The sequence below is a fragment of the Schistocerca americana genome, chromosome 11 (assembly GCF_021461395.2).
Source record: "Schistocerca americana isolate TAMUIC-IGC-003095 chromosome 11, iqSchAmer2.1, whole genome shotgun sequence".
Classification (NCBI taxonomy): domain Eukaryota; kingdom Metazoa; phylum Arthropoda; class Insecta; order Orthoptera; family Acrididae; genus Schistocerca; species Schistocerca americana.
In genome coordinates, this window is record NC_060129.1 from 170444639 (window position 1) to 170516727 (window position 72089).

General features: G+C 42.6%; 2 protein-coding genes across 2 annotated transcripts; both read right to left on the reverse strand.

Moving 5' to 3' along the window:
- Positions 1 to 8709: 8709 nt before the first annotated feature.
- On the reverse strand, positions 8710 to 28465 carry LOC124553807 (receptor-interacting serine/threonine-protein kinase 4-like). The gene is made up of 6 exons (XM_047127790.1): positions 28448 to 28465; positions 26608 to 26765; positions 26445 to 26492; positions 21827 to 22376; positions 14850 to 14993; positions 8710 to 9226 (listed from the first exon to the last, which is right to left on the reverse strand). The coding sequence occupies exons 2-6, from the start codon at positions 26693 to 26695 to the stop codon at positions 8749 to 8751; spliced, it is 1308 nt and encodes a 435-aa protein (XP_046983746.1). The 5' UTR covers positions 26696 to 26765; positions 28448 to 28465; the 3' UTR covers positions 8710 to 8748.
- An 18853-nt stretch (positions 28466 to 47318) lies between these two features.
- Positions 47319 to 48222, reverse strand: LOC124553480 (GA-binding protein subunit beta-1-like). The gene is made up of 2 exons (XM_047127336.1): positions 48209 to 48222; positions 47319 to 47823 (listed from the first exon to the last, which is right to left on the reverse strand). The coding sequence occupies exons 1-2, from the start codon at positions 48220 to 48222 to the stop codon at positions 47319 to 47321; spliced, it is 519 nt and encodes a 172-aa protein (XP_046983292.1).
- Positions 48223 to 72089: the final 23867 nt, after the last annotated feature.

Sequence of the window (72089 nt, forward strand, 5' to 3'; positions counted from 1 at the left end):
AGGACACAATTGGCCTTCCTTAATCGATCTTCTGAGATTGCATACACTACGAACACCATATTGCGCCCAGATTCTTCTTTCTTTCCACGGTCGAAAACCCATTACCGTTATGTGGTTGCTGGGACACTTCGTTCATTATGTTGTAGAAGGCGAGGGAGGAGATCATGTGAACTTCATGCAGTACATGGTCACTGCCTATTGGGCGTGCTTGCGAATGCCTCGATATCGAGACCACTTGGCCAACATGTTAAATCTTGTTTTCCGCCGGCAAGGTGTTGGTTAATTTAATGTTACTGATGATTAGTGCTTCTCTTTGTTATGTATGTTCCCATCTGATTTGCATCGTATCGATGAAGTATAGATACACATGAGTGTATACAATCCTTGCAATCAAATTGGGATATTTCTTGCTTTGCTTTCGTTTTACTTCTATTTTTAGATTATATTACAAACTATAAAAATGTTTAAAAAACACAAAATAAAATTAAAAAATACTAAAAGACCGTACAAAAATAATTGTTGATAGATATCATGTGAGCTTGGTGGTGGTTTGTCGGCTACGTTCTCGTTTTTTTTTTCCTTTTCTCCTTTTATTTATTATTTTGTTATCATAATTAATTTGTTCTCCCATTCGCAGCTTATATTACATGGCGATTTGAGTATGGTCTACTGAAGCGTCGTGATAGTACCATTCTGATAATAAAAAAAATATTGTAAAGCACTTTCCTGCGAAAGGCAAAGGTCCCGAGTTCGTGTCTCAGTCCGGCACACATTTTTAACCTGCCAGGAAGTTTCATTTCAGGCAACTAACAGGCAACACTACGCAGTTTTCGGGCAAAAATATTTGTGTAGGTATTTCTACATTATTTCGCGTTACATTCCTTGTAGCACAAGCAGAGAAAGGTTAAGTCAGCCCGCTTTGACAATTTTCGATATGAACAATATTATCAGTGATCAATATTATCAGTGATTAATGTTATCACAGGGCTGTCGGCCTGCAAGTTGATGTCAGACTCTCAGTTAACTAGTTTGTCGGCATCTACAAAGCATGAGGCACTTAATTTGTTATGATGATTCACTGGAGGTGAGGTCCATCTGAGCAGTAATTCGCATACAACAGAATATAGCAACCTGTTTTATAGCATTGCCGCAGTAGTGGCAATCCTTATCAGGTAGACGTGATGACAGCCTTCAAACGAGTTTTAAAAGTGTGTTGCAATGACCTTAAGAGCACAGCATTCCGTAGAGGGAAGGATTCTTCGGACGATCATGGAAATTAAATGGGACATTTTCGAAGAAAGACAACCTTTCTAATGAAACGCTACTCAGTAAACATAGAAAACTAGCACTCAAGGTAAGAGGTGGAATGATGCTGCAGGTTGCTTTCTTTATCAATGCACAGACCTTCGGACTGATGTATGGGAAATTATACCTCATATGAATGTACTGAAGAAAATCTTTTTCCTTGGCCCAATCTTCTAAGGAATTAATCAATAATATCACAGAGTCCTGTCTCCTATTTACTGTACGCTGTGCAGGTGGGATTCTGAACATTTCTACATCAACATCCATAGTCTGCAAACCACTTAAGTGAATGGCAGAGCACACTCCACATACTTTGCCACAGTAGCGACTCTGCCTGTTCCATTCGCGTATGGATCACAGGAAGAATAACTTTCCAGTTACCTCCGGTAATTAGTCTGCTCTTATCTCTTCTGACCCTTACACAGTGATTTGATCAAATACATCTGGTGCCTTTTATAACTACACTTAACATGACATCTTAGTTGCAGTTTCTGTGGGTACAACATACTTGAGGAATCTTCAGATATATATTGTACATTGTTTACAATCTCCTTTGTACACGGCATTTTCTCAGCAGCCTACAAAAGAACCAAAGCCTGCCAGCTGCTTTACCGACAACTTAACCCATGCGATTGTTATGTTTGCAGCCGTGCAAACTATTACCGTCAAATACATGAGTTTGCTGATTCTAGTTTTGGCTTAGCGATATAGAAATCGCGGAATACTGGTTTTGTATTTTCTGAAAACCACAGTTTCATATATCTGATGATTCGAAGCAAGTTGCCAATCCTTGCACTTTTTTACTGTTAGATCATGGCAGGCCATTAAAATACACGGTGAGTCACTAACTATTGCCACCAAGAATAACTCCGAAAGTATGATAGGAGCTGAAAAGTTTGTGGGACAAAAGTTGCATGGGATAACAGTAGCAAGAATATGACGTCGGTTTTTTGTTGCTAGGTGGTATCGCTTCAGAGATATGAAGGTAAACTTTGCTTTTTTTCAAATGGGATGATATACTTTGGTACCTATTTTCTGATAGCGGTGATTGAGACGAATCCAATTAAGTGTAACAGTAAGGTCTTTGAAGGTCACAAAGGTGGCATGAAGTCCATCTACAGAAGTTGTTCCAAGTGATGACCATTGGTATCAGTGCAGTGCTGCAATCTTCTTATCATGGATTGAGTGGCATTGCTTATCACTTCGGCACTTATCGAAGCACATGTTCTCTCGTATATCGTGCAAATAGTAACTAGTCGTCGAATACGGCGTATCAATCTAACGTGCCGTTGACGTGACGTGACGCTTCAGAGATATGAAGGTCAACTTTGCTTTTTTTCAAATGGGATGATATACTTTGGTACCTATTTTCTGATAGCGGTGATTGAGACGAATCCAATTATGTGTAACAGTAAGGTCTTTGAAGGTCAGCGAAGGTCACAAAGGTGGCATGAAGTCCATCTACAGAAGTTGTTCCAAGTGATGACCATTGGTATCAGTGCAGTGCTGCAATCTTCTTATCATGGATTGAGTGGCATTCCTTATCACTTCGGCACTTATCGAAGCACATGTTCTCTCGTATATCGTGCAAATAGTAACTAGTCGTCGAATACGGCGTATCAATCTAACGTGCCGTTGACGTGTAAACACCATTCGACAGTTTCGCAATACAACACTAACAGGAACAGTGCGACTTGTATCGTCGAATCAAACGAATGTGAATGATGTATTCCTTCCAAGAACAAGTCGATATGCTTCTCATTTACGGAGAATGCCAACGAAATTAACTGACAGCTAGAGACTTATACACTGAAAGATATCCTCAAAGAAATTTCAATGTACTCACCCTACACGTCGTACATTTCAATATGTGTAAGATAAATTGATAACAACTGGATCTTTAACACATCGGAAACATATCCGCCAAAGGAAACTTACTAATGAGGAAATGGATGTTGGTACTCATGCCACTGTGGTTGGAGATCCTTGTGTTAGTTCGCGTCAAATCGCAAGGGAATCTTGTATGAGAGTTCGAGTTCTGCATCGCCATAAATATCATCCTTATCAGTCTCCACCCAGAATTAACTGGTATGGATTGTAAATGTATCATTAAATTCTCCCGATGGGCTCAACTTCACATTCAGAGGGCTGACACACTTAGTAATTTGATTTTATTTACTGAAGAGGCCACATTCACTAACCATAGAAATGTTAATTTGCGTAACATGCATTATTGGGCAACTGAAAATGAGTGAATGATGTATTCCTTCCAAGAACAAGTCGATATACTTCTCATTTACGGAGAATGCCAACGAAATTAATTGAGAGCTAGAGACTTATACACTGAAAGATACCCTCAACGTACTCACCCTACACTCACGGCAAGTTGCACACCACAAACCATGGTCAGTGAACGTATGGTGTGGGATTTTGGAGGACAGAATTATAGGCCCCTGTTTCATCGAAGCAAATCTCAATGGTAGGAAGTACACCACATTACTGCAAGAAACAGGTCTGTTATGGGAAGAAATACCTTTGTGAACAAGGAACAGAATGTGATATCAACACAATGGGTCTCTGGCACATTTTTCGCTGATGGCTAGAAATTGGTTGCAGAGACATTTCCCAAATCGTTGGATTGGACGCGGAGGAGATGTGTCGTGGCTGGCTCGTTCACCACACTTGATGCCTCTGGATCTTTTCTTGTGGCGATTCGTAAAAGGCATTGTTTATAAAGACGATCCAACTACACCTGAAGATATGCGAGAGACAATTGTCAGATTATGTGCGCTTCGATAAGTGCCAATGAAATAAGGAATACCACTCAATCCACGATAAGAAGATTGCAGCACTACATTGATACCAATAGTGATCACTTCGAACACATTCTGTAAATGAACGTTCATGCCACCTTTGTGACCTTCGTTGACCTTCAAAGACCTTACATTTACATGTTATTGTATTCGTCTCGATAGCCAGTATCAGAAAATAAGTACCAAACTGTAGCATCCCATTAAAAAAAAACCAAGTTGACCTTCATATCTCTGAAGCGACCGCACCTAACAACAAAGTACGAACGTCATATTCTGGCTCCCGTTTTCCCATGCAACTTTTGTCCCACAAACTTTTCAGCTCCAATCATATTTTCGGAGTTATTCTCTGTGGAAATAGTTAGTGACTCATCCTGTAGAACATGAACATCGAGGATTATAATGCACTTTGCTGAAGAAAAGCTGAAGTTACTTCTATTTATGCCGATTACTCTCCATGCAAGGGAAAAAACCCTTCTAAGAAACCATTCATCGGATGCAAATTTCAGTTGGGGTCCCATAAAGTCATACTTTACCTGACAAGCGTTTTTTAAGGTACCTACTCAGATACTTTCCGGAACTCAAGATATGCTGGACACACGTATCTCACTTGATTAAATGCTTTCAGGCTGTAAATCGAAGAAAATGGAGATGCATTACAAGTGATCAGCGTTTGCGAAATCTGTGCCGGTTGGCATTTACTAGGTTATTCTTTTGTAGATACTCGTTCAGTGAATATATTACGCCACTGCAAAGTCATGTTTGCTGTCCTAGCGACACAGTAGCTATACGTTGCATGCACAAAATGGTGGTAATCTGCATCAGAACGACTTTGAACCATCTTTCAAGCTCCTCATTTCCTATGCATCATGTATGCCTCTTCATGTTTTATATTTTTTTTCTGCATCAGGAAGTAAACTAAACTGGTTACAGCAGATGTTTGCACCACGTGTGACAGTGTTTGCTTGAAGGAAGGTGTTTACCACTGTGTCAGTATGACGGAGAAATGGGGGAAATTTCTGTTTCTTCTTAGCAGTAACTCTGAACTGAAATATGTTTATAATATCCTGTAATATGCTAATGTACTTCACACTATCAAGTAAGTGATTTTTTCTTTCAACTCAGCAATAAAATCTATTTTTTTTTTCGTGTGGCACTGGGTCTACATTCAGCAGTGCCCTGTGGTTTCCCACTCCACTGCCATTGTTTTCATAATTTTTAGATGTTTAACACGTACTGCAAAAATGTCATTTGTTTTCTAGCATAAATAAAATTGTCTTTGAACACATTCTAAAATACTGGAGAAGCTACACAGCTTCTTAAACTGAGAATTTTTGACTTAGTCTGTCTTAGAATAATGCAGTGACCAGCAATATATGGTACTCATTTATAAAATATTAGCTCCAAACACTGGAGGTTAATCGAAAAGTTACTATCAAGGTTTGAACCTGTGAATGATGACTCCCTAAGAGAATGACAGTATGGTTCCATCGAGGTACTGAAATGTGGAAGGCTCTTTTTCTAGAGCTGTTGTTACTTTCATCGACATGAGATAGCTTGACTTTTAGAAAAATTCAGAAGAATTATTCCATTTTATTGTTTAATGGAAGTCTGAGTAACTGTATAACTTGCATCAATGGAGATATGAACAACTCAGTTATTCATATTTACAGCAACATAATTAGAATTGCTAACATCATTTATGGGCCAATGTCTAGAATTCTACTTTGTGTAGATTTGTTATTTTAATTACCACCTCAACTATACCATTCTGCTGGATGTATTTCACAGTTCGTGTTTAGTGTTGTGCAATATGTCTCACTGTGTCGCATTGATGGTTGACAATCTGTCTTGTGCCTGAAGGGCAATTACATTTATTTGACTATTGAAGTCTGATGCCGAAAAGTAGGCATAATAATATGAAGATTATATTAACGTTCTTTTTGCCTGTGCTGTGTACCATTTGTGACTGTGTTATGACGTCTGGTGGCTGCTTCAACCTCTTTTGCCACAAGCAAAATACATACTTGTTTCATGGATTAGCACTTGGTTTTTGAGAAGGAGGAGGAGGAGATTAGTGTTTAACGTCCCGTTGACAACGAGGTCATTAGAGACGGAGCGCAAGCTCGGGTGAGGGAAGGATATGGAAGGAAATCGGCCGTGCCCTGTCAAAGGAACCATCCCGGCATTTGCCTGAAGCGATTTAGGGAAATCACGGAAAACCTAAATCAGGATGGCCGGAGACGGAATTGAACCGTCGTCCTCCCGAATGCGAGTCCAGTGTGCTAACCACTGCGCCACCTCGCTCGGTCTTGGTTTTTGAATCTCTGTTGGGCTATATTACATTCTCGTTATATCACGGCTTGTAAGATACACTTGCTGCTTGCTGGTTGTCAGTGGAAATAACCTGTTTGATAATGGAGATTGATCACCATAATTATTAATCATTCTGACAAATTGCCAAGTATCCATTTTTCGAACTATCAAGAACACAATTGCCTTTCATTCATTGGGAGTGGTGTACAGTTTACGAGCTGTGTGACTTGCTAAGTGTACTGACGGGATTCGCCAGTTCTCATTTCCAGTTACCACAAGCCGTAGCTCAGCAGACTAACAGCCGAGGTTCGGCTTGTTGTGTTGCAGCCTCTGCAGGTGCTCTGCAGACATGGGGCTGGGCTGAAAAAAATTCACTGAAGTTGGACAGAATGGTGGGAAGGTGGAACATTTGCTGCTGCACCCTGTGATGTGGCTGTGATGACCCATGTTACCTGACACGTGGTAACATGTCTTGTAACTGCAGCATCACAGCTGTGTGGAAATGTTTGGAGGTTGTTATACCATTCTTAATAATTGACAATAGACTGATAATATGACTTCTCATGATCAGCAAATAATGTGGTGTGTATATTGGTACCAGCGGCTGAATGTAATTTAACACAGTAGTAGCTACTGAACTATGGTTACTGCAGACACGTGTGTAAATTTACTCTGAGATCAGGGCGAAAGTGGTATGAATATTTTTATAAAATGTCAGACTGTAACTACAGTTGCCCGTTTTTGCACTATCTGCACAGCAAGCAGAGAGGTTAATTTATTCTTAGATCTGAACTGAAATTGCATTTTGATTACAGACCATACAAAGCAAAAATTTGTCCATGGATAAATTTACAGTGGTTTTAGATAGTACCAAACATGCTTCTATCAAGCATTTTTCAGTAATTGGAAACAATATGACATCAAAAGTATCCGGACACCCCCCCCCCCCCAAAAACATACATTTTTATATTAGGTGCATTGTGCTGCCGCCTACTGCCAGGTACTCCATACCAGCGACCTAGGCAGTCATTAGACATCGTGAGAGAGCAGAATGGGGTGGTCTGCGGATCTTATGGACTTTGCAGGTGGTTGGGTGTCACTTGTCTCATACATCAGTTTGCGAAATTTCCACACTCCTAAACATCCCTAGGTCCACTTTCTCAGATGTGATAGTGAAGTGGAAACGTGAAGAGACACGTACAGCATAAAAGCGTACAGGCTGACCGCGTCTGTTGACTGACAGAGGCTGCCGACAGTTGAAGAGGGTCTAATGTGTAATACGCAGACATCTATCCAGACCATCACACAGGAATTCCAAACTGCATCAGGATTCACTGCAAGTACTATGACAGTTAGGCGGGAGTTGGTTGAGCGGCTGCTCATAAGCCATACATCACGCCGTTAAATGACAAACGACGCCTCGCTTGGTGTAAGAAGCGTAAAAAATGGACGATTTAACAGTGAAAAAACGTTGTGTGGAGTGACGATCATGGTACACAATGTGGCGATCCAATGGCAGGGTGTGGGTGTGGCGAATGCCCGGTGAACGTCATATGCCAGCGTGTGTAGTGCCAACAGTAAAATTCGGAGGCGGTGGTGTTGTGGTGTGGTCGTGTTTTTCATAAAGGGGGAGGGGTGGGCACTATCACAGCACAGTGCTACATTGATGGTTTAAGCACCTTCTCGCTTCTCACCGTTGAAAAGCAATTTGGGGATGCCAATTGCATCTTACAAAGCGATTGAGCACCTGCTAGTAATGCACGGCCTGTGGCGAAGTGGTTACACGACAATGACGTCCCTGTAGTGGAATGGCGACTTCGTGCCAGGCCTCACTGACACAGATCAATATCTCTCCTCAGTGCAGCAATCTGTCAAAAATGGGCTGCCATTCCCCAAGAAACCTTCCAGCACCTAATTAAACTTATGCCTGGGAGAGTGGAAGCTATCATCAAGGCTAAGGGTGGGCCAACACAATATTGAATTCCACTATTACCGCTAGAGGACTTCACGAACATGTATGTCATTTTCAGTCTTGTCTCCAGATACTTCTGATCACATAATGTGTTGCAGATACCTAGTGTGTATTGTTAATGGAACATTTCTCTATTTTTACCTAGTTTTCAAGAATGGAAGCTCGAGTCTTTTTTACTTTTCATTATACCTCTGCTTTTATCGTTGTGGTATCCATCTGGTGTTACTACAGGAGTTTTACTCACAGTGTAAGAATGGGTACAAAGACAGGTTTCTTCGTATGCTTTTTTCTGAAAACAACGAAAAGTACTGTAAAAAGATTTATTTATTTTAGTCCACAGGTTGATCATAGCACGTCTATCACCTGCTGCTGGTTGTACTGTCTGGCGATGTCCAGCGGGGTTCTCCCATTGTTGTCTATGGCCCCCCTGTCAGCCCCTGCCTCCAGCAGCGCCGTCGCTGCTTCTGTCTCGTCATTGAATGCTGCAGAGTGCAACGGCGTCCACCCGTCCACATCCCTGGCGTTTGGGTCGGCAGAGGACGCCGACAGCAGCCTGACGACAGCTGGGCGGCCGCCCCATGCAGCCAAGTGCAGCGGCGTCTGCTGGAACTTGTCCCTCGCCCCCACGTCCGCACCTGCCGCCAGCAGACGCCTCACCATCTCCTCGTATCCCCTGCCAGCTGCCCAATGCATGGGGGTCCACTCATTCATGTCCCTCGCCCCCACGTTCACTCCAGCCGCCAGCAGGGCCTGCAATTCCTCCATTGAGCCCTGAATAGCTGCCTGGATCAGCCTCCTTCCCTTCTCCTCTCCAGATAATGTCCTGCAAAAAACCACAGATGTTCTAACAATTTCTTCCAAACACACACACACACAAAAGAACGTGAAGTCTTGTGGCTGTAATGTGTCTGAAGGCAACAGTGAAACCTGCAGGATATGACAGTGAATTAATGACACATGCACTTGTCTGGTTTATCGTGATAAATTTGGCTCCAAGTAAATCTTGACTTCCTGAGCACACAGTAGAACTCTAGCCACTGATGTGTGTCCTCAGAAATGCACCATATCTTTTGCATTTAACAGCCTCACTGCAGTGAGCATAGCGCCAAAATTCTGATACTAAAATCGGTGTTAATCAGTAAAATGTAGCGAACTATTTTTAAGCTAGGGACAATTTAGAACAGTTTCATGTTATTATCCTGCCAAATGTGATATCATTCCTGGTTAATCCAAAATCCATCAATCAATTAAGTACTCACTTTCTTCCTCTATAAATGTCACATGCACATGGAGTTGCTAATGTCACCCTTCCGACTGAAAATCAATTTCATATTTTAAGAATGGATTTTAGAATTCTGATAACTGTGGGAAACGATTCTTGATCTTTTCTATGGAAAGGTGAGACAGGAAAATGTGAATTATGAACGACTGTACAGTGGCCAACAGGCTGTAAGTTCTTTTGACCCCCATGCTACTTTTCAAGGCGTGGTCTCGTTAGAGACATGGCGCCTTCGCCTGTCTTTGGTGTGTGCACTGGTTGACAAGGACTCACAATTACACAGTAAAGACTAGCAACGGTGCTAGTTAGTTTTGAGATGCACGGAGCAGTAACAGAGGTCAGTGTCACATCTACAGATTCAAACAATACTAAAAATGTGAGTGAAAGTCTGAGCTGTGGAATCAGGCACTTTTGCACAGAGCAGTCGACATGGTTCAGGTCCAGGTATTTTTCTATCTACTGCTGTTGCAACCTAAACCACATGCGGATTGATATGACCAGTGGTGTTGTAACTAACAAGTACAGTCACCATTGTTGTGCATTTTTCGGAATGTTCCACTGCCACAAACCTCCTGCTCCCGCGTAACAAGTATTCTGGATGGCCCACATACTGGAAGTGTAAGTTCTGACAATTATGTGCGCTCTTATATGCCTCAACGTTTAGGCTGTTAAAGGATAGGGAACTCTGCACTCCGAATCTGATTTTGAAGCACCCATAAACGTATTCTATGATGGGAGGAGTTTCTGCTTTGCCTGCCTGTGTATGCTTATAGGGCCAGCAGGGGTGTCAACCCATAGCAGTATGTCCGAGGTGCGAACACAGGGCAGCCTCCTCCCACATTCAGGTGAGCAGTGACAGGACACAGCTCACCAGACACTTTTGTGAGTGGCATTCCTGGCATCGAATGACCTTACCACAGAGGTAACACCAGTTCCCATCAAAACACTGACGAGCTTGGCTAACACCTCGATGGATGACCACCTGTGTCTGCCTCGCATTGTTGGCAGGCATGGCGCACTCTCCTGATACATGTGGATCACTGTGATATAATTTTGCAGGTACATTCACTGATAAACAAGGTGTCATCAAAACGTCATGGGAATTTTTCTCTTTCTTGAAGAACCTTTATTTATTCGTCAACATCAGCTTTATTCTCTTCAGAGTAATCTCCGTCAGATATAGCACTCCTGTGCCACCACCTCCTTTTAGAAGCTTGGAAGCACTTCTGGAACTCACTTTTCGTTATTGTTATCAGCTCCTTTGGCGGTCCTTTTTTTCTCGCAGCAGTGTTGGCAAAACGACGTAATCTCATGGTTCTCTTCAGCGTCGGAAATAGAAGTCGCAGAGGTCCACGTCCGAAGAATAGGTTGGCCACGTGAACACAATGGCTTTGTTTCTTGCCAAAACCTCACGAACAAGCATTGTGGTGTGATGCGATATCCACGAACGGTTTTGTTACAATTCTGGTCGTTTCTTTTTCGGATATCCTCATGCAAACGGCGCGTTACTTCCAGGTAGTATACCTTAGTGAGCGGACGACCGTAAGACAGGAACTCATGCCGCACTATCCCACTGTAATAGAAGAAAACAGTGAGATAAACCTTCACACATGATCGAACTTGTCGAACCTTTTCGGTCTTCGTTCTTCAGGCAGTTACCATTAGGACGACTGGGCATTAGTTTTGACGTCATATCCATACACTCATTTTTCGTCACATGTTGTAAACTTCTTTAGAAGTTCTGGACAGTTGTCCACTTCATTCAGTAGTTTCTGGGTGAAGTCTACGTGGCGTCGGTTTTCGTCGAAGTTCCATAATCTTGGAACAAACATTGCTGCTACACATTTCATGCCCAAATCGTCTGAAAAATTGCTTGGAATGAGCCAAAGGACATGGCAAATTCATGAGCAACCTCTCTGATGGTGATTCGACAATTTTCGAAAACTGTTACCTATACTTCTTAGACATTACCGTCAGTAACTGATATGCTACCGCTTTCAGAGCGGTCAACGTCTTCAACATCTCGACCCTCTTTGAAACTCCTGTCTTACTTATAGTAGATTCGCCAAAGACCACGATCAAAATGTATAACGCGTTCCTGCACGTTATTCCATCTTTCAAACAAAATTTATTGCAAATTCTTTGATCCATCTTTTTCGACGACAAAAATTCGCCGAAAACTTAAAAAACATGTAACCTTTTCGAACGTCAACAGTAAACTAAATATTCAAAACAACTGGAAGTGCAAACACACATCGGATACATGTGTACAGCATGATAAAAAAATTTCAAAATCGAATGTATAAAGAACGCGAAAATAAAATTTTCGACTAATTTTTGAACACATCTGGTGCATGGGTACAGTCTTCAAAATGTGTTGAGAATTGAGTTAGTAATAAAGACGTAACCGGGAGCGGTTGATTTTTGCGTATGCCAGTATTTATAACATCTATCCTGAACTATGTGTCGTACAATGATATGATTTTTCAACCACGGTTTCTGTTATGCATGGATACAGTGTACAAAATGCGTTAAGAACAGCGTTTGTAGTGACGAATTAATAAAGGAAAACGTCTTGCCTGAAACGGCAGTTTTACTGCATGAGGAGCGAAAATTTTGAAAGCAAAAAACATTTTTGCCTTCCTGAAATGTATTTTCATTTGCGGATACGGACTACCATCAGCTGTAGAATGGAATGACGAAAGTGAAAATTTGTGCCACACCGCGACTTGAACCCGGATTTCCCCACATATAACGAGTGGTCGCTTCACCTTTTTTCCTTCTTCTTCTTCTTCTACCATCTCGTGTTGTTCGTTCTTTTTCTTCCATGTGGACGTCCCACATCGCTTGTTCAAGTTCATCATTGATCCATTTACTCAGTTTTATTTATTACAGAGGGCAGCTAACCCTATGACCGAACACGCTCGGCTACTGTGCCGGCATGCCATTAGGCTCTCTGAGCACGACTAATGGCCAGGCACGAAGTTCCATATGCCACCCACCATGTGCCTACAAACTGTACATACATTATGTATATTCCCATACAGGGGAGACATTTTATTTGAAAGTCGTTTGCCTGGTGCCGAGGAATAAATACGATATTGCAATGATGGCTTTATTCCGAATTACAATGTCTTATTCTCCCAGACATGAATGCATGTCCCAAGGTACATTGCATTGTAATTTGGAATAACACTGAAATATCCTTCGATTATTTCGTAGGGGTCAGTTGCGAGTCACTAAGTGCTCTGTCTCAAATACTGGTTGAATACAAGTTGGGTATATGCATACATGGCGATGTACTTACATTACTGGCCATTAAAATTGCTACACCACGAAGATGATGTGCTACAGGCGCGAAATTTAACCGACCGGAAGAAGATGCTGTGATATGCAAATGCTTAGCTTTTCAGAGCATTCACACAAGGTTGGCGCCGGTGGCGACACCTACAACGTGCTGACATGAGGAAAGTTTCCAACCGATTTCTCATACACGAACAGCAGTTGACAGGTGTTGCCTGGTGAAACGTTGTTGTGATGCCTCGTGTAAGGAGGAGAACTGTGTACCATCACATTTCCGACTTTGATAAAGGTGGGATTGTAGCCTATCGCGATTGCGGTTTATCATATCGTGACATTGCTGCTCGCGTTGGTCGAGATCCAATGACTTTTAGCAGAATATGGAATCGGTGGTTTCAGGAGGATAATACAGAACGTCGTGCTGGATCCCAACGGCCTCGCATCACTAGCAGTCGAGATGACAGGCATGTTATCCGCATGGCTGTAACGGATCCTGCAGCCACGTCTCGATCCCTGAGTCAACAGGTGACGTTTGCAAGACAACAACCATCTGCACGAACAGTTCGATGACGTTAGCAGCAGCACGGACTATCAGCTCGGAGACCGTGGCTGCGGTTACCCTTGACGCTGCATCACAGACAGGAGCGCCTGCGATGCTGTACTGGACGACGAACCTGGGTCCACGAATGGCAAAACGTCATTTTTTCGGATGAATCCAGGTTCTGTTTACAGCATCGTGATGGTTGCATCCGTGTTTGGCGACATCACGGTGAACGCACAATGGTATGGGGTGCCATTGGTTACATGTCACAGTCACCTCTTGTTCGCATTGGCGGCACTTTGAACAGTGAACGTTACATTTCACATGTGTTACAACCCGTGGCTCTACCCTTCATTCGATTCCTGTGAAACCCTACATTTCAGTAGGATAATCCATGACCGCATGTTGCAGGTCCTGTATGGGCCTTTCTGGATACAGAAAATGTTCGACTGCTGCCCTGGCCAGCGCATTCTCCAGATCTCTCACCAACTGAAAACGTCTGGTCAATGGTGGCCGAGCAACTGGCTCGTCACAATACGCCATTCACTACTCTTGATGAACTGTGGTATCGTGCATGGGCAGCTGTACCTGAACACGCCATCCAAGCTCTGTTTGACTCAATGTTCAGGCATATCAAGGCCGTTATTGTGGCCAGAGGTGGTTGTTCTGGGTACTGATTTCTCAGGATCTATGCACCCAAATTGCGTGAAAATGTAATCACATGTCAGTTCTAGTATAATATATTTGTCCAATGAATACCCGTTTACTATCTGAATTTGGTGTAGCAATTTTAATGGCGAGTAGTGTAGTTTGCTAGAACATTTCTGACGCAGCTCTGACGAGCATGGTGCTCGTGAATGACCATTACTTATGCTTGGCTGCCATTTCACAGTGTGCATTTCGCACGCGCTTGTCTGTGCTTAATGATGCCATAACGCTTCAGAGAATGGACATAAATCACCGTAATTCAGTTGCTCGGCTGTGCGCCCTACTCCGTGCCGAATGACTACAGTGAATTTCTTCTTGGTGAAGCAATTTTAATGGCCAGTGGTGTATATAACTTTCTCATCCTCACCCCTTCGAAATTTAGATGTATGTTACTTCCGCACTGTTTCATTCCAGACAGTTACATGTGCTTGAAATCACTCCAGTACTTTAGAATGTGATGTTGAACAAACATACACATTTAAAATACATACAAGTATAAGATGAAGACAGGAGACACGGTAAAGTGACATTCTGTTTCATAACTATAAAACTTGGTGAAATCCCAAATAACGTGTGTTGTGAATGTGGAAGAGAGACACGTGTAGTGATGCAACTCACCTCAGGAGAGTGATGGCAACGCTGTCAGGTGGGGGAGTGTCGTGGGTAGACATGGTGGTCGGTGCAGCTGCGTCGCGACTCCAGCTGTGGTCACTGAGTGGCTGAGTGGAGGGGGTCGTCCGGCTGTCTGCAGTAGCTGGCGAGCTGCACACAGAGACACTGCATGGCAAAGTGTGTTCACATGGAGGCCAGAGGACAGCTTACAGTGGACAGTATTCCTGAGGGTCTGTCCACACACTGACAACAGAACACACGCTGCCAAAGAAAGTAGCGGATTCGCTAACATGAACAACCAGCCACACACACACGCACACAGAGAGAGAGAGAGAGAGAAGAGCCAAAGAAACTGGTGCACTTGCCTAATATAGTATAGGGCCCTGGCGAGCATACAGAAGTGCCCCATCATATGTGGGATGGACTCGACTAATGTATGAAGTAGTTTTGGAGGGAACTGACACCATGAATCCTGCAGGGATGTCCATAAATTCCTAAGAGTACGAGGGGGTGGAGATCTCTTCTCAACAGCACTTTGCAAGGCAACCCAGATATGCTCAGTAATGTTCATGTCTGGGAAGATTGATGGCCATTAGAAGTGTACCCCTGGAGCCACTCTATAGCAGTGCTGGATGTGTGGGGTGTACATTGTCCTGCTGGAATTGCTCAAGTGCGTCGGAATGCACAATGGACATGAATGGATGCAGATGATCAGACAGGATGTTTACGTATGTGTCACCTGTTAGTCGTATCTAGACGTATCAGGGGTCCCGTATCACTCCAACTACACACCATTACAGAGCCTCCACCAACTTGAAACACATCTCTGTTGACAATTAACATACTTTGAACGCGAAATGGCAGTTGGTGCAACATGCATGAGATATACCATTCTGGAAATCATTAGGAAATTCAGTATTCTGGGATGTACAGTGTCAAGAGTGTGCCCTGGATGCCAAATTTCAGGTATTGCCTCTCACCAGGGACTATGCAGTGGCTGACAACCTTCACTTAATGACCAAAAGCAGCAACAGTTCAGTAGATTTGTCAGTGCTAACAGACAAGGAACATAGCTTGAAATAGCTGCAGAAACCAGTGTTGGATTTACGACGAACGGATCCAACAGGACAGTGTGGTGACGTGAGACATTTCAAAATCTTAACATGGGTCTGAAACAGCAACTGTGAAAATCTGGACAGGTTGAAAAAAATCAGCCAACCAGTTCCAAAACAAAGGTTTATTAGCCTTTTACCTGGGTTCCCATATTTCTAAAAATATCTTCCATCGTGTGATGTAACAGGACTCATTCCTTCTGAAAAGGATATTTTTAGAAACATGGAAACCTAGGTCAAGGGCTAATGCACCTGGTTGGCTGATTTTTTCAACCTCTTTAAATCTGGCATTAATGGGCTGTGGCAGCAGACGACCAACACGGGTGCCTTTGATAACTGCACGTCAGCTGAAGGGTCTCTCCTGGGCTCGTTACCACATCAGTTGGACTCCAGACGACTGGAAAACCGTGCCCCAGTCAGATGAGTTCTGATTTCAGTTGGTAAGAGCTCATAGTAAAGTTTGAGTGTGGCGCAGGCCTCATGGAGCTATGGAGCCAAGTTCTCAACAAGTCACTGCAAGCTGGTGGTGGCTTCATAATGGTGTGGGCGGTTTTTACATGGAACAGACTGGCCTTTCTGGTCCAACTAAACATTGACTGTAAATGGTCGTGTTCAGCTACTGGGACTTCATGGTGCCAATCAATGATATGATGTTATTGGATCATAACTGTTCTCGACTAGTTTGAAGAACACCCTGGATAACTTGAGCAAATTATTTGGCCACCCAGACCACTCAACATGAATCCCCTTTCTCCTAGCATCTTCGGTTCTCCAATTTAATACTTGCTTAGAAGTCAACCATTTTGTTAGTTAAATACTACACCAGTGCTACTTTTTACACACGAAGTAGCTATACTTTGAATAGATGAAGTTTTTGATATCTCACGTTCCTAGCCTCTGATGTTCTCGAAAGAACCTAAATGTATAACGTGATTCGAAGGAAGCGTTTTTAATAGTCAAATAGCACAACAATTAACTATATTTGTGGAAAATGTTAGGACTTGAAGGGATTAAGCTTTTGACACTTTATTTACATAGCTAGTAGCATTTATTAATGAAATATTTCAGTTTCCCATGAAATGATTAATTAAGTTTTTCTTAACTGTCCTGATTTTTTTCATTAAGTAATTACATCTTTTTTTTGCAAACCGGCACGTAACGGTGGTATATTTGATACCCCAATTGTCTATCTTTGTCAGATTATTCAGGGCCAAACTAGGCTATGAAAATTCAGAATAAAGTTTTCCCCAGTTCTCTTAAAAGTTTACTTAATTATCCTGATTGTCATAGGAAACGAACAATTTCTTCGCTAAACCAGACCCCATTTGCCCATTTCCCACTCTTCATTAGAATATAAAAATTAATACAAAACTCATTGTATAAGTTGTAGGGACTATTGTTCTTGTTAGAATAAAATCTTCGATAAGTCATTGAAAATAGTAGTAAAAAGACTGCATAATTCAGTAGAAAAAGTATATTTTTTTGTAAATAATCACGAATTTATGATTGCATACAGAAATTGATTAAAAATGTGATTTTGGCCAGAAAGGAGAAGACAGTACAAGAAAATGTCTGGAAACTGAATTGTGTGTGTGTGTGTGTGTGTGTGTGTGTGTGTGTGTAATAATTATATACCTGTGGTTAGTAATTTAAATTTACTGCTGTGTTTAGGATAACACATTATGAAATATATGACAGTAATTTATTATCTCAGTGCAATCCAGAAACATAGTTGGAATTATTTCAGAAAGGAGCAGAGCAAAGTTAGTGTCTTCACAGAAATTTGTGCGTAATGTGTTGACAAATGAAAACAACTGTGGTAGGAGTGAAACTAGACATGAAATTTACGAATGCAGCCAATGATCGAGGAGATGTAGTCAAATGAGTATTATGTTCAATGTATTGTAATTACCAGATTCGACAGTTTTCTTGTGGTTGCGTGTTAATGTGTGTTCTGGTTATTTAATCTAGCAAACTCGTCTACGAATTTACCACTGACATAAAATAAAGGTCTTTGTAGACATACAGGTGATGTGAATGAAAAACTATCTTTGAAGTTGATGTTTTGATAAGAAAACATGCAATTACCATATACTATAGAGCAACGTGTGGCAATGAAGAAGATAATGGGTGGGAATTAGAACATTATCCGGTTTAGGTTATCAAGAGCATTTACGAAATATACATTTGAGTACTGCAGATAGAATTACGTTTAAATATATGTATTATCATAGGATATCTTGAAAAGACCGTTGGTGATACGTATTTTGTTTCGAATATTCGTTTTCGTGTTACATTACAATGAACAGGAGAGATAAGCTTTTAGTGGTTTGCGAGACAAGATACAACTATATGAGAAATGAGTCAGACAATGCAGACAACATTATCTCGAAGGCAGGAATTCTAGTTTATCAGGCAGTCAGTTACGAGCTGTGTAAACATTTAAATATAGCTGAAAATTAAAGGAAAGTTGTGAGTAATACTACACACTAGACATGTAAGGAGGACTTTTACTGTATTTACCTGAGGACAGTTCTATCTGGAGATCATATCAACTTTGAGGATGTTACAGACTGATCAGTAACTGCAGTGGATGGACTAGTGAACTCCTGGTAGAATGAAGCACTGGAATTCACTAGACAGCATTTAGTATCGCTATGGATAGCTATATGCAAGACAACCAAGATGATATTTGACAGTGGCTCTTCTAGGAAGCAAGTACAGCGCCCTTGTCCAAGAAATACCTCCCTGCTTGAGTTATAGAAAGGAGTGGACTAAAGTCCTGTACATATCATGAGAATCAACTGACAAGAAAGGTGGAAGGGCCAGCACCATATGGAACCACCCTAAGTTGCTCTGCTCTTGTGCAGTCTGGCTCGTTGTCTTGTCAGGTGTTGTATGCGGAATAACCAGCTAACCCATCCTGCCCATGTACTTATGAGACTTTCTGTAATAGATGTCTTCCATACCTGCTCTGATGGAGAACCAAAATCTTATTTTTGAAGACCAGTATACTCCATAAAAATTCCAATTCCCCTGCACTGTTTGGAGAGAATAAGTTGATCCTATTATGGAGATTGTACACATGTACCTAGAAAGAGAAAAGGTATACATAGCACATCAAATAGTAGTGCTAATGTGGGAATTGCAATTACTGTGACCTTTGGCCTTACGACAACTAACGTTTGCATAGGTCAACATTTAGAGAATGACAGCACAAGAAATGAGAAATTTTAAATACGTGGCTACCATCCTTCAACCACACAGCAGCATACTGCAGCGTTCTTGGTGCAGGTATTGAACGAGAGACCGATATATTCCCTTTATGCAGAGCTCACTGCTAGTAACAGAAAAGAAAGCAAACAATAAATGCTGCTCTGCATAAACATCTTTACAGTGGCCTCAACAGCACAAGCACATACAATAAAGCCCGCTTTCTGCTTTTTTTTCTGAGCAGCACATCACTGTGTCCACCACTAGAATGGCTGCTGTTTTCTTCATAGGCAGTGAACCTTTTGTTCGGAGGATTGATGTCAGAACCAAATTAAGAGCTTTTTCGCTTAAGCAGTTTAACAGAACTAATAACATCAAATAAACTCAGTTTGTGAAGCTACGAAATCTTGTCTCTTCCATGAATTTTGTTAGCATGTCTGTGCGCTAGTAGACATAGTTCAATTTAGAGATTCCATGTACCTCTCATGACAAGTCAATGACAACTTTATGAGCTATCAGAAAATGCTGTATTTTACAGCACAGACGAATCTACGGAAACTCAGAGGCAAAGATTGTTGGCTTGGGAATATACAGAACGATTCTAATTAAAGTCAAACTTTCAAACCGCTGTAGAAATAACACGACTGGTCAGAATGATGTAAAATTGTAACAGAATATTATTGGAGAAGGAGGAAAACGTATGGCAGAAGAAAAATAAATAGTTACAAAATGTAGCAAGAGATGGCGCTGTAAGCATCATAATTTAATAGTGGTCAACTGCAAATGACAGGTGAATCATACAACAATGCCTGAGGTGTACATTTGACGATAAACAGACTGCACTAATCAGTCTGCATGGGTGTACAGGTGTAATACTGTTATTCACCGTGGCCATGTCGTGTCATATCATATCGGACGGAAAAAATCGGTTTTCAACCATCATGAGGCCAAAAACCGCATAAAAAGTATCAATCACATAGGTTTTTAATAATCCTGCGGACAATAGCGCATGAAAAGCATCAATCACATTGGTTTTGTCCTGATGCCAAAAACCGCATAAAAAGCATTAATCAAAATCATATCGGATTATTAAGTTCCGTGTGACTGGCGCAACACATGTTCAATATGCTGTCCACCGTTTCCTGCAACATGTTGAAACCGAGAAACAGCATGTTCCACAACTGATAGAAGTGTTTCCAGGGTTACATTCAGAATGTGTTGTGCAATGCGTACCTTCAATGCAGCTAAGTTTGCAATCGGAACACTGAACACAAGATCTTTCAGGTAACCCCACAGCCAGAAGTCACACGGATTAATATCAGGTGATCGGGATGGCCAGGCTGTAGGGAAATGGCGACTGATAATTCTAGCATTTCCGAAATGGCGCTTCAGCAGCTGCTTAAATTTATTTGCAGTGTGTGGAGGTGCTCCATCTTGCATAAAAATGATCTCCATCCACACATCCACGCTCTTGCAGAGCTGGAATGACGTGGTAGCGCGAAAGACGCTCATAATGCTTACCAGTATGGTACAGGTAGCAGGAATCGAAACACCTGCCTCTTCGAAAGAATATTGACCTATGATAAATTATGCCGTAAACCCACACCGCACAGTGACATTTTCAGGGTGAAGTAGTGGTACTGGTTGATTGTGTGTGTGGATTTTCCGTTGCCGATATTCGACAATTCTGTGTATTGACATATCCTGTCAGATGGAAGTATGCTTCGTCTGTCCACAGCCAATCATTGTCCACTTCCATGCCTCAAGATATTCTAAAGCCAAGGTCTCGTACTGGCAGGTCAACAGGAAGCAACTCGTGCACATGGGTAATTTTTAATGCCTTGCAAAGAAGGATGTTTCATAGGATTTTATGCACCATGCTCATGGGTATGTCCAATGTTTGCACACCACCACTCGTCTCCTCCCGCATTGTGGTGACCACTGCTTCTACTGACGTCGAATCAGTTCGTTTCCTCCTCCTCCTCCTACCAGGTTGCACACCAAAAGATCCCGTCCTTTAGAATTTCCGAATAATTTTCTACAGACCCATGGCAGTCTTTTTTTCAAACCCTTCAATGTCCATAACTTCTGCAGAGTGACGTGTGCACAGTCACCATTTGTGTAATACAGCTTTACAAGCAGAGCGTGATCCCGCATTGAGACAGTCAAGGCGAACATCGTAGACACGAAAGGAGGAAAAGATGTATACTTGGCATGTTTATGCCAACTTCAGTGGGTCGTGTGCATGACAAGTGTTTTCATTGACATATTCAAATGGCTCTGAGCACTATGGGACTTAACCTCTGAGGTCATCAGTCCCCTAGAACTTAGAACTACTTAAACCTAACTAACCTAGGGATATCACAAACGTCCATGCTCGAGGCAGGATTCGAACCTGCTACCGTAGCAGTCGCGTGGTTCCGGACTGAAGCGCCTAGGACCGCTCAGCCACTGTGGCCGGCACTGGCGTATTCCCACACATAAAGCGCTATCTATTGATCAATTTTCACAATATTTTTTTTGTGCCACACGCTATCCCCCTTGTCCTATAATATTCTGTTGCAATTTGACGTTATTTCTACAGCGTTTTGAAAGTTTATAATCACCTGGTATATGTAGAATTCGACAACATGTACAAGTGAGTTGTGTCACACTTACCTGGCTTTTGATGGTGGAACAGACAGCTGGCGGCTCACTTCCACCTGATCTTCACGCTGGCTGTGCAGGGTCTGTCCCATCACGTGGAGCAGGTGAGCCTTTATGAAGTCAACCACGGCCTGCCTCAGGCTGTTAGAGGAGCGCCTGACTTCGAGGACGGCTGTGGCCGCCGCACTCCCCCCAGACACTCGTGCAGCTACCAGCTGCTCACACTCTGCCTTCAGGGCAGACAGTCCATATCTTTCAGCAGCGGCCAGCAGCTGCGGGGCCATGCTGTGCAGCTGGGGGGCCTGGAGTGTGTACATGTAGGCTAGCAGGTGGCGCAGCACTGGAGCCTCCACATCTGAGATGGCAACGTGGCCGCTGCTGGCCTCCAGCGTGTTGTTGCGCAACATGGCGGCGAACACAGTGCTCCTGGCAATCAGGACGGCCCTGTGCGCCACCAGATGTGTGTCGCCTGCCACCAGCGTTACCACTGCGCTGTCCCCAGCGTCCAGAAGGGCGGCCAGATCCACAGCTGCGGTCTCCTTAACCCTCTGAACTGGTTCCACTGTCAACGATTCGAAAGCATAGTGTCACTAGAGTCACTATGCAGCCCTTTGCCTCTATACAAAAGTCATGGGGTAGAGGCATGGTCATATACAGTTAACTATAGTGTCTCAAACGCAAGGTATAAAAGAACAGTGCATTAACGTACACTATGTGATCCAGAGTATCGAGACAGCCCCAAAAACATACATTTATTGTACTAGGTGCATTGTGCTGCTACCTACTGGCAGATCCTCCATATCAGTGACCTCAGCAATCATTAGACATCGTGAGAGCAGACTGGGACACGCTGCGGAACTCATAGACTTCGAATGTGGTCGGGTGATTGGGTGTCACTTGTGTTATACGACTGTATGCAAGATTTACACACTCCTAAACGTCCCTAGGTCCACTGTTTCCTACGTGATAGTGAACTGGAAACGTGAAGGGACACATACAGCACAAAAGCGTACAGGTCGGCCTCGTCTGTTGACTGACAGAGACTGCTGGCAGTTGAAGGGGCAGCCATCTATCCATACCATCACATGGGAATTCCAGACTGCATCAGGATCCACTGCAGTACTATGAGAGCTAGGGAAGAGGTGGGAAAATTTTGATTCCATGGTCGAGCGGCTGTTCATAAGCCACACATCACGCCGGTAACTGCCAAACGACGTCTCGCTTGGTGTAAGGAGCGTAAACATTGGACGATTGAACAGTGGAAAAACGTTGTGTGGAGTGATGAATCACAGTACACAACGTGGCGAACCGATGGCAGGGTGTGGGTACGGCGAATGGGTGGTGAACGCCATCTGCCAGCAGTGTAGTGCCAACAGCAAACTTCGGAAGCAGTGCTGTTATAGTGTAGTGCTGTTTTCCATGGAGGGGGCTTGCACCCCTTGTGGCTTTGCGTGGCAATAACGCAGCACAGGTCTACACTGATGTTTTAAGCACTTTCTTGCTTCCTCTGTTAAAGGGCAGTTCAGGGATGGCGATTGCAATTGCATCTTTCAACACCATCTAGCACCTGTTCATAACCCACAGCCTATGGCGGAGTGATTGCACGACAGTAACATCCCTATAATGGACTGGCCTTCACAGAGTCCTGACTTGAAACCTATAGAAACACCTTTGGGATGTTTTGGAACGTCGACTTCGTGCCAGGTCTCACTGACCGACATCAATGCCTCTCCTCAGTGCAGCACTCCGTGATGAATGGGTAGCCATTCCCCAAGAAATCTTCCAGCACCTGATTGTACGTATGCCTTCGAGAGTGGAAGCTGTCATCAAGGCTAAGGGTGGAACTATGCCACATTGAATTCCAGCATTACGAATGGAGAGCGCCACGAACTTGTAAATCATTTTCAGCCAAATGTCTGGATAGTTTCGGTCCATAGTGTAGCTGTCATTTGTACTCAGGTCTTTTATGTTTAAAGGTGATTATGGCTGCACATCCAGAATTAACAGGCTTTGAAGGCGAAATGGAAGTTGGAGCTAGACACATTTCAGAAACCGTTATGGGATTCAATATTCCTAGATCCACAGTGTGAAGACTGTACCAAGAATACTACAGTTTCGGCATTACCTCTCACCAAGTTAATCGCAGTGGCTGACGGCCTTCACGTAACGACCAAGACCGTTGGTGTAGAGTTGTTAGTGCTATAAGACGAGCAACACTACGTAAATAACAGCAGAAATCTGTGTGGGACATATGACGAAAATCCCTTAGGACGGTGCAGCTAAATTTGGCGTTAATGGGCTATGGCAGCAGACGACAGACATGAGTGTCTTTGCTAACAGCACAACATCGATTGAAGCACCTCTCCTGCGCTCCTGACCATATCCATTGGACACTAGACCTATGGAAAACTGTAGCCTGGTCAGATCAGTCCAGATTTCAGTTGATAAGAGCCGATGATAGATTTCGAATGTGGTGCAGATCCCATGAAGTCAGAGACCCAAGTTGTCAAGAGGGCACAGTAAAAGCTGGTGGCCTGACATGAGTCCCACCAAACATTTATTGGAGGTAATCGAGAGGGCAGTTTGTGCACAAAATGCTGCATCAACAATACTTCCACAATTACTGTTGGCGATAGAGGCCGTATGGCCCAATTTTTCTGCAAAGTACTTCCAACAACTTGTTGAGTACTTTACATGTCGAACTGTGTCACTACGCGGTGCAAAAGAAGGTCTGATATTTATATTAGGGGTATCCCATGACTTTTGTCTTCTATGTGTATATCCTAAAATTGATGATACAAAAAACAGTAAATTTTTAACATCAGTGGTTTCAGAATGTTGTGTGAGAAAAGTGCGAGCTGTGTTTTACATGATCGGTGTTTCTGAAATCCGTGCTAGAAGACATGGAGGAGGTCAGTCGTTCACATTAGAGATATCTCACTAAGTTCATGCTCTTAACATTATCTAAGGTTCTACAACAAATGGTTATTAAGGATATTGGAGGTAGTTTTGTACATCACTTCTAGTAGCTTCTCGTAGGCTGGTGTGACTGGGATGGTTCCCTAATCCGATGGAACTAGTGACCTCCGCTGTCTTGTCCCGTCCCCTAAATCAACCAAGCAACCAACCAACAACGAGGCGTTCCTTTCCATCCGTTGTTGCAGTTCTCTAAGGGGTTACTGTTATTCATCACACGTGTCAAATGCCAGTGGTTAATGGACTCAGCCCTTTTGCATTTGCCTCTTCTTGACATGGGACACAGGACTTTTCTGAACATGTGAGTCTGTCTCACCGGCTCGTTTTCGGTGTCAGTGGAAAACGTCTCGACCTTGTTGTTAGGAGGATGGGTATAATGTTCCTGCAGCTTCCAATCACTTAACAGTAGTCAGAGCGAATTCCATCTGCTTACAAACGTTAACTACCTCATCCCGTGCTCAAGAACCACGTTAAGTTACGTTTACGTAATAGTAAAAAAGGATACACTAAAATAAGCCTTTTGATTCTTTTTCAATTTCTCAATCAGTGCAGCTGACACTACCGCTAATTCCCAGTAAGAACTGAAGCAATCAGAGCGCAAAACGAGATTTATGTTAACGCCGCAGAAACACCTGGGATAACCTTTCCTGATTTTATTTAAAATTTTTGAGATTTTGATCGCTGTCAACCTCAAAAATAACGTTAATTTGCGATAAATGTAGACAGCATACATTCTTGTTGAAGGGGAGAGCTGAGTGCAACACGGTCTATTAGTTACAGTTTTTTCCAGAGTAACTACGTCACAAACGCCGAATTTTTTTCGAAATTTATTATGCAAAACATTCGTAGCTTCCGAAAATTCACAAAAATGTACGTTTATACAGATTGATTTACATTTAAATTCGGGATTAGCGATTCTTTGAACGAGGACACCACTGCCAGAAAGGTATAAAGTACAAATGTTGGTTTCAGCTGATGCTGCAGCACAAAATACGTTTCACGCGGCATGCACCATAACAAAATACATGCTATATCACGACACAAGCAGAAGTTATGGTACAATCAACAAGAAAAAGGTGAAGTTTCTGGACCTAAGTTTTAAAGGCAAGTTTATCTGACATATCTCACTTAAAAGATATCAAGGAAAAACCGGAAGTAGGATTATATATGCAAATATCAGTAAATAACCATCCGAGTTAATCGAATTTAGCAGTTTTGTGTCACCTTTTGTTCTAGCGTTTCTAAGGTGAACATTACAGCGTCAGTGTATCTCACAAAATCGATGCAAGACATTGAGCACAACACAACATTTCTTCTACTTGAGATGCCTAATGATGCGTTACGTTACTGAAACATTTCGTGAAAATAGAACTGATGCTTTCCTCAGCCAGGCTACGGCGTCACTGTAAGGATCTATAGAACATATATACGACAGATAAATAAATAGCATTCCAAATAGCAAACTATAATACCAAAAGCAAAAGTTATGAATGTTGGTGATTATGAGTACTGTGGCAGTAGACTCACATGATAACACTGTGACTCAAAGCAGTTCTTAATCACTAAATAAGACTACCACAATGAGATAAACTGGCATCAGATGAAGTTCTTGAACCATGAAACGTGTTCGGGAATAATGGGAAAAAATACTCACCTTCCTTGTCGGTTCTTAAACGATTGTCTGCGACTTCAGAATCAGATCCTGCAAATGGAATTGGTGGATACCTTAGTGAAATAACTGAACACACTTAATACAAAATCGTTATTCATAATTCTACCCGAACTTATACGATCTGAAAAAAGAACAAATATTTCACCTGTATTGGAGACCGGGTCACTGAGGCTGGCATCTGTGACTATCGCCACAAAAATGCAGATGAACCACCAAACGCTTCTGCCGCACATAATGCCAGGAAGAAGTTATCAGGCCAGGTAAACAACTTTTTCCTCTAAATACCTTCAAAAAATTTGTACCCTGTAGAACAACCTGTGATAAATATAGTTACAAGTAATTTTTAGTCAGCAAGATTTAATGTAAATTAGCTAGTGTAGATTAATATTTCACACTATTTATGATTCAGTTTCTTACAAGATATATATCACATTGTTCCGCCCAATAGACACCGCCTAATTCAGCTAAGCAGTATCTGAAACAGTTTACGACACTAATTCTTGCTTACGCCAAATTAATTGTGGAAAAGTGTTGTCTAAATGACGCGTAGTCTTTTTTCATAGCCATATTAGTTGCTGTCATATTGATATCAACTTGGGTTTATTTTTATTTTTTTCAAGAGGAACTGTTGTATGTGACATTACGAGCTGATGATTCGCCGAAAGGGAGCGAGGGATGGGGGTGTGCTTGCCTGTAACAGCGGCATTTTTCTGTACTTATGCTACTACAAATAATTGTTATAGTATTCAGATGCATTTAACTATTTGTTTTATAGTAGCCAACAGAGATGCTGTTACTAATGATATCTCCAGAAATATACTCTGTTTCAGTGTCTAATTACGTTGGGAAGCGATTGGTTTGGTGATGTGTCCATCTGGGCACATCTACATGCCATCGTGTGCATATTTGTACTTTATACATATCGAGTCTCGGAGACTAAAATTTCTTGTCACCAAGTCCAATCACACGAATTGTGTGAAAACAGCACTAAACTACGGCGGCTAAAGTGACTGCAGAGCTCAATAGCCATATTCGACACCCCGTATCTATCGAAACTGTCCACTGAGAACTCCATAAAGCGAATATTCGTGGACGAGCTGCTATACCGAAACCATTAGTGGCGACAACCAACGCAAAGAAGCGTAAAACATGGTGCCGGGAGCGTAAATCGTGGATGGCTGATCAGTGGAAACACGTCATGTGTTCCGACGAGTCAGCGTTCTCTTTATTTCCAACATCGGGAGGGGTTTACGCCAAATGAAGCCCAGAATCCTGATTGCTTCATTCCAGCGGTTAAGCGTGGAGGTGGAAGTGTGATGGTGCGGGCAGCCATATCACAGTATTTTGCTGGTCCCATCGTTACTCTCAAAAGCCGTGTTACAGCCAAAGATTATGTGAACATTTTACGTGATCATGTGCACCCCATGATCCAAACAGTGATGCACCCATTCACACAGCCAGGACAGTACAGTCGTGGTATGAGGAGCATGTAGCTGAACTGCAGCGTCTTCCCTGGCCAGCACAGTCCCCGGACTTGAACATTATCGAACTCTTGTGGGCGGTATTGATGGCCAGACTCCGGAGCAGATTTGCGCCTCCTCGTCACTACAGGAGTTAGGAGAGGTACTGATCGAAGGGTGGATTCGAACAAGTAGGTTTTGAGAAAAGTCCGACGTTAGTATGGACAGCCAAAGGAAATTCGGCCAGACCGGGTCGCGTTAAGTTACGCTTTGAGCAGCAGTAGCGTGCTTAAGTGGCGTAACTGACTCGTACCGGTGCAGGATGCATCAGAATAGTTGTAGTGCTGTGGCTCGTGGGGAAAAATCGAGAAAAAGAGAAAAGAAACAGGTTTTTTTTTTTTCTTTCGTTTCCTCGATTCGCAGCCATCAAGTGTGGGTGAGACAGAGAACGAGGGACTGTCAATGTGAGTGGGGTGACAGACGCAGCATACGGCGCACTGACGGAAGGAAAGCGCAGAGACTCACCAGCCGCGGCCACTCCGTCCCGCGCCGCACCAGCCGCTGCAGTGGCGGCCGCTGGCGGGTCCCGCCTTCTATCCGCGGCCGGCCTCTCGGACGGACCGCCGCCCCCCGCCTGGACCTTCCGCAGCCTCCCCTCTGCCCCGGGCCACCGCCCACCGCGAACCATATCCTCCCCACATGTCCGACGTCACGCGCAGTGGCCGCGCGGGATTAGCCGAGCGGTCTGGGGCGCTGCAATCATGGACTGTACGGCTGGTCCCGGCGGAGGTTCGAGTCCTCCCGCGGGCATGGGTGTGTGTGTTTGTCCTTAGGATAATTTATTTTAAGCAGTGTGTAAGCTTAGGGACTGATGGTCCAAATAGCTCTGAGCCAGTGTGCGATTTGTCCTTTTACCAGGGGGGGAGGGGGGGGAGTCTTAGGGGGTTAGTACAATTATACAGGGTGTCCCAGCTATCTTGTCCACCCAAAATATTTCTGGAACAATAACAGCTATTGGAAAACGACTTTCACCGGTATCAATGTAGGGCTGGGGCCCATGAATGTACATATTTGGAAACATTCTAAAACGAAAGAATATGTGTTTTTTGTCACAAACTTATGTTTTTTTTAAATGGACCTCCTATATTTTTTTTTCTTCAGCAATCCATAGCATGACAAAGCACATACACAATGGCGTTGATTGCATCGCAATATTCCCATTACATCCCGAGATATTGAGACGCGAAGTTGGCCCTTGAAACACCCGCCAGCGCTGCTAGCGCACGTCCAGAGGCTCAGGCGTGAACCCCATGCTGCCCGTAATAGCGCAGCAGACCTTATTATTCGTTTCGGACCTCTTGATAAGTATGGAGGTGTGATTACGCATGTCAATCACATCGCGATTACGGGCGGCATGGGGTTCACGCCTGAGCCTCAGAACGTGCGCTAGCGGCGCATGTCGGGTGTTCCAAGCGTCAACTTCGCGTCTCAATATCTCGGGATGTAATGGGAATATTGCGATGCAATCAACGCCATTGTGTATGTGCTTTGTCATGCTATGGATTACTGAAGAAAAAATATAGGAGGTCCATTTAAAAAAACATAAGTTTGTGTTAAAAAACACATATGCTTTCGTTTTAGAATGTTTCCAAATATGTACATTCATGGGCCCCAGCCCTACATTGATACCGGTGAAAGTCGTTTCCCAATAGCTGTTATTGTTCCAGAGATATTTTGGGTGGACAAGATAGCTGGGACACCCTGTATATGTTACTAGCTTTGACCGTGGCGTTACCCATGGTTAAACAGTCATTTATAAATAGATGTTAAGCCGAAACTCACTATTCACGCGACGCGTATGCACTATCAGAAAAGCCATCCCTTGTTATATCTTTAAAAGTACAAAATCATCTACATGCAGGTATACGAGAGGAATTCAAAAAGTAAAGGCACATTTGTGAAAAGCTGTACTTATTCTGATGATAGAAAACTGAAACATGCGTTATTTTTCTACCTAACATCCCTGGACTTCAATGCAGTTTTCCCGACGTTTTACGAGTTTTTGTATTTCATCAGAAAATACGTTCATCGGTTGCATCTATAACCAATTTTGCACCGCAGCAAAGACGTCTTCATCACTTTCAAATCTTCTTCCCTGTAGTGCTTCCGTTAAGGGTCCAAACATGTGAAAATCGCTTGGAGCCAGGTCTGGACTGTATGGTGGATGTTCCAGCACCTCGATACTCAACTCCTTTATTGCGTCGGCTGTCCGTTTGGCAGAATGTGGGCGAGCGTTATCTTGCTGCAGGATGACACCTCTTCACAGTTTTCCACGACGTTTGGATCTGATTGCAGGTTTTAGTTTCGTACGCAACACATCACATCCACCATACAATACAGACCTGGCTCGAAAGCCTCGTTTACGCTGGGGCGACGTCTTGCAACATTGTGGCATGCTACGGAAATGAGGCGTGCATCGTCTTGTCATTTAGTTCTAAATGTTTTGAAATGCTTACCTACTACATAACACTTTTTCAAAATTAATAAGCATACATATTAATAGTAAGACTGTATTAAAAACTTTCAGTGTTCGGCTCCACAAATTTAAATTATATGTAAAGTTTTACTCCAGTACATGGGAAATAAACATCCCAGGTTGGGATGCATAAACTAAAACCAGAGGAGGGGATGGTCTGATGCAGAGAGGGGGGGAAACCCCCCCATCCCCCCCCTGCAAATTGCACACTGCTCTGAGCACTATGGGACTTAACTTCCGTCATCAGTCCTCTAGAACTTAGAACTACTTAAACCTAACTAAACTAAGGTCATCACACACATCCAATCCCGAGACAGGATTCGAACCTGCGACCGTAGCGGTCGCGCGGTTCCAGACTGTAGCGACTAGAACCGCTCGGCCACATCGGCCGGCTAGTGCCTGATGACCTTAGCAGTTAATTCCCATAAGATTTCACACACATTTGAACACTTTGAACATGCGCAATGTCTCTCAACACGGACACTTTCCTTTCTCTTCCTTGAACTCCTACAACTGGAGTCTGGTTCCTGTAAAATTTGTGAATAACCTTTCACTATTCATATTTTATCTCTGCTACCTTCAAACTCAAAGAGTGCATGTCAATTAGCATCGTCGAAGTCTTTCTGTAAGCCTACACCTCGGTGACGAAAGCCACCAGACGCCTCCTCGAATCGTGTCGCACCACCTTCTGCCTGGTGTGGTGCGGCACGGACTCACCGAGTCGTTGGAAGCCCCTGTAGCAGTCCATAACTACGAAAGTTTCGCCAGCGCAACGTTTTGTGTACGAACTCACTTCTCGATTCCATCCCATAAATGTACGGTAGGTGGCCAAATCAGTAGCGCTAACTGTCCACGATGTTTATTATTTTTTATTTATTTACACTTCGACTTCCGTAGGACCAAATTGAGGAGCAAATCTCCAAGTTTCATGGGACGTGTCAGTACACGAAATTACATCATAAAAGTAATAACAGAAAAAATAAAATATTTATGAGGCCAAAGAAAGTCAAGTCATAAGTTTAAGTAAACGCAGTCAACAATATAAGCTTAATTTATCAAGGAAGTCCCCCACAGGCTCAAATGGTTCAAATGGCTCTGAGCACTACGGGACTTAACATCTGAGGTCATCAGTCCCCTAGAACTGAAAACTAATCAAATCTAAGTAACTTAATGACGTCACACACATCCCTGCCCGAGGCAGGATTCGAACCTGCGACCGTAGCAGTCGCGCGGTTCCGGACTGAAGCGCCTAGAACCGCTCGGCCACCGCGGCTGGCGAAGTGCTCGTCAGAATAGGAGGAGTGACCCATGAGGAAACTCTTCAGATTCGATTTGAAAGCGCGTGCATTACTGCTAAGACTTTTGAATTCTTACGGCAGATCACTGAAAATGGATGCCGCAGTATACTGCACAAGTGTCTGCACAAGAGTTAAGGAAGTGCGAGCCAAATGGAGATTGGATTTCTGCTTGGTATTAACTGGCTGAAAGCTGCTAATTCTTGTGAATAAGCTGGTACTGTTAACAAGAAATGACAGTAAAAAATACATATATTGTATAATATATAAGAATAAATCTGATCTAAACAAACACAATCGCGATTATTGGTCAGAGGCCGTTGCACACGTACACTGGTGTTGCGCTCTTTGGAAGTAGGTCCTACTTACGTATTAGATATATTATTACTAAGTTACGTTAAATGAAACTTAAAGATATTCAAATGCAGTAACAGACATCAACGTTTTTCTTGATCGCGCTTTGGCTACGTTACTTTTATTTCAAAAATCGTGTACAGTCGCAGGCCTTTGTGGCCGAGTGGTTCTAGGCGCTTCAGTCCGGAACCACGCTGCTGCTACGGTCAAATGGTTCAAATGGCTCTGAGTACTGTGGGACTTAACATCTATGGTCATCAGTCCCCTAGAACATAGAACTACTTAAACCTAACTAACCTAAGGACATCACACAACACCCAGTCATCACGAGGCAGAGAAAATCCCTGACCCCGCCGGGAATCGAACCCGGGCGTGGGAAGCGAGAACGCTACAGCACGACCACGAGCTGCGGACGCTGCTACGGTCGCAGGTTCGAATCCTGCCTCGGGCATGGTTGTGTGTGATGGCCTTTGGCTAGTTAGGTTTAAGTAGTTCTAAGTTTTAGGGGACTGATGACCTTAGATGTAAAGTCCCATAGTGCTTAGAGCCATCTGATACATTTTTTTCGTGTACAGTCACAGCCTCTGCAGCGTTGTGCTCTGCTTGTCGCGCTGTTTACGCGCAGTATGGAAATGGCTGAGGCTTCTCTCTGTTCCGTAGTGAAACACGCGTGTGGAAATCCGTTAAAACGTGCCGAGAAATAGGCTGTTCTTAAGGTTTGTCATAAATTTACAGAGATAATCAGCTTTGAAGTTTTCCCAGCGAGTGTGTGTAATACAGTTGATACGTTTACCAATAATGTAAGTGTAGCGCATGGAATGTTATCCAAGTACAGTTTAAGGTTCGTTGGTTCGAATCTCACCAGTTACATTTTTTTTCTCGTTCAATTTGAAATACCCACATCTCGTAATTATAAAACACATCATCATTTTTTTATGAATAATGCACATCTTCTTGTTTCTAATAACATATTGGACGTGAAATTCCTGTTTTCATTTCAAATACAAATTCTTAACTATCGATGTTTTATGAAATACTGTTCATAAAAGTTCCTTAAATTACGAAAACATAACAATTTTTAAGGCAAAAATGGAAAATCAAAAATCCTACGTCCATCGTTTTATACCACAGAGGTAGATAAGCATCGTAGAAACATGAAAAAAGAATCATTTTCACAGCATCGAACACATCATACAAATGCTGCATTTTTACGTTTGCTGCTGTACCATTCCAATATAAACCCAACAGAACTGATCTGGAGCCAAGTTGCGGGATTTGGCCCGAGAAGTTAACAAGACTGTTAAGCCGCCAGACGTACTGGAACTAACGCACGAAGCTTTTTCACACGTCACTGCCGAGCGCTGCGGGATATAGAACGGCTCGTCATAGAAGAAGAGGAGAAAATGCGGCGCCTGGGTGGCTTCGTGGATTCTGTTGCTGATAGGCTGGTTATCAACGTAGCAGGTGACACAAATTTGAAATGTATTTCTCGGATTCGGATAAGGAAGGAGCTAAGAGATTACCAGACGACTGACTGCAATTAATAACTTCAGTGGCAACATTATTCAACAGTACGGTGAAATCCCTGCAGTATGCTCTTGCATCACTCTTGTTTGTAATTATAATGTTACGTCTGGTGAGAACGAGTGCATTTTATGCTTTCCGTGCTGGAGTTCTCCGAATATTATTTCATTCTCTTTAAAAATTAAATGACGTTCGGAAGCTATATTGTCTCTTTGCTCGTCGCTTTTTACGTCTGAACTGCAACTGCTCACATCATTGCAGGTTAGTTGGACCGCTGGCTGGACAGTGCTGCCCAAGTGCAATGCGTCGGTGAAGCTGTTGTCCCGCATTGTCGCACAGTCTATGTGCGTGTAGCACAGCATAAAACCTATCCTCATGATTGTACTGGCCACAGTTTGGCGTCCACTCCACGTGAAACGAAATGCAATGACAATCAAGCAAACGCGGAAGAATACAAGGAGTAATGCTTACACTAAGTTTCCAGAATGATGTTTTCACTCTGCAGCGGAGTGTACACTGATATGAAACTTCCTGGCAGATTAAAACTGTGTGCCGGACCGAGACTCGAACTCGGGACCTTTGCCTTTCGCCAGCAAGTGCTCTACCAACTGAGCTACCGAAGCACGGCTCACGACCCGTCCTCACACCTTTACTTCTGCCAGTACCTCATCTCCTAAGAGGTCCCGAGTTCGAGTCTCCGTCCGGGACACAGTTTTTATGTTCCGGGAAATTTCATTTGTTTTCTTGTTTGATCGTATTACTCTTCACCAGCTGTCTCGGCTAATCATTGCGTACATTAGACTTGATTTTGTAATAACAGAAGTAAAATCTCGTGATGGCCGTATGCATGAACTTACATCACTTCGGGATGCGGAAGATTCTACAGGAAATGTCGGCTTCCACTTGTTCTATTCTCATGCATTATCTCTTTGTGGTCTAGTGGAAATCATTGCGCAGTGCGAAATCAAAGCTAAGATACTGAGCCGACTACTTCCGTGAATTTGTCTGTCTGCTAAAAGTAACAGTCCGCTTGAGGTTCAGAGATAAATTCCTCCAGTTTCCAACACGCCAGTAATACCGGAACCAAGCATAAACATTTCTGCGAAAGATCTCGCAAATGCCTGTCCTGTTCAGATCATTTCCTTCTCGAGAACAGCCTGATGTGAGGAATGTAATCTAGCATTATGGACCGAATTCACCCCAAATGGCTCATTGGAAAAATTTTTGGAAAACTGGTAAGTTCCTATGGGACGACACTGCTAAGGTGACCGGTCCCTAGGCTTACACACTACTTAATCTAACTTAAACTAACGCCGAGCACAAAACACAGAACCTCCGACACGGGGGAGCCGCCCGAACCGTGGCAAGGCGCCCAGGACCGCGTGGCTGGCTGGTTGGTAGATAGGTTGATAACGCTGTGTTTAGCTTGATGTTTGTAAGCTACCCCTTAGTTTCAAGTCAAATTTTATTTCCTTATATTTTGCAGTTTTACCAGTTCGTATCGCGTCTGCAGATCTCATGCAGCATTCAGTGAGCAAAGCAGTACTGTAGAATACACTCAGTTGGGAGTATAGTTTCAGTACCCACGATGGTGAAGGAACCGGCGGACCGGCTGTCGTTGCCAGTTGACTATGGTTTGAATTGCTGCTGCTAGACACGAGGACGCCAGTTACGTCAGCAGAGAGATAAGAAAGAACAGTAATTCTGCCTCGAAGCAGTTCATATTCTTTAGTACACGTTTGCTGACGAAAGTCGCGTTTCCCAAGGCCATTAATAGAAGCCTGTAAGCCATAAGTACTTTCTTACAACAATACTACAACGGCAAAAATCAATTATCTTAACAAATAGACTGAAGCGTCAAAGAAACTGGTGTAGGCATGCGTATTCAAACAGAGAGATATGTAAACGGGCAGACTACAGCGTTGCGGTCCGCAATGTCTACATATAACAAGTGTCTGTCGCATTTGTCAGATCGGTTACTGCTGCTACAATGGCACATTAACAAGATTTAAGTGGGTTTGAACGTGGTATTACAGTCGGCGCGCGAGCAGTAGGGCACAGCATCTTCAAGGTAGCGATGAAGTCGAGATTTTCCCGTACGACCATTTCGCGAGTCGGCTTAAGACAGTAAGATCAGTTGAATGGTATGAGTGAAACGCAGGAAATGGTGTCGGGACATAGTTTTCTCGGACGAAGTACGATCATTTTGACGTGAATTATCTGCCACATTTGGTGTGACCAAAGAATTATGATAAAGGGCGTATTTACGGTTTACCACTATGATACACGACACTGTACCGAATAAATGACAAATCTGATGACCACTTAACCTACGTGCAACACGTCCCCATTTGTAACATTATTTTTAAAACATCCCACCTGGCGTTTGTGAGGCGCTAAAGGCAGGCCTTATATTTGTAGACATTTGTCTGATTACCTTATTCTTTTTACTGAGGCTCAAGCTCCTGCTTGCTCTGAACTATTTGATTTAACGTTTGTACTTAAATTGTTCACATATGCTGAGTCCATATATTCACCTCGATCTTTTTATTAAAATGTTAGTTACGGCTACCAATTCAGTGATTAATTCATTTCTTGTATCAAATTGGGTGGCGACCCAGAAAAATTTTGTGGCATACAAGTAGACTGGAGAGCTCCACATTGGCTACCTTCCCGCAGTTTCTGTTTGCAAATCACTTTCTAGATAACCATTCACCCGTTAATAACCATTTATTAGTTCACCACAAATCAAATTTTGTCAGCGTGCTACTCTTTAGAATGTATGAAGTGCTGCGATGTGTTCGTAAGTAGTTTCAAGGCATCTGTCGATAACTTTATTGATTTTATACTGAGCTTTGTGTATGCCGTAAATGATACTCAGCCAGGACCCAGACAACGAAGCCAAAATCCATACAGTTGGCGAGTCCCAGAAAAGCCCTAATGTCACTTAGTGGCAGTTTTCAGCAATTAAGTAAACAAAACAGGAAGGATTGAGACGTAGCCAGTTGCTGGTACTAGAGACTGAAATTGTGCGAAATGTCAGGAAAATGGTCACGTCGCCGTCTTTACGCCTTGCAGATGTGGACGACGCACCCGTTCTTTCTAGGATACCGTGCATTGAAGGCAATATACACTATGTCATCAAAAGTATCCGGACACATGGCTGAAAATGACTCACAAGTTCGTGGTGCCGTCCATCGGTAATGCTGGAATTCAGTATGGTGTAGGGCCATCCTTAGCCTTGATGACTTCTTCCACTCACGCACGCATACGTTAAATCAGGTGCTGGAAGGTTTCTTGGGGAATGGCAGCCCGTTCTTCACGGAGTGCTGCACTGAGGAGAGGTATCGATGTCGGTCAGCGAGGCCTGGCACGAAGTCGGAGTACCAAAACATCCCAAACGTGTTTTATAGGGTTCACGCCAGTGCTCTGTGCAGGCCAGTCCATTACGGGGATGTTACTGTCGTGTAGCCACTCTGCCGCCGGCCGTGCACTATGAACAGGTGTTGGATCGTGTTGAAAGATGCAGTCGCCATCCCATAATTGCTCTTCAACACTGGGAAGCGAGAAGTTGCTTAAATCATCAATGTAGGCCAGTGCTGTGATAGTGCCACGCAAAACCACATGGGTTCAAGCCCCATCAATGAAAAACACGGCCACACCGTAACACGACCGCCTCCGAATTTTACTGTTCGCTCTACACATGCTGGCAGATGACGTTCACTGGGCATTCGCCATACCCACACCCTGCCATCGTATCGCCACATGGTATAACGTGATCCGTCAGTCCACACAACCTTTTTCCACTGTTTAATCGTCCAATGTTTACGCTTCTTACACCAAGCGAGGCGTCGTTTGGCATTTACCGGCGCGATGTGTGGCTTATGAACAGCCGCTTGACCATGAAGTCCAAGTTTTCTCCCCTATCGCCTAACTGTCATAGTACTTGCAGCGGATCCTGATACAAATTCCTATGTGATGGTCTGGACAGATGTCTGCCTATCGCACATTACGACCGACTTCAACTGTCGGCGGTGTCTGTCAGTCAACAGACGAGGTCGGCCTGTACGCTTTTGTGCTGTGCGTGTCCCTTCAAGTTACCACTTCACTGTCACCAGTTGACCTAGGGGTGTTTAGGAGTGTGGAAATATCGCGTACAGACGTTGACACAAGTGACACCCAATCACCTGGCACGTTCGAAGTCGGAGAGTTCCGCGGAGCGCCCCATTCTGCTCTCTCACGATGTCTAATGACTACTGAGGTCGCTGATATGGAGTACGTGGCAGTAGGTGGCAGCACAATGCACCTAATATGAAAGAGGTATGTTTTTGGGGGTGTCTGGATACTTTTGATCACATGGTGTAGTATTTTTCATCGCCGTGTTCTTTCTGTGTTGGCCCACATTGTAGCTTCAGTATGTCGCAACAGTGACGCAGCTGTCCTCCCACGCCTCGCGGCTGCTCCCGCCCACAGCCGGGCTGTCGCAAGAGGGAAGCGGCGGACGGCGCAGGCAGGCTGCTATCTGCCGGCTGCCGGCCGCCGGCAGCCTCTGGCCACAGCGGAGATCCGACGCCAGCACTCGCGGCCGCGCTTCCGCCGTAAACACGCACTCACACAGAAGCGCGTGGGGCAGCTGCACGAGGTCAGATACCGCGAATACGACTTGGAGGTGAGAATACGCGATACTGGTATAGCAGCTTCCCAATAAAGGCCCCCCTCCTAGTACCACTGGGTTCAATGTGACCCCATAAGCACATTGGAAATATATATATCTCCCTTGTTTTCAAAATGATTATTCTCAAAATTTACATTTACATTTACAACATATTAAATTTTAATCATGGGCTATGCACTGAGTACCACTGGGGTCAGCATGACCTCAATCTAAATTTTGTTTTGTTTTCTGAATGCAACATTATGAAGACAGAATGACGAATGTTACGTTGAACAGATGTTATTCGAAACACCTGCAACAATGAAACTAACATTTCCCACTTATTATTTACAACCATTGTTGCCGTTTCGTGCCTCATCCATTATTGTGTATTGCCTCACTTGTTGCTAGTGTTTTGGCTCAGTATGTGCAAGAACTACATCATGACTAGAAAACTTTTGAGTAGTGCTGAAGTACAAGCAATTTTGAATGAAGAAGAGTAATTAGGTGATATACCATCTGATGCCGATGAAGAGATTGGTGCTATTTTTTCTGGAGGTAGTCAGTCAACTGAAGATTCTGATGAAGCTGTTTGAGAATCAGAATGTTTTCAAGTAACTATATACACTCTACCATATGTTTGCAAAAGCCTTAATGATAGTACTAATAATAATAATTTGTAAGTACCTATCTATATACCGAAGGTGAAATAATGAACTGCGAAGAGAAACAGAGCAGGCTAGGAGAAAATGGCTAAAAGAGGAATGTGATGAAATTGAAGAACTGGACAGGAAAGGAAGATACGACTTACTATACAAAAAAGTAAAGACTATGACATGGGAACCAAACAGAACAGCAAGTGCTACTATGGAAATTTTGAGTAAAGACGAAGAGGTAGTGTACAAAGATCGGGACGATGTCCTGCAGAGATGGGAAGAATATCTAAAACAGCTATATGACACAATTAGCAAAACCAGAAACTATGGAACTTGAATCACACAACAGTATAAGTGATGACGAGAAAGGGCCAACCATCATAATCGAAGAAGTAAACTCTGCCATAGCTGCAATGAAAAATGGCAAAGTGGTAGGTACAGATCCGATACCGGGAGAAATATTAAAATGCCTGAACCAAGATGGGATAAGAGAAATATTGAGATTATGTAATAAAATATATGACAGTGGTGAATGGCCTGAGGACTTTCTGACAACAGTAATGATTCCATTACCGAAAAAACAAGGAACCAAGAAATGCAGCGAGCACAGGACTATTAGCCTCATTTCACATGATATTCAGTGATATTAAGAATGATTAATAAACGACTTCCAAAAGTAATGGAGGAGAATCTTGGCGAGGAGGAGTTTGGCTTTAGACGGAATACGGGCACCAGTGATGCAATAAAGCTCCTATGAATCTTGGGAGAAAGGTTTATTGAAAAAGGAATAGATCTATATATGTGCTTCATCGATCTAGAAAAGGCATTTGACAATGTGGTTTGGGAGAAGCTGGCGACTATAATGAGGGAAAATAGAGTGGACTGGAAAACCAGAAGACTTGTAAACTCATTATATCTTAATCAAAAAGTTTCAATTAAAGTGAGAGGAGAAAGTACAAGCTGGATCGGACCAGGGAAAGAAGTAAAAAAAAGGATGCTGTCTGTCACCTACACTTTTCAACCTCCACTTGGAAAACATGGTTGACCAGTGCTCATTATATGAGAAAGGCGTCGAAATTGGAGGAAGAAGAGTAGGGTGTTTGAGGTTTGCTGATGACATGGTCCTTCTAGCCACAGGGGAAAAAGAATAACAGGATTTGGTGGACACCATTGAAACTAATGGAAAAAAATATGTAATGAAAATTAACACAAATAAAAGTATTGGCACTAGGAGGAAATAAGGAAATAAAAATTATGCTGAATGGAGAAACACTAGAATAGGTGCAAAATTTTAAGTATCTTGGAAGCAGGATAGACACTGACTGGAAGTGCACCACAGAAATTAAAACAAGGATAGCAATGGCAAAAGAGGCGTTTTATAAGAAAAGAAGAATTTTCTGCAGCGGTCTGGACAGAGAACTCAGATAGGGGCTCATAAAATGTCTTGTATGGAGTGTTCTTCTATGTGGCGTTGAAACTTGGACTATGAGGAAGAAAGACAGAGAAAGGCTGGAGGCTTTTGAGATGTGGACATGGCGGAGGATGGAAAGAATAAGTTGGATGGACAGAGTAAAAAATGAAGAGATACTGAGAAGATTGGGAGGGAAAAGACAGTTACTAGATGTAATAAAGAGAAGAAAAAGAAATTGGATTGGGCATATATTAAGAAAGAATGACAGACTGATAAAAACAGTTTCAGAAGGTTATGTAGAAGGGAAAAGGAAGCGAGGAAGGAAGAGATTCCAGATACTGGATGACATGATGGACGGTACAACATACAGCAGCCTTAAGAAGGAAGCAATGGATCGCAGAAAATGGAGAGGCAAAGGACCTGCTAATATAGCAGATAACTAATGATGATGATGACGTATGTAAAATAAGACGGCTCCAGGTCCCACAAGGCATACTGTAAGGAACGTAAATACAATGCAGTAAACATTTGAATTATTTATGAAGCCCAGCATTTTCCAGATTATTTTGAAGTGGACCAACAAAGAAGGTAACATTCCTTTCGGCAACAAACGGACACATCTTGATAGTCAAGGATTAGAATGCTTTCTTGGCCTGATTATTCTTGCAGGAGTGTACAAAGGTCACAATGAGGGCATAGCGAATTTATGAAACGAAGAGCATGGTCGACCTGTTTTCAATAGTTCTATGGCTAGGAACCGCTTTAATGAAATATCATCAGTTTGATGATACTCAGCACCGGCGACAGAATCATAGCCCTGATAAATTGGCTCCTGTAAGGGATTTATTTGAACAGGGGGTAAGCACATTATATGATACATACGAACCACATGAGAATATTACAGTTGATGAAGAACTGGTAACTTTTAGTTAGACGACTGGATTTGTGAATTTCTGTCGAAGGGTCACAGTTTGTAGTAACTGACTGAGAGCTGCCAAGTATAACAGAAGTGATAGCTGACATTCTCCAAGAAAGTGTTACAGACTCTCTACTGTTCCTCGTCTATATAAACAATTTATGAGACTATCCGAGGTGAGTTTGTACATTGTTTGCAGTTGATGCTCTTGTTCACCGTCCAGTAAAGTCGTCAGAAGGTGAAAAGTAATAGCAAAATGATGCTGACAGGACATCTGTATGGTGGGAAATATAGGAACTGACTCCAAGTAATGAGATTGTGAGGTCATCCACATGAATACAAATTTAGGTTAAATGAAAAATCACATATATCTAAAGACACTCTGAACTCCGTGTAGTGGTTAATAAAAAAGAAAAGGAAGAGAAGAAAATAAAAGGTTGAAAATTGTGGGAAGAAATGGTGAATGAAAAGGGGTTTTTAAAATCGTTAATGACCGTGAAAAAGGGAAAGAATGAAAAGCAAATCGGACTTCGTGTTACAGAAAAGCTATCGGACTTCGTGATTTGAAAAAGCTATTGTTGGGATGGTCCTTGTGGGGTTTTTGAGCAAAAGTTAAACCAATTTCCACTACAAAAATTATTGAAGAAGAACAGAGAATAACAAAATGTAACTGACATGGGGAAATGGCGTAGCTTAGAGTTAATTCTTTACCATGTTAACATGTCTTCTTGTTTCGTGCGGCGTCCAGGTCTTCAAAAATCTCCTACTTCATTTGTGCGTGAAAAGTCTGCTTCGAAGTCTTGCAATAAGTTCCATTGTCCAGGAATTTCTAATGTACACAAAACCGTATTGATATTAAATGCAATTTATTTTACGTTGCTTCCCTCCTCCAAATTTCATAACAACTTCCTCAATATGTCTACACATTAAAATCAGATCAAGACTAGCTATTAAGTTTTTTACGTCAGCATCAGATCACGTCTGCATTAAGCTTCCGCTCTCGAGAGACAATAAAGAAACGGATAGAAAAGCAAAAAAGAGTTACAATTTTAGTATTTTCTCTGCCGTCGAGCGCTCATACCGCTGCGACAGTATAATTTTTATCTGAGGGAACGAGTAAAGCGCGGCGAAATTCAAAGTCCCGCTACATCGCCCCCTCGACTGTCACGCTAAAACATTTAGCGTGGCAGGCTAGTAAACAATATAATAGATACACCTAAATGTCAATATATACATATTTTCATAGGAAAGGCCACGTGCATCCATAGGGGATAATCTTTGTCAACACTTACTTTCTAAACCTATATACTAAATACAATTATTACAGTTTGGATCCCTTTTACAAAATTAATATACATATATTTACATAGTGTGTGTTTGAGCAAGCTGCTCGCCAGTGCAGTTAATGTTATGCGCTTCCAGCGTTGGCTTCCCAATGCATCTCGGGCAGCACGTAGTCTTTAAGCATGCGCAATAGCATGACAATTTCGCACGTGCGTCTCGCGGGCCCCGAGGACTCGCTTCATGACGTCATCAGAAAGGCTGAAAGCGTGACAGCGCTGCCTGGTGACTAGATCTGTAAACAACTCTGTTGACGTAAGTGACGTCATACGTTGGCCACAGCGTTTACACAGACTTGCCTTCAGCTGTTGTTTTGGAATGTCAAATCAATCCAGATTGTTTGAATGAAGCTTCCGTTAACAGAATTAAATGTAGAAAGAAGGTTTGAATGCGAATAATCTGGATTATGGTGACATAATAATCTGCATCGTAGTCAAAGTTACATATGAGAGTCTTACGTGATTGATTGAAGCCAACTGATTACATATTATTGGTCGAAAGGCAGAGTGATTTATAGCATAACACATATTACGCATTGAGGACAAAGTGTCTAAATGTTTTTAACGCATTAACTTCAGCTTACTAATGTAGGCTAAATACCACTGAGACGTTTGCAGCACGAATTTGTATTTGAACCCATACCAGCAGTAGCAAATGCGGAAAAAAAAATCAAATATGGTAAAGGATACGTAGTGGAACGCCCATTGCATTTTCCCAGTTTGTGTACGATAGCTGTACGTAATATGCATCAAAACACGTCGGATGCTTGTTCATTTTTTAATATATGTTTTTTGGGGATGACCTAGTAGTTCAATTTATGAGTAATGCTTTAAATGTGGTAAAGTGCATTTAAATATGCCACAAACAAATATTAGGCAAAGCCACACGCCTGTCTGTTACCACGACCTTTGTTACTCATTCGCTGTGTTCCACAACTGTCAACGAAATTATCGCTTTTCAACCTAATGTAGACCTCAGACTATGCTACAAATAAACTTATTACTCGAGCCAAGGTTTCTAGGGAAGGGGCCGAAATCCAGTATAGTGCTCTAGCCCAGATATGCGCTCTTGCTTAGTGTGTGTTACCGGTATGCTTAAATTTTGTTTTTCTGTAAACAAACAGCTATATTCCAATCGCATCTTCCTGTATGTAGTTTCTCAAAAATCCAGTTTACGTGATCTTTCGATAAAAAGACCTCAATGAGGGAATATTAATAGATCTAAGCAATACTGTCATCTCCAAATTGTAAGACTGCTATAGATGCAAGTCACTGATTGCCAGAGTGTATCAGTGGGACAAAAGATTTCAAGTAAATTGAAGAAAATTTGAAGTAAATCACGAAGCTTTAGGTTAGTTCAACTATTACTTCGTAATGTAGTAGGCAGTCACAATTTTCTTCCGTATTTTGATGTATATACATACTACACAAGCAACCAAATGGTACCCTGTACCACTACAAATCATTTTCTTTCCTGTTCCACTTGCAAATAGAGAGAGGGAAGAAAGGCTATCTACCATACGAGCCCTGATTTCTCATGCCTTCTAAATTTTCTCAACAGTTGTATACAAAAAGAACATTCTTTTCCCTCCAGGGTTTCTCACATGTGTTTGCCAAGCAACTTCATAATACTTGCACATACTTTGAAACTACTGGTAACCTATCTAGCATCCAACCTCTGTGTTGCTTCAGTGTGTTGCTTAAATCTGACCTCCATCTCAAACATTGGAGCAGTACTCATGAATGTGTCACATACGTCTTCTATACGGGTGGTCTAAGTGATCTTCCCCTCATTTCCAGTCACAAAACATATTCATCTTCCCAGAGGAAGGAAGTAATGACCCTGAAAGCTAGAAATGGTTTTTTTATTCAAGTGCTGTTTCATACTTTATAGAAAGCATTTCATAATTTTACAATGAGTATTGTCAGCTCTACATATAATGGTAACATTAAAATCCTGTTAATTTGAACCTTAGTGTTAACCAGCATATGCATCCTTAAGTCGAAACATTACGTTTCATTATAATTATAGGAGGAGAGGCTAATAAAATAATTTTTTGACTTTGTATTTTTTGCACATTTTTTTTTAATATCTTAGGATTTTCAGTGTTCTGCCTGATGTCTAGCAGCAATCTGTTAAAGACTTTCGATCAGAATGTGAAATTCCATTCTGAATCGCAGGCAGGGATGTATAATCTACATGGACATTGTTTTTACTTCCAGTATTTTGCAAGTTCATTTCACTGAACAGAGTAAAATTTCCCCTATTACGAGCAACACATACTATTAGGGAGTAAATATGTTGACATGTAAGTGAAAGAGTCCGAAGGGCCCTGAAGAGTCTTCTGTAAGAAGCTGCGTTATCGATTTTACACAATAATTTTACTCACATGGATCAAAAGTTCTGTTAACTTGCCACATCACATTTGAATAAAATCACAAGCTTTTCACAACAGCCTCCATCACCGTCACCAGTAATGGTACCGGTACGTAATGGTATGGTGTACTGTAGCAGCACATTAAAAGTGTTTCAGTTGAATTGATTCTGCATTATTTCTCTTCCCCGTGTCCTTGAAATTAAAACTAAATGTATGCAATGTACCGCAGTCATAGGAAACTCATCTATGCTGTCATAGACAACATGGCCACATTTGGATTGCTCTGGAACTACACAAGTGAACATAGTTCTCCACTACCTGAGCACACAGAAAATACCAAATTCTTCTACAGTGTGGACGTTAATAAGCAGGTTCTGAAAGGAGAAATTTGCTGTTAATAAAGATTCATGCAACCAATTTTCGGTCGGAGCCACTACTTCTGCACCTCCTCAATGCTCTTCCTAAGTGCAATTTTAATTACGTACTGCAAAACACAATGACAGCCTTACAGATTTTTCCGCACTTTGCCCATTGCTATTGCACAAGCAGAGTGGCCACTGGGCATTGCTGCAAGAGTTAAGAACTGTTACAGAACGATAGTGGGGCAAGAGCGGCTTGTTGGACTGGCTACAATGGCAATAAGCTTAGAGTTCGTTCACTGATTATGTTGTATCAGATTTATGAAACAGCTAATTCCTAAAAAGCTAGAGAGAAAGAAAATTTTGGTCAAGTATCAAATTTATGTAAACTGAGAGTTAAAATTTCTTAAAAAGTATCTTATACATTTCTTTGCGTTAACACTTTGATGTTATCCAAATTAACAAACTTTAAAATAAAAAAATTGGAGCATGGGCCTAGAATCATTTACCTGGGGCTCAGAATGTCTAATGTCGACCCTGGCAGTTGGTACCTGTATCGATATGGAATAGCTGCTCTTTTAAGTTAATGCAGTTTTATTACCTGTAGTTGCATTGTGACTGATGAGTGACAAGACTCTTGTGTGATGTGAAATTTGTTTTGCTTTTATGTGCTGAAATCTGGCCATGTGTATTCTGCCTCAAATACAACTACAATTACTTTGGTTGTTGCAATCTTTTACGCCAAGTACAGACAACAATACTATAAGGGCAGGATTTCCTTTACATTTTGCGTGTGACATCACCAATTTCCGATTATTTTACAACTTGTAGTGACTTTCGCATGTCTTGATAAACCAAGTTGTCTGCAGTGAACCACCTGTAAATTTTGCAGCTAATTTCTGCCAGGTTTACGTTACATTGCCGGTAAACAATAGTTTTGATGATACGCTGTAGGTGCTGTTTGGTTCTCAGCTATAATTCAGTGTTTAACCACTGGGACTGCTGCTGCTGTCTTATTTTTGCAACCTGCAAAATTCTTTCAGTGTGCATAGTCATTTCGTAGCATATTACCAGTGCCATTGGTTTTAGTTCTTTGCTAGTGGAATAGACGTTGCATTCCGGTGTCGGTCGCAGAGCTGGTGAGAGCTGTAGTTCGACAGACCGCCGTCTGCGCCAGTGAGGCTGCTGCCGGCAGCGGCATGGCAGGCAACATGGCGACCCCTGCCGGTGCCTGGCTGAGGGACCGACGGGGGGGGGGGGGGGGGGGGTTTATGGAAGAAAGCGGGGAAGTTTATTATCTTACCCTGTAGTATGAGTGTAAAGGTTCAAATCGTCCGACATGGTGGTCGGTGTTGCAAGGGCAGCATTACAGATGTGTGGAATGCAAGATATGAGATTATTCTTTGATTCTCTTAAGTTAAATATTGACTGTCTGTGTAGTTCCAGATGATAAGCGCATTATGTGGTGTGAATATTGCTTTTAATATCAAATTGTAATTAAACACAGGAACTATGGTACTGTAAAATGTTTGCTGAATGTACAGAACTAAACTGAGAGGCGAAAATTCTGATGACAGAACTCTTATCTCAGTGATCTCGGCAAGCTGCATATTACAACATTCTGGTCTAGCAGCTTGTAGGGTGGTGCAAAATACTGTGATCAGATATTAGAATAATTGTGTTTATTCAAAATTAACTTCAGTTTATGTTGACATTTGCGAATTTTAGTCTGCAAGAGTACTCGAGCCATTCTTCTTGAGAGAAAAGTTGCCTGTTGTTACCTTCGTTACTTTACTCTTATTTGGCGTTGTCGCAATTTAGCTGCAGTGTTGCTGGATTTTGTGTGTTAATTTTGGTACTTGAGGAGGGTAAAATTAGTGAGTGACAGTGGCATTTAATTTTTTCATTCTTAATTTAAAAACATTAAAAATGGATGTGGGGCAGTTATTTAAGTTTTATTGTACAGGAGTTTGTTAGGCTGGCTGCCTCAAAGACAGCATCGCCATGAGCCTCCTATTGTTGTTCTCACTGGCGAAATCTAGGGCTGTGCGCCCATCGACATTTCTGGTCCCTCTCTCGGCCCCTGCTGCGAGCAGCAAAGCTGCCACATCTGCGTGGTCCCTCGCTGCCGCCCAGAGCAGCGGTGTCCACCCAGTGAGATCCGTGGCATTGGGGTCAGCGGAGGCCGCTAGCAACACCTCCACCACAGCTGCGTGGCCGTTCTCTGCAGCGAAATGCATAGGCGTCCTCTGGTCGACGTCCCTGGCATCCACTGCCGCACCGGCACCCACGAGAAACCTCGCCGCCTCCACATGTCCGTGCTGTGCTGCACAGTGTAGGGCGGTCCCATCCCACCCACACCCCCCGTCCTTTGCCAGCACGTCGGCCCCTGCGGCGACCAGCGCCCTCAGCTCCCCCACTGCCCCCTGCCAAGCCGCCTCGAACAGCTTCCAGTTTCTCTCCTTTGTAGAGAGGCTCCTGCACAGAACACAGAAATTCCCACTCTCTGGTACAAGTACACAACACACACATAATGAAGAAAACTGCCATACCAGAAAACAGAACTGTTCTGAATACAAATCTGTCCTGCATAAACCTACCATATCCCTTCTACAATACAAAACAGTGGGCAACTCTGCGTGTATGAAGGTACAGCACAATTGTTCTATCCCTCTTATAATATCTTCATTCATTGACCATTCAAAATTGCTTTATATAACCTCTGAAGGAATTATGTTCTCACAATTTGCCACATTGATTCCTGGAAGTCACCTTCTTTGATCTCAGAACGGTATGGCTAACCAGTCACCTCCACAACAATACATGCTTCTTACAGCTAATACTAGTTCTCTGCCTCACTCACAAGAGGAATCCCATCTCCAGGTTTTCAAAGAGGCACTTTCCTAATATGCAGCCAAAAAAATGTCAGTCTGGTTATTGGCCAATTTCTTGACACAGCCTCATCAAATACTGAAAGTTTATGACAGAGAGAAAACGATTTGGTCAAATCATTTCTGACATAACAGAGAGTGAGGTGACAACACTTGCATGCATGCATGCGTGTGTGTGTGTTTTTCTGTGCCTGCTATCATATGCACATATCTTGTTATGTACTATTATGCTCAAACCTAAACCAATGACCTGAATTGTGCTTCACCTGATTTCTATGCAATCCACTTAACTGAACTGTCTTGCAGGTCCTCTGCCCTCTTTTCAGTACAGTCATTTGACCACACAAAATGGTTACTGCAAGAGGCCACAAGAGACAACTTCTCTGTATGGCTGTCAGTCTAAATGCAAAGTAATACCACGATAATGCAAATATCAGGAAACATTTTACTAGAGATCACACTTGCAAACACAAATGTATTACGATAAATGACATTTGAAAAAGCAACATTCACCATGAAATTATATGACTAAAATATTTTTACTGCACTAGGATCTGGAATACAACTTGCAGCTATTGTTCCTGTTAAGTAAACACGAAATATCTTAAATATGGTTTCAGTCACAAGTAACAAAGAATGCGCATGTTTAAACTTGAAGTGACATGGTATAAACTTATCTGGTGACCAGAGATTCGAACCCAGTACTTAATAGGATGGTTAAGTTAAAGCACAATCAAATGTTATAAATCCCTAATTTTTAACCATAGCGAGATGAAAAACTGAAATGAAGGGAGCAAAATGTTTTACCTAGTCAGGATTTGAACCCAGCATCTATTGACATTGAGTTCTAGTCACGAGTATATTGGTTAATTTGACCAGCACTGAAAAGTGCACATGTTGAACTGGAAATAACATGGCAAAAATTTTGGTACCGACTAGGAATCGAACCCTACACACATCATTATTGACTACATACAAAGAGGTGACTATCAAATTCTTTTTCATCAGTACCTAGGAGTGGCATGTTTGAACCTGACATATGACGAAAAGTTGTGTGTCTGGCTTGGAGGCGAAAACAATACCCATCATCATTTGTTGACAAACCACAGAGAGATATTAAAAATCATAATTTGTCACATGTAGTTTGGTGTGAGCATGCCACAACTTGAAAAGACAAACCGGAATTTGAACTCAGACATGCACCTGTCGTGGAGATCTTCAGCACTTTGAAATCGTGGGGAAATTAGAATTCATGGAGTGACAGGATTCGAACACACTACATGCAGATTAGAAACTAGCTGCCTTAGCGATTTTTTTCCTCATTTTATTTTTTAACCACTACACCATCCTTTTCCTTTCACACGACGTCCTCTGTGCCAAAGCTTTTAATTTTTGGTGTATCAATGCCAGGCAGGTGGCGACAAAGAGGGCAGTGGTCTAGAATTCGAAGGCCTTGCCACCGTGCAATACCTATACCTGTCACCTATATGCTCTTTTGTGATGCACTTACTTTTTATTTTTAATTCGCTGTCTACTAGAAGACCCCGAGATGCCACAGTGCTAAGCCTTCCTTGAAGATTTCGTCTTCTTGTGCTTCACAACTAACAGCACTGCCCGACATTAGGTCAGCAAGATTCTCACGGATTTCCTTTTTAATGCTGTTCTCTGTTGTGAGGACAGCCCTGCCAGTTCTTTCAAGTTCTGTGATAATTATTCTGCATCCTGTCTTCTGTTCACGTATGACACAAAATACTGAAGTTTGTTAACCGAAAATAGCCCCCTTTGTTCTCGCACACATTTGGAGTCCAAGCTGTTTTTGCCTCAGAACCAAAACTTTGGATTTGATTTGCTTGATCGCATTTCCAATGACAGAGGTGTCGAGACTGTACAGGTCCTGCAGGCACTGGAAATGAAACTTAGCTGTTTTTCTGTTCCAGAAACTGCCCTCCCTGCACCCCCTCCCCCACGACTTGCTGAGCAGTCAGTAATTAACGCAAACCCAAGCTTGTCACTGTCTGTGCTCCCACTAATTCAGCAGATGAGTTAAAATTGCTGATTATATTGGGATGTAGGACAGCCAAAATCTCCTACTAAAATGATACCATCATAATGAACTCCAAAGAGGGGACAATTTAAATTTTATATTTAAAAAACTCTGCTCGCTTGCGTCGTTTGCTGCTGGCAGATGGAACATGTATTAGTTACCCGGGTGTTGTACTCAGTTCTTCAACATGACTATTACACCCTCTTTCAAGAGTATCGCTGTCCCCAATTCATTTCCAGTTCCAGCATTAATTACAGTGCAATACCCTAAGATATTATGTAGTGCAGTGTCCGTTACTTTTTTAAGTAGAATAATAGCAATGTCTGCCACATTCATAAAGTCTTTCAAGCTACTTAATTGTAGGAAGCTGCATATGCTGTTGACATTCAAAGTTGTAATCATGTAGATTTGAGACACGTCCATAACATACCACATTTTATAAATTCAACTCTTTCACCACAAACAATCAATATTAAAGCTATGAATAAGTGTTGCATATGTATCTGCCTTCTCTAACTTGGTCCTGCTCATCAGTAGCTGTTTTAACTATTTCTGATTTTAGTGTCTTACATGTACTGCAGACAAGAGGCTCATTCATCGTGATTCACTTTTTTAGCACCGCCTGCAACCAGTAACATTATGAGTAAATAACATCATTATTATTTCTCTCCTATCTCAGATGTTATGTCTGGTTAAAAATGGAAAGTGACACAGACCTTCATCAAGCGTGACTTCCTTTTAACTGTACGGTTTATCTGTTGTGGTATTGGGGTTCTTTAATAATATGCTTGCTGTAATATCTGGTGTTTATTGTTTGATCCTGTATTGCAATCATGAACCCTTCCATCTCACTGTATATATTGCCTTTTCTTAGCCTTGTGTCGGATGCATCTTGATCGATGTGTGGCTGTGTTAGATGATACGGGTGCTTGCCACATAGTGTTTTCTTTTTCCAATTTACTTTCTTCGTATCTGTTGATGTTATGTGATCTAAAGGGTTGTAGAAGTGATTATGAAATTGCAGTGGTGTAGCCGATGTATTTATATGAGTGATTGCTTTGTGAATTTTGATAGTTTCTACTCGTTCTATAAAGAATTTTCTTAAATTGTCTACCTGTCCATAATGTAGGTTTTTTATGTTGATGAATCCCCTTCCTCCTTCCTTTCTGCTTAATGTGAATCTTTCTGTTGCTGAATGTGTGTGATGTATTCTATATTTGTGGCATTGTGATCGTGTAAGTGTATTGAGTGCTTCTAGGTCTGTGTTACTCCATTTCACTACTCCAAATGAGTAGGTCAATATTGGTGTAGCATAAGTATTTATAGCTTTTGTCTTGCTTCTTGCTGTCAATTCTGTTTTCAGTATTTTTGTTAGTCTTTGTCTATATTTTTCTTTTAGTTCTTCTTTAATATTTGTATTATCTATTCCTATTTTTTGTCTGTATCCTAGATATTTATAGGCATCTGTTTTTTCCATCGCTTCTATGGAGTCACTGTGGTTATTCAATATGTAATCTTCTTGTTTAGTGTGTTTTCCCTTGACTATGCTATTTTTCTTCAATTGTCTGTTCCAAAAGCCATATTTATATCATTGCTGAATACTTCTGTTATCTTTAGTAATTGGTTGAGTTGTTGATTGGTTGCTGCCAGTAGTTTTAGATCATCCATGTATAGCAAATGTGTGATTTTGTGTGGGTATGTTCCAGTAATATTATATCCATAATTTGTATTATTTAGCACGTTGGATAGTGGGTTCAGAGCAAGGCAGAACCAGAAAGGACTTAATGAGTCTCCTTGGTATATTCCACGCTTAATCTGTATTGGCTGTGATGTGATATTATTTGAATTTGTTTGGATATTAAGTGTGGTTTCCAATTTTTCATTACTATGTTTAGGAACTGCATCAATTTAGGATCTACTTTGTATATTTCCAATATCTGTAGCAACCATGAGTGGGGGTACACTATCAAAAGCTGTTTGGTAATCAATGTATGTGACCTTTGTTTAGTTTTAGCTTGATATGTCACCTCTGTATCTATTATCAGTTGCTCTTTACATCCTTGTGCTCCTTTGCAGCAGCCTTTTTGTTCTTCATTTATAATTTTGTTCTGTGTTGTATGTGTCATTAATTTCTGTGTAATGACTGAAGTTAATATTTTGTATATTGTTGGTAGGCATGTTATGGGGCGATATTTAGCTGGGTTTGCTGTGTCTGCTTGATCTTTAGGTTTCGGATAAGTTATTCCATGTGTAAGTGTATCAGGGAATGTGTATGGGTCTGCAATGTAACTGTTAAATAATTCAGTTGTATGTGAATGTGTTGAGGTGAACTTCTTTAGCCAGAAATTTGCCATTTTGTCTTTTCCAAGGGCTTTCCAATTGTGCGTAGAATTAATTGCTCGGGTGACTTCACGTTTCAAAATTATCACTTCAGGCATTTGTGGTATCATCTTGTATGTGTGTTTCTGCTTGTATCCACCATGCATGTCTGTTATGCTGTACCGGGTTTGACCATATGTTGCTCCATAAGTGTTCCATGTCTGATATGTTTGGTGGATTGTCTATTTTAATGTGTGTGTTATCTATTGTCTGGTAAAATCTCTTTTGGTTTGTGTTGAATGTTTGGTTTTGTTTCCCTCTATTTTCACTATTTTCGTACCTTCTAAGTCGTTTGGCCAATGCTTGTAATTCCTGCTTCTTTTCATCTAATTGCTCTATTGCTTCTTGTTGTGAGATTTTTACCTAACCTTTTTCGTTTTTTTTTCTGACATTTCATTTCTTATAAATTGTGTTAGCTGTCCAATGTCTTTTCTCAGTTTTTCTATTCTGATCTGTTGCCTGTGTTGCCATGCTGGTTTTGTGGGTTTCTTCTGTGTGTGTTGGTTGGTTCTGATCTCTGCCTAGTGTGTATATTTAGTGTAGTGAGTGCTCCTATATAAACCAGTAGTTGTAACTCTTCCATAGTTGCATTTTCATTTATTTTGTTGTGTATGATTGTGTTGATAGTTGTTATTGTTGTTTTGACTTGTGGGTTATTTGGTGGTCTATGCAAGAATGGTCTAATGTCTGTATTTGTGTCTTTGTATTCTATATATGCCAGCTGAAATTTTTCTTCTATATCTAACATGTGTGTCACTTCGTGTTCTATTTGTGCTTGTTCTGGTGGCTGTCTTAAGATGTCGTTTTCCTCTGATTGTTTAATTGATGCGTTTTGTTCTTCGTTTGTTTGCTCCGGGATGTTTGAGTTCATTACTGTATTTTCTTCTTCTTCTGATTGCACATTATTTTGTTCCAGTATTTGATGTACTTGTTGTTTGATATTTTCTTATTCTGACTGGGGTATCCTGTTATTTTTGATTACTACACGGATATGATCAGCTAGTCATTGTTCTGTTAGAAATTTTAATTCTGGGTATCTGGTAATAAATGTTTTGTATACTTGTGATCTGTATCCAGTTGGTTTTTTTTTTTTTTTTTTTTTTTCTTTGTGGTTTAAGGGGGCTCAACTACTGAGGTCATTAGCGCCCAGTCACAATTGTTAGAGCACATATAATGTAGTAAAACTCAAGGGGGGGGGGGGGACACCAGAAAGTTCTTACAAAGAGGCAGATAAAATAAGTGAAAGAGTTAGATGTCTTTGGACAACCCCGTCAAAGTAATGAAACGAAGAACACGAGCAGCTGCTCGAGCGTCATCCGCTAAAATATCCTGTAAAGTAGATGGCAGAGACAGGACAACACGAGATTGACTAAAACGGGGACACGACAATAAAACATGGCGCACTGTTAATGCATGACCACAAGGGCACTGCGGGGCTGGGTCACCGGAGAGCAGGTAGCGGTGGCTAAACCGGCAATGCCCAATCCGCAACCTGGTCAGAAGGACCTCTTCTCGCCGAGATGGTCGGGAGGAGGTTGTCCAAGCAGTTGGGAACGGTTTGACTGCCCGGAGCTTGTTTCCTTGAAGTGAGGACCAAGTATCCCACCACAAGGACACAAGCCTCTTACAAACAACCCCACTAACGTCAGATGACGGGACACAACGGGAGGCTGGCCGAGGCAGGAGGACTGCAGCCTTGGCTGCAGCATCAGCAGCCTCATTCCCAGGCACTCCTACATGTCCGGGAACCCACAGAAAGCTGACAGGAGAGCCACCCTCAGCGAAAGAATGGAGGGACTGCTGGAGCTGTTGCACCAAGGGATGGACCAGATATGGAGCTCCAAGGCTCTGAAGAGCACTGAGTGAATCAGAGCAGAGTACATACGATGAATGGCGGTGGCGGCAGGCATACTGAACGGCCTGATGGAGAGCAAAAAGCTCGGCCGTAAAGCTGGAACATTGGTCAAGGAGCCGGTATTTAAAGGTGACGGCCCCGACGACAAAGGCACAGCCGACACCATCGTCAGTTTTGGAGCCATCAGTGCAAATAAAGGTGTGACTGGCAAGTCGCGCACGAAGTTCGACAAACCGTGAGCAATACACTGCAGTCGGAGTACCCTCCTTCGGGAGCGAGCTGAGGTCGAGATAAACATGAACCGGAGGCTGGAGCCAAGGTGGTGTCGGGCTCTCACCCTCTCTGAAGGTGGTAGGGAGCGCAAAATCCAATTGTCGAAGCAGGCGACGAAAGCGGACTCCAGGGGGCAGCAGGGCAGACACATACAACCCATACTGACGGTCGAGAGAATCAGCGAAGAAGGACTGATAAGAGGGGTGGTCGGGCATTGACAACAGCCGGCAGGCATACCGACAAAGCAGTATGTCGCGCCGGTAGGTCAATGGTAATTCGGCAGCTTCAGCATAAAGACTCTCGACGGGACTAGTGTAGAAAGCTCCGGTCGCAAGACATAACCCCCTATGGTGGATGCAGTTGAGACGGCGTAAGAGGGATGGCCGAGCAGACGAGTAGACGAGGCTCCCATAATCCAGCTTTGATCGGACTATGGACCGATACAAGCGAAGCAGGACAGTGCGATCCGCTCCCCAAGATGAACCACTAAGAACTGAGGACATTAAGGGAACGTGTACAACGAGCAGCCAAATAAGAGACGTGCAGAGACCAACGAAGTTTCCTGTCCAGTGTGAGCCCTAGAAACTTAGTTGTTTCCACGAATGGGAGAACAACGCGACGGAGATGTAAGGATGGCGGAAGGAACGCTTTGTATCGCCAAAAGTTGATGCAAACCGTCTTCTCTTCAGAGAACCGGAAGCCATTTGCCACACTCCATGAGTATAGGCTGTCAAGACAACGCTGAAGGCAGCGCTCCAGGAGGCATGTTCTCTGGGCACTGCAGTAGATCGCGAAGTCATCGACAAAAAGAGAGCCTGAGACATTAGGTGGAATGCAATCCATAATGGGATTGATCGCTACGGCAAAAAGGGCTACGCTCAAGACGGAGCCCTGAGGCACTCCGTTCTCCTGGAGGAAGACGTCGGACAATACGGAACCCACACGTACCCTAAACTTTCGATCTGTTAAAAAGGAATCAATAAAAAGGGGCAGGCGACCGCGTAGACCCCACCTGTGCATAGTGCGGAGGATACCTCCTCTCCAACAGGTATCATAAGCCTTCTCCAAATCGAAGAACACGGCGACCATTTGGCGCTTTCGCAAAAAGTTGTTCATGATGAATGTCGACAAGGTCACAAGGTGGTCAACAGCGGAGCGGCGGCGACGAAAGCCGCATTGAACATTGATAAGTAGCCGTCGAGATTCAAGAATCCAAACTAACTGAGCGTTAACCATGCGCTCCATCACCTTACAGACACAGCTTGTAAGAGAAATGGGGCGGTAACTAGAAGGAAGGTGTCTATCCTTCCCGGGTTTGGGTATAGGAACAACGACGGCGTCACGCCAACGCATGGGGACTTGACCTTCGGTCCAGACGCGATTGTAGGTACGAAGAAGGAAGCTTTTGCCTGCCGGAGAAAGGTGTGCCAGCATCTGAACGTGAATGGCATCTGGCCCCGGAGCAGAGGACTGGGACAGTGCAAGTGCACATTCGAGTTCCCGCTTAGTAAAGGGGGCATTATAATTTTCCAGATTCAGCGAGTGGAAGGAAGGTTGTTAAGCCTCTTCTGCCTCTTTCCTGGGAAGGAAGGCAGGGTGGTAATGGGCGGAGCTTGAAACCTCCGCGAAAAGGCGGCCGAAGGCGTTGGAGATATCCACAGGATCAACAAGGACCTCATCACCTGAAGTCAGGCCAGGTACCAAGGAGTGGGCCTTAATGCCAGATAGCCGGCGCAGGCCACCCCAGACGACGGAAGAGGGAGTAAAACTGTTAAAGGAGCTGGTGAAAGAGGCCCAACAAGTTTTTTGGTTTTTTTGATGACTCTACGGCATTGCGCTCGGAGTCGTTTGTATCCAATACAATTCGCCAACGTAGGATGGCGGCGAAAGATGCGTAAAGCACGTCGTCGAGCACGGATAGCGTCTCTACAAGCCTCATTCCACCAGGGGACGGAAACGCGACGTGAACAAGAGGTAGTACGAGGAATGGAACGTTCGGCAGCATTGATGATAACAGCCGTGAGGTATTCGACCTGACTGTCACAACTGAGAAAATCGTGGTCCGGAAAGGTCGCCAGGGAGGAGTAAAGTCCCCAGTCAGCTTTCGGTATGTTACAGCTCGAAGGACGTGGGGATGGGCTGTGGTGCAGGAGACGAACGACACAGGGGAAGTGGTTGCTCGAATAGGTGTCAGAAAGGACATAACACTCGAACTGACGGGCAAGAGTGGTAGAACAGATCGAGAGGTCCAAGTGGGAGTAGGTATGAGTAGAGTCCGAGAGGAAAGTCGGGGTGCCAGTATTGAGGCAGACAAGATTGAGATGGTTGAAGACATCTGTCAAGAGGGAGCCTCTCTGACAGGATGCAGGAGAGCCCCAAAGGGGATGATGGGCATTGAAGTCGCCAAACAATAAAAACGGCGGAGGAAGCTGAACAATCAGGTGCATCATGTCAGCCAGACTAACTGCGGATGATGATGAAGTGTAGACGGTACAAACAGAAAAAGTAAAGGCAGAAAGAGTAATACGGACAGCTATTGCTTGGAGTGAGGTGGTCAATGGGAGGGGATGGTAACAGACATTGTCCCAAACGAGCAACATGACCCCACCATGAGCTGGAATACCGTCCACAGGGGGGAGGTCAGACCGCTCCGAGGTATAGTGGGTAAAAGCAATACGGTCAGTTGGACGCAACTTGGTTTCCTGGAGACCAAGGACGAGCGGACAGTGCAGGCGGAGGAGCAGTTGTAATTCCTCCCGATTAGATCGAATACCTCTTACGTTCCAATGTAACAAAGCCATCGCTAGTCAGAAAAGAGGGGGAACGAGACGGGGGAAGAGCTGGTCACCTTGACGGCCGCGGAGGACCAGGTGTCGAGGGAACAACGCTACAACCGGCGGGAGGCGGATCCTGTTCCACCGAGTCATCGCCAGCGGCGGCCGCTGTCCCTGGTTGCGTAGGAGGGGCAGCATCATTTGCAGATGAGAGGCCAGCAGAGCGCCTGGCAGCAGAGAAACTGAGGACAGCCAGGAGCAGCGACTCACGGATGGAGCGTCAGACAAAATGCGCCGGGGTCGAGAGGGGGATAAAGATTTCTTCTTGGAGGCCTTCTTGGAAGGCCGATGAGGCACGGGGATGGTGGGCTGGACCCGAAGAAGGTCCTCATGTGCGAGGTTTGTTTTGGAACGCCGGACCTCGGAAGCCGGAGGCGGAGGCATAGACCCCGGATGGGGTGTGGAGGGGGGACAGGATAGGGGTGAGGATACTGTGGAAGGAGTGGACATGACTGAGGCAACCGAAGTTGTCAACATCACGGGATGGAGGCGGTCATACTTCTTCCTGGCCTCAGAATAAGAGAGACGATCCAAAGTTTTTAATTCTTGAACCTTCTTCTCCTTCTGATACGTGGGGCAGTCTAAAGATCTAGGCGAGTGGATGCCAGGACAATTGACGCACCGAGGTGGTGGGGTGCATGTATGTTCCTCGCGAAGAGGACGTCCGCAATCGCCACAAAGGAGCTCAGCCTCACACCGGGACGACATGTGCCCAAAGCACAAACACCGAAAGCAGCGCATAGAAGGCGGGACGTAAGGTCGCACGTCGCACCGGTAGCACATCACCTTTACCTCCGCTGGGAGTACGTCCCCCTCGAAGGCGAGGATAAAGGTTCCGGTGTCGATGCGACAGTCTTTGGGGTCGCGCTGAACTCGCCGGACGAAATGCACACCTCGGCGCTCCAGGTTGGCCCGGAGCTCCTTATCAGATTGCAGCAGGAGGTCCCAATGAAAAATAACCCCCTGCGTCCTATTTAGTGCCAGATGTGGGACAATGGACACTGGGATGTCCCCTAGGCGGTCGCACGCCTGGAGCGCCGCCGACTGTGTGGCAGAGGTGGTCTTGATAAGAACGGACCCCGAACGCATCTTGCTGAGAGCCTCGATTTCCCCGAAGGTGCCCTCGATGTGCTGGACAAAGAACATAGGCTTGGAGGTGGCGAACGTCCCCCCATCGGTCCGAGAACAGACTAAATAGCGGGGCAAGTACTTCGCCCCAAGCCGGCGGGCCTGTCCTTCCTCCCAGGGAGTGGCCAAGGGGGAAAGGGCAGGAGAACCAGAACCAGAGACAGTACCTTTCTTTCTAAAAGACTCTGCTGCAGAGCGACCTGATACATGTTGACATTTCATCTGCGAAACGTCCGCCCCGATACCACCCACTCCGACCAGGGGCTCTCCCCACGGGCGCCACCCAGCCTCAGCAAGGGCCACCTGGCAGGATGACCGTTGCCGGGAGTCCCGATCCCCCAAGGAGACGGGCATCTACTCCTTGGCCGACGTGGGGAGGGTGCAGCTCAGGTATCGGCAGTACGATCCCTGTGTTGTCAGAGGGCTACAACCTACAGGGTACATGACGACCCCACCACAACGGGCTGGCTACCGTGCTGGATTTCGGGTGCCATGGAAAGTCCATCATGATCGTAGGTGCAGATGGGGACGCACTATGGGCGTAACTTGTGCAACCCATCAGTCGTTTAGGCCCAATTTGAGGAATAATGGGTGTGGTTACAACGCCGTTACAATGCTGAGTGCCAAGGTCTTAGTGCACTGAGGACCAGTGATACACCACGTAAGGCGTCCTTCCCCAAAATGCTCGTACTTCTGTAGAATTTTGAAAAAAGGAGGTCAAACCCCAAGGGGGACCATCACATGGAAGGCCGAAATGGTTGAAACTCCTTTTAGTCGCCGTACGATTTCCGGTTCAGTACAGAAATTTTCTGTTATAATTTCAAGGAGAAAGTTGGTTTTAGAAATGTCATTTATTGTAATAAATTTGAATTAACAAGCATGAAGGCTGTGTAATCTCTTAAGGTGTTTCCTAGTATTTGCATTATGATTGTATTAATTTCCATCTGGACTTATAGCCATACGGAGCAGTCATCCATTGTGGCCTCTGGCAGTAACCATTTTGTGTAGTCAAAACACTGTACCAGAATGAGTTATGTGCGTTGCATACAAACCAGGCAAAACAATTCCGGTCGTTTGGATACTTTTGAGCGTGATAGCACACACTCACTCTGAAGCCGATAATAGTGTTCACTAATCCTTGCTCGCTCACTTGCTCGCTCGTGCGTGAGCGCACGCACACGCGCACGCGCACGCGCACACGCACGCGCACACGCACACGCACACGCACAACATTATTGTTGCTTCCGGATGTCTGCTCGCTTCTGCAAAACCTGTAGTCTGCCACAGTAAATGAATGTTTTATGTTTTTTCCATCAGCATTAGAAATCATCCTGTGAACAAACATGGGCTTGCTGAAGACACTCCCTACCTCATGCCACTGATCTCCATACTGAGAAATGCTCCGTGTCACTTATATCTGGCAGCCTCACTAGAATCACCCAGCAGAGAATACGTACATTCTAATACTGCAAACTGCGTGTCACATGTGCTAAGAACTAAAATGTGTCCACTTCTCTGCCAATGTAGAACAAATACAAAGTATTTACTTCATTCCAGCAGAGCTTTTACAGCTGATCAACTTAACATTCATGCCCCAAATACTCTGAGACATTCTCTACAAATATTACACACGAAGATGATAATGCAACTGTTCCAGCTGAAAATTAATCCCTCCAAAGAAATCAAAAATTAATGAAAAATCACTTCCCCTTCTTTTTTCCTGTCAACTGATGATACAGAAAATGTAAATCATAAACAACTCAAGTTTTAACAGCTGGGATCTGATTTTGAAACCCACTGGGATCTGCTAGCTGTGGCCATAGTGGAGGTGGTGAACCTCCACCTGGCTCTGGTGTGTCCATACAGTTTCACAGCGAACACTAGCAATGGCAAGACTTTGTTCAAAATCACAGACTGCACTATCATCCGAAGGTCAGATTAGAGTGTCCCAGGACTCAAATCACTCCTTCACATGAGGCATCAGACTGGCGTGGACCAACCAACATGCTTCAAGTACTAGCATTTGTATTTTTATAGCTGTTACAATGCTAAAAGACAGTCAAATGTTAAGGATCATTTCAAGAGTAAAAAACATCATGATTACCACATCAAGCTTCTGACAAAACTCCTTATTTAACAATCAGTTTTCAAATATTTACAAGATGGGGGGCAGCACCACTTGGAGACATTTCAAGAAATTTGGCTTACCACATACAATGATCACTAAAGTACATTTTCCAGAAAGTGATCTTTACCAGATGGTTCTCCCCACACCAATATTGTGGAAGAGCCTCCTTGCCCTATTGAAACACGTTTTGCATAGTGTAGTTACTGCAAGTCTTCACCCTGTATTCTGCGACATTCGGATGGCTGCTTCTGTGCCTGAGTGTTTTTGGCTTTTAAGGAGGGAGGCGGAGGTATAGTCGGTGAAAGAGATTCCAGCTGGAGTACATCACAACCAGACAGACATTGCAAAATCAGATATTGAATTGTAAAGTGTACCCAGGAACAGATGGAGAGCCAGATCAAAAGTAGTTATGATGATGAGTGAAGTGAAGCTTAAGAGAATTGTCATGAGGAATAAATGTGTAAATAGATGGGATACAGAAGTACTGATGAATAGAATGGGAATTTTAACTTCTTTGATTCTGTAGATAATGCGATAACGAATGCCACAGTTGGAAGTTCAGCTAAACAGCTGTTTGTGTCTGTGAAAATGCCAATAGCCAAAGTTTGACAAAAAAATGTAGGTAGAAGGAAAGGAACTCTGAAGAAACCTTGGCAAACTGAAAAATACACTGAAATTGTTAGATGAAAAGAAAAAATACAACAATATTCAGGGAAAGATAGGAACGCAGCATTACAGGTCACTAAGGAATGAAATCAAACTGAAGTTTGAGGGAAGTAAAAGTAGAATGACTGCCGGAAGAATTAGAAGAAACTGGAACAAATTATAGAAAGGACTAATTCAGTACAAAGAAAAGTCTTAACAGTTTTTGGTGAAATTAAGTGCAAAGGTATCAACAAGAGTTCAAAAGAAATTCCACTGGTAAATGTGGAGGAGAGTGTAAATGGCAGATAGAAGTACATTAAAGACCTGTACAAGTTGGAGGAACTATCACAATGTGTTATAGAAGTAGAAATGGAAGTCAAATTGGGAAACTTAGGGACTATTAGACTGAGAATTTATCAAATCTTCCACACAAACAAGGCAGAATGGTTTGACAACATTCCTTCAGAACTTACATGATTGTTGGGGAAGGTGGCAACCTAATGGCTATTCAAATTGGGCTGTACAGTCCATGAGACAGGAGTCATAACAGACTGCTAGAAAAATATCATCTACACACTACAGAAGTGAGTAAGAGCTGATAAGTGCAATAAATTTTGCACAATGAGCTGAACAGCTCATGAATCCACATTATTGACAATAATAATAATAATAATAATAATAATAAAATGCAGCGGAATGGAAGACAAAACTAAGTGTCTGATAGAGGACACCAAGTTTAGATTTAGCTCCAGGGAGGCCGATCTGACCTGACGTGATAATGGAAGAAATATGTAAGAAAATTAAAAAAGATATCCTTATTGTATTTGTCAATCTTTAAATGGCATTTGACAATATGACACAGTGACAACATACGAAATTTTAAAAATAGGTGTAAGACATATGGAACAGCAGGTAACATATAATATATACAATAATTAACAAAATGTTCAGACTGAACCCTGATGAATCATTGGTGAAACTGAAGAAACTTCCCGAAATGTAATTAAAATTGAAGGTGAAAAGGATTTCATTGATAAAATTCACTGGTGACATTGGTTTGTATACTGAAAGTGAGAAAGAATTACCATAGTTGCTGCATGTAATCAGTCAAATGAGCATCAAATTACGATTTATGAACAGAAGAAAGAGGAAAGTATTGGAGAGTAGCAGAAACAACATTGGTGACAAATTTACCATCAAAAGTAAGGACCACAAAGTAGACAAATTGTACAGATTCTGCAACCCGTAAAGCCAATTTACACGGAGGGACAAAGCAAGGTTGTGATGTAGCACAGGAAAAAAAAAGACATTCCTCACAAAACAAGGCTTCATTTGGGTAAGAAATATCTGAATGTATGATAGGAGCACAGTACTGTATGAAAATGAATCATGTACTACGGGAAAAACAGGAAGAGTATCAGAGCATTCTAAAAGGGGTGGTATAGAAGGATGTTGAAATTAGGTAAAGTTGGAGAGAGAGGAACTGTGAGACATCTCTGCAGAATAGTTGACAACAGCAATATATGGAAAACTGTGGCAAGAAGAAGGGCACCATAATAGGGTATATGTGAAGGCAACAGGAAATAATTGCCATGGTAATAGAGAAAGCTGTAGAGGGTTGAAAGTGTAGGGCAAGACAGGGATAGGAATACATATCATAAATAACTGAGGACTTTGGGTGCTCATGGTACTCAATCTGTTGTTCACACAGACCCATCATCTACAGAAGGTGAAGTTTCTGATCTTTGATTACTGGGGCTGGCTGTCACACCTAAGTATCGTGGTGCAACCTAGGTGGTCCACACCGTGGTGAGCTACCGACATTTGCTTCTGTTTTGATTCTTGATGACTGTATTTATTGTTACTAGCAGAAATTTTTTGATCAACTGTAGGTTTCTTTCTCCTCTGTGATTCCTAATAACCACCCCCAAATGGTCTCATGAACATGTGTTTATCTGTCCCCCTACCAAACCATTCCAACACCCCACGACTGTTAGATGTTCATCTCTTTACATGGAGGGTTACAAATTCAGTCGAGTCATTCTCTCTCCCTGTCACTAGATTTCCTCCATATGATGTCACTTACATGCCATAATTATTGTTGTCATTGGTTTGCTGATTCTGGTGAGAATAAGTCACTATTTTCCCCACCAACCGATTCTTAAGTAATCTCTCATTATACAACTTCCTCATCCTCTAGATACTGCCCCATTGTTCTTCTGACAATATGCTCTGATTTTCTTTCCACTTCACTTTAGTTACCCTCATTAAATCTAGGCTGAGCCTTTACATTTCCTTTTTCAGTTTTTCCATCTCCTTTACAACATAATCGTAGTTTGTGTACATGCAGCACATGTATAGTGAGAGAACTTACCGCATCTGAGAGACAGTGGCTTCGTCAGGTGGAGGATATGTGGGCAGCACAACTGTGGCACGAGTCTGACAAGGTGCACCAGCAGTAGCAGTAGCAGTAGCAGTGGTGATGGCGGGCCTCAGCGATGTAGCAGCTGGTGCACTGTGCACACACAGAGAGGGGAATAGTGTCAGCAAGAGTGACCATGGGGGGACCTGGGGGTGGCTCACTGCATCCAGCATTGCTGAGTGACTGTCCAAACACAAACAACACGTGAAACGAACAGTGACAATGAGAGTAGCAGTCCTGCTAATACAAATGACTTACCAGTGAGCTAATTGTATTCAGTTGAACCACCCGAGTTTCCTCTCAGCAAGTGCACTTGTAAACTCAAATTTATTGCATTAAATGACATTTCTAAAACCAAGTTTCAACATGAAATTATGAGACTAAAACTTTACTAGACTGGCATCCAGGACTCCAATCTAACAACTAGTGTCTCTGTTAACTACATACTAAAGATCTTAAATATCATTTCAAAAATGTGTAAACAAGTGTGCTTGTGTTTTCATGTTGAAATGATGGTAAAGTATGGTGTTGGATGAGGATTCGATCCCAGAAAATATTAGGCTTGTTAATTATGCACAATAATGTGTTAGGTACCCAAATATTTCACCAGCAGTGAGATGAAAAACTGAAATGATGAGACAGTAGTTTGTTACCTCACTTTGAGTTGAACCCAGCACCTATAATTGATTTCTAGCCACAAATAAATGTTAAATATTGGCGTACTTCACATGTAGTGAAATGTGCACATGTTGTGACTGGAAATAATGCAATGAAAAGTTCTGTGCTGAGTGGGAGTCAAACCCTGCACATAACATCATTATTGACTGCACACAAAGAGAAGTTGACTATCGAATTCTTTTTCACCAGTTGCTAGGAGTGGCATGTTTGAAACTGAAATGATGCCTTGAAAAGTTTTGTATGTGGAAGTCTAAACCAACACCAACTGCCATTGTTGACAAGATACACCAAATAAAAAAATCATAATTATTCTTCTTTTTTGATTTTATGTGCACATTACAGCTTGACATGACATGAAAATTATTGCATCCGACCACTATTTCAACAGATGCCAACGGCTCAGGACACGCCTCTGAGAAGCATTTCTTAGCAAAAAACATCATTCCAGCAGGTACGTAATGTTACATTCTGAGCACACACATTGGCCTTTGCTTGGATGTTTTTTTGTCAGGGACAAACATTTTCTTTCTATGAAATTATGACCCAGTGGTTCAAACCTCCACCTCACCATCCTGATTTCTTTTCCATCACTTCCTTAAATCATTTAACACAAATTCTGAGACATTTCCTTTGACAGGGCACTACTGATTTCCTTCCCCACACTTGGCAATATGTAGCTTCTGCTTGTCTCTAAAGGTCTTGCAGTCAATGGCACATTTGACCCTAAATTACTTCTTTCTTCCTTCCTCAACACAGTCCACAGCCCATCAAATGCAAATGTCTCACAAAGGCTTAAACTATCAGACTGCATCACATTTGCCAGTAACTGATTGGACCATACTGGTGTGCCCATCACAACTTAATATGAGTAAACTATTTTCTGACATGATTTCTTCAATGCACTCACCACGGACATTTCATGCACCACTTTCTGATGCTTACACAATAATCCTCACTACTTTCAAATGTACAACATCCGGTAAGTCACTGAAAGAACAATTTAGAATCTCAAATAAAAACTGACAAATGATAAATCTGAATTATCTTATGTATGAACCTACTTGTTTAAATTAATTTTGCTCTGCTAGGTTATAAACATCAATGTATATGCTACATGAGAAAAAAATTATGCATTTTCTAAAGCAATTGCATGGTACTTTTATTAGGACTCCTTTCACACTACTGGCTTCAGTAAATTTTTCCACATGGAATTTATCCAAAGTGATCATCTATGCTACTAAAGTTACATTTGCTTAAGGCTACCCTGGTCTTTGCCACGATCAATGGTGTAAATAGTAACAGAAGAAATAATAATAATGAATGACCTCTTCAAGAAACTACACTGAAGCACCAAATAAACTGGTATAATAGTGATATATAAATACAGAGATATGTAACCAGGCAGAATGTGGCAACACCTACATATAACAAGTATCTGGTGCAGTTTTAGATCAGATACTGCTGCAACAATGGCAGGTTATCAAGATTTAATAGAGTTTGAAAATGGTGTTACAGCCAGCACACAAGTGATGAGAGACAGCGTCTTCGAGATAACGATGAAGTGGGGGTTTTCCTGTATGACCCTTTTGTGAATGTACCATGAATATCAGGAATCTGATAAAACTTCACATCTCTGACATCACTGCAGCCAGAAACAGATCCTGCAAGAATGGGACCAACAACGACTGAAGAGAGTTGTTCAGTGTGATTAGAGTGCAATCCTTCCACAAATTGCTGCAGATTTCAATGCTGGGCTATCAAGTGTCAGCGTGTGAAGAGCTTCAACAAAACATCATCGATAGGGGCTTCTGCACGACAAAAAGCTTTACACCTCGCCTGGGCCCATAAACAACAAAACGTGATATAATTGCATAGGCTTTCACAGCCAGAGTCAGTTGACATAAAAGTTTTCTGGGTATGGTACCACATAATGTATGAAACTACTGCTGCTGGACAAAAACAAACATTTTGGCCATGGTTGCAGCAGTCTTCTTCTGGGTCTACTGGTAGAAGAAGGCCACTGCAACCGTGGCCGAAACATTGGTTTGTGTCCAGCAGCAGTAGTTTTATATATTATGACGTGGTACCAGACCCAGAAAACTTCTATGTTGAATGACATTGGACTGTTGATGACTGGAAATACGTTGCCTGGTTGTAAGAGTCGTTTCAAAGTGTATTGAGTGGATGAACGTGTACAGGTATGGAGACAACCTCATGAATTCATGGACCCTGTATGTCAGCAGGGGATTGTTCAAGCTGGTGGAGGCTCTGTAATGATTTAGGACACATGCAGTTGGAGTTATATGGAATTCCTGATACATCTAGATATGACTGACAGGTAACATGTACCTTATGTGATCACCTGCATCCATTCATGTCCATTTTGCATTCCGATGGGCTTGGGCAATTCCAGCAGGATTACGTGACAACCCACATGTACAGAATTGCTACAGTGGCGCTCCAGAACAGTTCTGAGTTTAACCACTTTGACTGGCCACAAAACTCCCCAGACATTAACCTTATTGGGCATATCTGGAATGCCTTGCCACATGCTGTTCAGAAGAGATCTCCACCCCCTCGTACTCTTACAGATTTATTGACAGCCCTGCAGGAATCATGGTGTCACTGCCCTCCACCACCACTACAGACATTACTCAAGTCCATGCCACACTGTATTGCAACACTTCTGAATGCTTGCAAGGTCACTACATGATATTAGGCAGGTGTACCACTTTGTCTCTTTAGTGTATTATGTTGGATACATAAAGCCTCTTTGCAACTTAATAACATTTGATGGTAAAAAATAAATTCCTCTTCAAACTACAATAAAAGAACACTTCAAGAACAATAATGGACCCATTCTCAGAATAGAGTAGTGACTACCAATGACTGACGTCCTTATAAATCAAATGCATCTCTTCTTTTAGTAAATTAACAAATCTCTAGCACAAAAATAAAGAACTAGAAAATAATTAACTCCTCTGGACAATGACACACTATCTCAATTACAAATGTACATGAAACCATAGGTGAAAAGCAATTACCATTTTTAACATTTCTGCACGCATTGTCAAAAATAACGATTGGCACAGGTTTTTACTCTCACGCACAGAACCTTTTATCATAATCAATTCCACTTCTAGCTATCGGTGAAAGAGCATTTGATAGTCAACATCTATTCATATGTAGTAAATAGCAATTGTATGTACATAGTTAAAGAGTCCTAGTCAGCACAGAACTTTTCATTGCATAATTCCTAGATGAGACACTAACATATCTCACTAGTGTTGAAATAAACTGACATTCTATAGCTGTTCATGGCCTGAAAATTATGGTCTATAGTGGGTTTCAAACATGGTAGGGCGAAATTTTGTTGTCAAGTTATTTCAGTTTGATTATCCCTCTAGTGGTGAAATGTTTCGTTATGTAACATTTTATTGAGCTTCACTAACAACCCTATTAGGTGCTGGAGTTGAATCCCTGCCCAAAACAAAACTTTACGCCACATCACATTAAGTTTAAACATGCACACACATTGTTACTTGTGGTTAAAATGATAGTTAAGATATCTTGTGGTTAGTTAGCAGAAACAGTAATGGCAGGATTGGAGTCCTCGGTCCCAGCCCAACACAACAGTAAGTAATTTAAATTTGAATCTTGCTTTTCGAAATATCATTGTAATAAATTTGAGTTCTCAAGCATTGAGCACTGTTATCTCCAGTAATGAGATTTTACATTATTGTCGTATTGGTTTTTACCTTGACTGATAGCCATAGAGAACAGTTCTCTCTGTTGGTTTCTTGTAGTAATAACTTTGTATATGTGACAACTGTACTGGAAATAGCAGACGAATTTCAAGACAGTTACACTATGTGGTTGCATACAAACCAGACCGAATACAATTTAAGTAATTTGGCTACTTTTGAGCATGTCAGTTCACAGAATCAACAAATGCCTTTGAATTGGACAGGCACTCATCTGGCTGTAAAAAAAAAGAAAAAAGTATTAACGTGACACTATGATCAGATGGTGTTCAAAGCATGTATTAAAGACTGGGCTTTGAAAGCTACAGATAATGGAAAGGTCGACAGCGAGTTTTGAACTGAGCTGGAGAAGTCATTCAGAGCAGTGAACAGGGGAGCAAGATGAAAATCATGATTTAATGACAGAAAGAGGCGATGGTACTGCAGAATTTATTTGGTAGGAAAAATCACATATAAATCAAAATTTCATACAATAACTATAGTTGACATAAATTTAAGAATTTTTCAAATGAGCATTCTCATTTTGTAAGCATCCATGGGACCATGAAGTGGGTGGTTAAAGTAAGCTGTGATATCTTCCTGTCTGGAGAAGACACAGTCTTGACTGACTGACTGACTGACTATTGTAAATTCCATAAGAAATCGATGTTAAGAAAGTCTGGCATGGACACAAGGTGAGGAAAATTAATCATGGAGTCACAAGAAGCCCTCTCCAGAAAATGCAAAAGAACAGTGTCAGCCAATGCAGTAAAACAATATGCTGCTTACATGCAATATATCTTATTGTAATTATTAAAATTCTAGGCATCTGTGGCATATAAAATGTGTGATGTTAAGTGTCATTATGAGGAAGAGAGAGGGAGAAGGGGGGAGTCTGACAACTGAACACCCTGGCAGCTCCAGAACCAAACAGTGTGTACGTACCTGCAGCAACTACTACCCAGTGGTCTAAAGTATGAGACAGTGAAGAAGGTGAAGGTCAGGAATTGCAACAAGAATCTTATGTATGTCACTAAGAAAATTTGTGAAATGTACACAGAGATTGCAATTACTAATTTTTTTTTTCAAATGTAAGAACTAGTGTTTTTTCCCACAGCAATGGAGTAATACAGAGAATAATTTAGGTGTGATGTGCTTTTCTCTCCTTTTTTTTTTCCAGGAACATACATAGCAACTGTAATAAGTTCGTTGATTCAGAGTTAAATTTTCTTGTTACTCTTTACTGAATAAAAGAGAAACACACTGAATGATTTCCAATACACGCTATGAGTTCATCACAATTGCTTGAAGGAATGCAAGGAGTGTCATCTCATGCACAAGGTTTCCAGTATGACAAGTAGCTCATAATGTACTGCATAAATATTAAAAATCTAGCTGAAAAATAAAGACAATTTATCAGTGTCAATGGCTACTAGACTTTTAGGTGCATACATAACTAATGTGGTGCAGAAAAAATGTTCGTATTACCAGAGATGGAACAGCAACAGCAATAAATGGGATAGATGTCATAAGGAGTGCCACAGTAGAATGAAATTCTGAGGTATTCACTGAGTGAATAGCACAGATCATAGTGCAATTGAGATAGGCAGCTGGAGGTTTGATGCCCATTCATTGAGGACACAGCTAAGCATGTTATTCTGTGTGTCACATAGGGGAATGTGTGAGCTTTATGTAATTGCTGAAAAGAGTGGAACAAAATTAGATGGGAAGTTTCAGAATTTTGTGGAACAGCCAAGTTTGTGGTCCCATGAGGTGGTCTCATGCTGCGTGAGGTGTGAGCAGCCACATATTTGAGTACAGGTGCTTACTTTATCTGGTTTCTGCCCATCTTCCATACAAGCCCTGACAGAGAAACATGTTATTCTTTCGTATAATGTGCCTTTAATGTAATCCATAATCTTACATGTACTGTTTGGATTTGGAGAGAACAAAGAATTATTTTGAGAAAGTTACAGGCACATGGCATGCACGTAGGAAAAAGTGAACGACAACTATGCCACAGACAAGGCTGTAGTACTGAGGTGTGAATAGTGATTACTGTACTGGGCAAGACAACTCTGTGTCCACTGCAGAATGGTTCATACTGTATTCACACAGTGAGTGAACTTTTTATTCACTTTATGCCAAAACCTAAAAACAACTTTTGTACGCACGTAGTTTAAGAAAGTTAATGTCTACAAATTGGCTCTTTCATGATTTTTGTTAGCTATTTATCTGGTAATGGACTGGGTTCAGATTAGAGATTCAGTGAGCCTGTTACAAGGAGGATATGATAGCATCATGAGCTATCAGGAAATGATCGTCTATGATAGTGTATTTTACAGTAGAGACACATCTAAGGAAACTCAGTAGCAAAAATTGTGGGCTTGGAAATACACCCACATGTAGAAATGAGAAAGAAGTGAGGTCTCTCATGCTTACCTGGTTTGTGGTGGTGGATCATTAAGCAATTGACTGACTTGAACCAAGTCTTTAGGCTGATTGAGCATTGCATCTGCCCAGCCTCGAGTGGCCATCACCTCGAACGGACAGGTCTTAATGAACGCCAGTGCGGCGCGCCTGAGGTCACTGCAGGAGTGGCGGACTGCGAGGACGGCTGCAGCTGCCGCGGTCTCCACAGTCAGCTGAGCGGCCACCTGCCGCTCGCACTCTGCCTTCAGCCTCGACACGCTGTACTTGTCTGCTGCAGCCAGCAGCTGCTGGGCCATGCCGGGCAGCTGGGGGGCCTGCAGCGTGTACAGGTACGAGACCAGCTCACGCAGCACTGGCCCCCCCACGTCCTCAATGTTCACCTCACCACTGCTGGCCTCCAGCGTGTCATGCCTGAACATTGCGGCGAACACGGGACTCCTGTCTGCCAGGACTGCCCTGTGCACCACCAGCCGCGTGTCGCCTGCCACCAAGATCACCATGGCGCAGTCCCCGGCATCCAGAAGGGCACCGATGCCCACAGCCATTGTCTCCTTAGTGCCCTTAACTGCTTCCATTGTGGACGATTCTGAAACACGACATCAGTGTGTAGCCCACTGTCTTTACAGTCACCCTCAGAAGTTCTATGAGCTACAAGCAGATCCATCTCCAGCAACGGTTGATAAATGTGACTCATCACCAATCAGTTCCAATACCATACTATCCTTGCTGTGTCAAACTGATGCCATTAGTGAATAGTTGCAGATATTTAATAATACCATTTTAAAGAGCTACCTTTTTATTTCTGCACATTTCGTTTGCACAACAAGCCTCAGAAGAGATGAAGATTTGATTTCGATAATGTCTTTCTACACTGCAATCATACTTGACCTGGAAATCTTTTGAAATGCACATTTGCCATAATACTAACAAGGTCATTAGGATCTATAGCAGTACTTTATCCGAAGAGTTGTTCTACTTACTTCTCCAGTTATTTAGAGAAACAATAATATTTTCTGACTGGAATTTCTATTATTCTACTCCTAACCAGTGGCCATACTTGTAGCCATGCAGAAGTTGCTTCACACAGGGGATCAGACATCTACTAAGCCTGGGTCATATTTATGGGAAACATTACCTATTCAGCCTTTAACTAATTCTCAAATAGCCCGACATGGCAACATAAAGGAACCACGCACAGCACAATACGTCACAGTCAGTCACAGAGAATATCCTCTCTGTTCAACTAGCATATACAGGTTGTTACAGCATCGAGCACATCAGTACGTAGCAT

Excerpts from the sequence above, each read along its gene's own strand:
- LOC124553807 (XM_047127790.1), bottom strand. The coding sequence starts at position 26,695 with ATGTGCGGCAGAAGCGTTTGGTGGTTCATCTGCATTTTTGTGGCGATA. Across the intron at positions 26,493-26,607 it reads TGACCCGGTCTCCAATACAG|GATCTGATTCTGAAGTCGCA; the intron begins GTGAAATATTTG and ends TTCCATTTGCAG. Across the intron at positions 22,377-26,444 it reads TTTAAGAACCGACAAGGAAG|TGGAACCAGTTCAGAGGGTT; the intron begins GTGAGTATTTTT and ends AATCGTTGACAG.